This window comes from Quercus suber, unplaced genomic scaffold (genome assembly GCF_002906115.3).
Source record: "Quercus suber isolate HL8 unplaced genomic scaffold, Cork oak 2.0 scaffold_1046, whole genome shotgun sequence".
NCBI lineage: Eukaryota > Viridiplantae > Streptophyta > Magnoliopsida > Fagales > Fagaceae > Quercus > Quercus suber.
In genome coordinates, this window is record NW_027070456.1 from 36574 (window position 1) to 99318 (window position 62745).

Sequence of the window (62745 nt, forward strand, 5' to 3'; positions counted from 1 at the left end):
TCTCAAGGTGAGATAAGTAGAGACTCCAGAAGAAGTTGAAAGAAAGGACATGCTAAGTATTCATTCCTTCTTCCTTTATAACAGTCACTAAAGCCTACAAATGGCAACCTGAGCAGGAAAAAACAATCTCAAAGGTCCCCATAAGTTTGACAAAATAAATATCATCAAGGATGAATCTAAAAAGACTTGAAGGGTTGTTGGTCTGGCCCCTCTCTATATTTTAGCCAATCCAGACATAACACTCGTTATAAAGTAAACAATCATTTCCACAATCAAAAAAAAAAAAAAACCTTTAAAGGATTACCCAAAGAAAAAGGGAAAGAAGAAAATTAACTCCAGAGCTCTTGAAGCTCCCTAACTATCAACATGGACATTAACTAAAACAAATCGAAGAAGGATTTAGTTACATAAATGCAGCAGTGCACCCCTATAAACTAGTCTTTCAACTCAAATCTGAGCCAGAAATACTTCACATCAAGTATTAGAGTCAGAAACGCATCAAGTCCACTCAAAGAAGAACTAGACAACCATCAAAGAGACTCAATTAATTTCAAACTGAAGAATGGAGTAAACTGAAGTTTATAAAAGCGTCAAGCGCATAGGAATCTTGGAGCCTAGGCACAAAGCGCAAGCGCACACCTGATTGAAGTAAAGTGCAAAATTTTCAAATATTATATCTCATAACTTCTAATAGAAATATTCGTAACATATAATTAAAAAATAATAACACTCAAAATTTGTATATTTTACCTATTTAGGTAAGTGCAATTGTATAATGTTTGTAAGTTCAAATTTTAACTAAGTTATTTCAATTCTTTTTCCTTATTATTGATAAATACCTAAGTTATTTCAATTCTTAAAATTTTATATAGTAAATTGAAAACAATTATCAATGGTCAACATCAAAATAATCTGATCATAGAAATTTTAAACATAATATTTTATATGTCACTTGTGCTTTAGAAAAGCACATAACCATGATAGTTGTCATCAAATGATGTATATGGTTCAATCAACAACTAACCTTGTTCGAATCTTATGACATGCATATAAAAAAATTGTTTGTGTAATACAAGAACAACACCCTAAGGATAGTAGTTGTGTAGTAAATCACTGGTCCATGTCATTTCTTCCAAGATCAAGCAATTAATTTTTATGATCCATATCTTTTTTAGCAATAAAATAAATATTTTTAAAAAAAGTGTGCCTAGGCATGTTTTGTGCTTCTTCAAAAAGCTCAAAAAAAGCAAGCCTAAAGAGTGCTTCATTAAATGAGCTTTCTTTTTTTTGCCTAGCAAAGTGTTGAGAGCTTGCAGCTTCGAGCTTTGAGCTTAAGCGTGCCACAACACTGAGTAAACAATATATGGTGACAACTCTATACGGCTTACAGAAAATATAAGTGCATTTTCCATGTCCCTTACCAATGTTTCAAAAATAACTCCTATGCCGATGGCAAAATATAGAGAACGCTTCCTAATACTAAGCATAATAAGTGTTGCCTCCTGTCACTCCATAGTAATTGGTGGCTTCAAAAGAGTGTGTGTGTGTGTGTGTGAGAGAGAGAGAGAGAGAGAGAGAGAGAGAAACCTGACCACATCAAATTGCAGAAACATATATATATATATATATATTTATATATATTGAAAGAATATTTCCAAAAAAACTCTTATATATATGGATGTACTGACTTACAAAATTGGGTGTCAAAAAAATTATTGAATTCTTCTCACAGTATAAATTTGAACAAAAATTTTGGCTGAAAAATGTCTCTTTGATTGTGCAGTTGCAAAAGGCACAAAAGTTCATTCCAGCTATCATGCCTTCCACACAGGAACCTCTGGCAAAATTCCACCATTAAACACATGCAAGTCCAGCAAGGTATTGTAATGCCCTTTCTCAATTTCCTCCTCTTTCACTTCATGGAGGAGAAGAGCTTCAATGATAAAATCTTCCCAATCAATATCTTTAACTCGTTTTCCCTTTCTCTTCTTCCCAGCATTTACACATTCTGAAAGGCCAATATCACCACTCTCAACCAAATCAGTTCCTAATGGATGCTTAATTCTATTAATTCGCAACTTAGCAGCATTTATCTTTTCTTTCCTTCTCTTATAAACCTTGCAACCATTAACAAATGATGGCGGCAGAGCATCTAATCCTACATCTTTCTCCAATATTTGCTTGAGTAAAAGCTTTTTGCTCAGCTCCGATTTTCCCTCCCACCAATCCCTACATGCAAGGAACTCAAACCCTCTCATCCCTTTTCTTTGAGGAACCTCACCACTCCCTTCCATAAACTTTTCATGACCCATCTCATTCAAAAATTCAGTGTACATCAATGATAAACATTCATGGGAAATCTTCATCTGATCAAAAGACTCACCCCCGGATCTTACAAACCCCCTATTCTCTTCAGCCTTAAAATACAGAGAATCATTTTCCACAGAATTCCCACTAGTACCAAGCTCAACATTTTTCCTCAAACACTCAGTCACCGCATCTCCCAAATCAATCCCACCACCCTTCTCCTCCTCCTCCTCTATCCCCTTCCTCTTCTCACCACGCTTCCCCATTGACTTCCTCTCCATATACTGAATCACAAATGGCGCATTCCTAACAACATTCTTAACCGTAACATCCTTCCCCCAAGGCAACACTTGCGCAACCTTCACAAGTGATTCCAACAACTCCTTATACCTTGACCTGCACGTTGACACTGCAGCATGAACCTCCGGCGCCACATCCTCAATCCTCAAATCCACCTCATTCAACTCCGCCACCAGAACCAACACGGCCGCCACCACTGGCAACGGCTTCCTCCCCGTCGTCAAGAACCACTGCACCGCACATTGTATCAAAAAAACACCCTGTTTCCGCATTCTCTCAACAACATCCCTTCCCAACCCCGAAAACTTCCCACAATTCCTCACTGCCCTCTCAAACGCCACAACAATATCAAACTCCGGAAACTCTTTTGACCCTTTTAAGCCCAAAAAATCCACCACACGCACAAACATCCTACCTAATTCATAAATATCACACCCTACAACCGAAGCCACCTCGGCAATCGGCAAAGACTTGTTATCTTTTCGCATAACAATATAAGCACAAGCCCCTATTAGAATTGGGAACCAATCCCCTTGACCGAACTCGTTTTCGGTTATTTGGGCTATCATAGTCTTGATGTCACTACATTTGGAAGGAGATAAAGCAAACTTGTAGACAATGTCATCAATGAGGTTTTGGGCATTGTAGATTTTCGATTCTTTGTAAGAGTATTGAGTGCCCGTACCTGAAGTGCCGACACGGACAAAGGTTCCTTCTGGGCCGTTGAGACCTCCGATCTGGGCATCGTAACCGTCGAATTCTGAGACGAGGCCGCAAGAGGAGCAGAACAGGTTCGCCGAGATGTCGTCGTGGACAATGGAATTGCTGCCGCAGTGTTTGCAGCAGCCTGACATTGTTTGTTTGTGCGAAAGATTAAGATGGGAGGATTTAGGTTTTGGGTTTTGCGAATTGTGGTTTTGTGAACTTTTTTGCGTCTTTCTTTCCGACTCTCTGTCTGCCTCTTTCTAGCTATCTCTCCAACATTATCACCGGCACCTGAAAATCAAGGGCATCAAGATTCAAGTTTGCTTTATTTTCAATCTCAATATACAACTGAACTTGAGAAAAGCAAAGCGTGGAGGAATAAAAATCAATTGAAGTATTTAACGTTGAATAGGTTTAGCCATTCAGTGATAACGTGTTGGGTCTTCAATAGCCCAAATCAACAAGAAATATACAGTAAATTATGCGGTCAAACAATTGCTGAAAACAGAATAGGGAAAAAAAAATGATAAAACAAAATTAAAGAAATTTAAAACAAGAATGGAGATAGAACAGATGATGGCTTTACAAGCAGAATGAAAATGGCTTTACAAACAGAGGACAATAATCTGCGCACCCACCTTGCACAATAGAGCTTCGTTGGCTTTTGGCAGGAAGATATTTTATTCTTCTTTGATTCTCAGGCGAGTGTGACGATGTTAGAGAGATAGGGGCAAAAACTTAAGAGAAAGGGGCCAAGAGAGAGATAGAAGTAACGAGAGAAACTAAGAAGGAGAGACCCAAAAAATTGAGAGAAAATCATAGTTGACGTGGGTGGTTTTTAGTCTTTGGATGTGTCATTTGCCACGTGTCACTCATCTATATAAAAAGGGGGAAAACATGACTGGGAGGGGAGCCGGACCCGGTATTGCGTTAAATTTTTGAAAGTGTGTGAATTGTGAGGCGGTTGTGGTACTGTGGACGTCCTTTGCGTGGGAAGGGAAAGAGACACAAGTCACTTGGGAAGTGACATAGTGATGTTTTTTTTTTTTTTTCTTTTTTTTTTAAAGAGAGTTTTAACCTACTCGCCTGCCCCTGATGATGAGTGATTGCTCCTTAAAGAAGCATAGCATCACCATATTTTGGAGAAAGTGTTGAGTCAGTCTCCTGTGTGGGATCCATATATTAGCGAGATATTGGTTTTATGAGATCATCTCATTCAATATTTTTTCTTATTATTTCAAAAATAGCTAATAGAGAGAGAGTTCGTCGACAAATCAAACTCAAATGGCTAATATAGTCCCCAACAACTTTCTTATTAGGCCAGGGCATCATGAACATGGGCCCGAGTTTTTATATCCTCCATTTTTTTAAGACTTATGCTATAGGCATTAAAAGAAATTTCACAATAGTTGGTGTGTTGATTCTTTTTCAATGAAAATAAAATAATAAAATATTAGATTGGGACTCTCCATAATTAAAAATAAGGGTATTGTGAAATTTTGTTATGTTCATAGAATTTCCTTTCATTTGAAATATCAATTGTTGATTTTATTTTATATTACTTTTTAGAGTAATGCTATGGGTACTACAACATGCAACTTTTACTACATGAAACTTATAAATTGATACATCACTGATCACTAAAGCACAGTTCAAACATTCATTTATCAAGTAGTTGAAGTTCACCAATCGCATACATTAGTACATCAATTTGTAAGTATTAAAACTTGCAATGCCTTAGCATTTCTCTACTCAAATAGTATTATTTTATTTATATCTAAAAAGTTGATTTCAAATTTTAAAAGATTATTAAAAAAGTGTTAACTTAGTATTTGTTTAGGTCTTTTTTTTTATTCAAATGGGGGAAAATGCTCTCACACTCCCTAAACTTTAAAGAAATGGTCATAACTTTTAGTTTAGCCAATTTACTCCTTAAACTTCACATATACACCAAATAGATACTTTTGTCACTTTGCCATGAGAGGGACATACAGAGAGAGCTACGTTCAGTTTTCACAGAGAGAGAGAGAAAGAGGATCAAGGTTTTGGAGTCGACATCCATTGGTTGAACCCACCACCATGGTTTATGGATTTAGTTTTTTGTTTTTCTGCATGAAAGTACCTTGTGTGGGTTGGTCATCCCTTTGTAGATCTAAGAGAAATAAAGAAGACAAAAGGAGAAGGAAATGTGGCTGAGAGAAAACATAAGAAAAAATTGGAGGGGGGGGGGGGGTGTTGTGTTGGTTAGAAGCTAAAAGATAAGCTTACCTCACATGTATACCCGATCAAAAAATTAAAAAAGGTGTTGTGTTGGTGGTTTTAACCATTGCTTATAAATAAATTAATAAGAAAGCTATCAAAACATGTCCAAAATCCATCTGATGAATTCATTGCAAAATATTTGGTCTTCCTCGATTATACAAGGTTGCTTTTTCTGTTATGAGGTGTGCATACATGGATTATGAAGCAATGTTATCAGGTGATGTAAACGATTATAACACATTGAATGAATTCTACTATAACTACCATCTACAACAACTTTTATTAATAATTGTTAATTTCTCTTAATTTGTTAATACTTGTTAAATTTGAATTTCTTACTTCAATATAGATTTTAATATTTCGAGTAGGCAATGACCTCCAAAATTATCAAAAAATTAGTTGTATCATCTCTTTGATACCTTATGTCGTAAAAGTGCATGACATTATTTTTTTTAATCTTACATTTAATAGTTTTCAGTGCATTACATGGGTTAGCGACTAGTTGACCATAATCTTAACTTCTAGACTTAAAATAGACATCTAATGTTGGTACAAGATGGGACTCTGTGTCCACTCTTCTCAAATAAGGCCCGCCATTGCTATTATGAAAGCTAACCATCCAAAAGTGTCTACATGATATTACAAGCTTGATCTCGTGGTAGTTTCTAGTCATATTCAATTTAATGATTGTAATTGTATACCCTTGATGTGTGTTAGCAAAAATGTCCACTCTCTATTCACATAAAATCAATAGGATTTAATTTCTTCTTTTTATTTTTTATTTTTGAAAGGTGGATTTAATTTCTTTTGTTCCAATTTTTTTTTTTAAATGCTAAATTGCAAAAATAAAATATCATCAAACAATTTTTTTTTCTTTTGAGAATCAAGTAAAAAAATTTATTGCTTCATGTGATTTACTTATTCTCCTCATCTTTTATATGTGAAAGGAAAAGTAATTCTAGTGAGATCTATTTTTAGAGAAAATTCTAGAGAGATTAGAAAGAGAGTTTAGCTATTTATACAACTAAAATAAGCTAAAAACCTACAACTTTAACGTCATTTACTTATCTCTAACAGATTTTCTAATGGACCAAATAAATCATTAGCAGTGTTGTCATCATCCGCCGCTGGCACTACCGTCTTTTTTTCCCTTTCGACCCATTCCTCTCACATGCACTACAATTGGTGCCTCTCACAGGCACAACCATTGGTGCGATGGACAACTCAAGTGCATTTCAGTCACTGGGATAATAACTAACTATTTGGTCATGATTTCAAAAAGTTCTTCCAAATGGTGCAACTGTATGGCTATATAGATTATTTATAAGCATTGTAAATGAGACATCATGTGCTATGATTTGTTTGGCTGTTCGCTTTGGATCTTATGCTCCGTTTATTTTGATATAAAATATTTGCAAGAAAATATTTTCTTATTTTACGGTCTATGTTTTGCAGTAAAATATTTAGTTAAAAGTAAAATATTTTTAGTTAACCAAATCAACTTATAAGCAAATTTGTGTAAAATATTTTACATTTGAAATTTTGGTAAAACATTTTTCATTTGCTCACTAACTCTCACGCTATCTCTCCCTCTTAGTTTTCTTTTACAAGTCACAACCCAAACCTGTTCCTTCTCTTAACCACCAACCCATCTCTCCCAAAACCCAACGACGCCACCCATTGAACGGCACCATCCATAGATCAGTGCCACCCACAGACCGACTCCACACCTCCTCCTTCCTCTCACCTATCTCACAAAATCCATTTGGATCTAACTGCTAAGTGGCAAATTGGGTTTTTGGTGGCTACTCTAATCTTGCTGGTGGATGTTTCGATCTTGCCACCATTAGATTTGTTGGGTTGTTGGATCCTAAGTGGCAAGAGGCTATGAATGCTGAGATTGCAGCTTTGGTTTCCAATCATACTTGGACTTTTACTCCTTTGCCTTCCAACAAAAAGGCCATTGGATGCAAATGGGTCTATAGGGAAAAGTACAAGGCAGTTGGTTCTGTGGAGAGATATAAAGCAAGACTAGTTGCTAAGGGGTTTACTCAACAAGAGGGATTAGATTTCACTGACACATTCTCACTAGTTGCAAAGTTGACCACTGTTAAGCTCTTCTTGCCATTTCTACTGTGAAATGATGGCATCTAGTCCAATGGATGTCAACAGTGCATTCTTAAATGGGGATTTACATGAGAAGGTGTATATGGAACTCCCTCAAGGCTTTCATAGCAAAGGGGGGAATGTTGTTTGCAAACTAAATAAATCTTTGTATGGGCTTAAACAAGCGTCAAGGCAGTGGAATGCAAAGTTTTGTTCTGTTCTTAAAAAGCTTGGTTTTAAGCAATCTAAAGCTGACTGCTCATTATTTTCAAAGAAGTTTAATGATTCTTTCATAGCTTTGGTGGTTTATGTTGATGATATTCTCATAGCTAGCAACAATGTTCAAGTAGTTGATGAACTTAAAGTTTCTTTAGATCAGCACTTCAAACTTAAAGACCTTGGAGGTTTAAAGTATTTTCTTGGTCTTGAGATAGCTAGATCAGACAAAGGGATTACTTTGTGTCAACGAAAATATGCTTTAGAGATCTTGAAAAATGCAGGAATGTCAGCTTGCAAGCCTAGCAAGGTACCAATGGAGCAGAATTTGAAGTCAAGCAAGTTTCGAGGTAAACTATTATCTGATCTTGGAGTTTATAGAAGGTTGGTGGGCAGGTTGTTGTATCTAACAATCACTAGACCAAATATAGCATATCCTATTCACAAGCTAAGTCAATTTGTGTCCAAACCTAGGAAGCCTCATCTAGATGCTGCTTATAAGGTGTTGCAGTACCTAAAGGGTTGTCTTGGTCAAGGAATTTTCCTATTAGCTTCATCAGATTTTCATTTGAAGGCTTACACAAATGCTGATTGGGCATCTTGCATTGATATCAGAAGGTCAACCACAAGATATTGCATCTTTTTGGGTGATTCTCTAGTCTCTTGGAAGTCCAAAAAACAATCCATAGTGTCTAGATCTTCTGCTGAAGTAGAATATAGAGTTATGGCTATCACAGTTTTTGAGATGACTTGGTCATTGGCATTATTAAAAGATTTGGTGATCTATCATCCTCAACCTGCATTATTGTTTTGTGACAATCAAGCAGCCATTTATATTGGAGAAAATCTCGTGTTTCACGAAAGAAACAAGCATATAGAAGTGGACTGTCATGTTGTCAGAGATAAGGTGCAAGACAATGTGGTTAGACTTGCTTACAAAAGCTCTTAATAGTCAACAATTGAAGTACTTATTAGGCAATATGAATATTGTGAATATCCACAGTTCAGCTTCTCATCTTGAGGGGGAATGTCAAAGTTTAGTTGACTGTACAGATAAGAAACATAAGGAGAAGTCAGATACAAGCAAGTCAAGATGAGTTTGTTGAAGAATGTTTGAGGACATTAGCTTAGGCAGAGAGGCAGAGCACTAGAAGACTTGTGGATGAGCTTACTAAACGACTAATATAGCAAATACGACATGTAGTTTAGGCTTAGATCAGTTGTAAGCTATGTATTAACACATGTAGTGTAGTGATTGGTTGTAAATATTGGATTTGTATGGTTTGGAGTTGGTTAAGGGCTAGTTAGTTTCATTCCTGTACCAGCTCTATTATATAAACCTCATGTACATTCAATTTGTTAATTAATGGAAGTATTACAAAGTTTCTTCAATCTTGATTCTCTCTCTAGCTTCTCTATTTCCTAGCTCTCTATTTTCTTATAGATTCTTTGTTCGTGGGTTTTCTTTTCAGGTTTTTGATTTGGTTTTCTGGGTGTTTTTGCCTTTTTTATATGGACTTTTGGGTGGTTGGTGGTTGTTTTTTGATTGTTGGTAGTGGTTTTTTGAATCTTTGGTGGTGGCTAGTGGTGGTTTTGATGGTTATTTTTTGAATGGTTGGTGGTGATTCTAGTGGCTTGTGGATGTTAGGTAGGTGGATGATGGTGGCCAATGGGATGGGATTATAGTGGGGGTGTTTTTGCAATGGTTGGTGGTGGCTAATTTATATTTGCAATGTTTAGTTCACAACATTTGCCAAACACTTGCAAATGTTTTATAGTAAAATATTTTACATTTGAAAATATTTTAGGTCGAAACAAACGGAGTGTTAAACACATTTGCAAAACATTTGAGGTGATTCTAAACACTGAAGTGCTTATAAAGCGAGTATGTGACTTTGGAGCATGATGTTTGCCACTAACAAGATTTGGAAAGTCTAAGATATGTGTCTCACCAATTGCATATGTGAGAGAAAGCAATTGCAATGGTAGAGGATGGTGGTGCCAGTAATTGAAGACAGCACTACTAGGATTTCAAATTTCTCTCTTCAAATCATGAGGCTTCAAATTGGGATTATTTGTTTCTTAATGGGTGGGTCACCTGAAATGGGTTAGTAATGGGTGAATGGATTTTTTTAAAGAGATGGATTTTGTGTTTTGATTTTTAATATTAACTTTGACGCCACGTCATTTAAAATTTGCCATGTCATAGTTCTGTTAGACACACAAGCATCAGGACTAATGATTATTAAGAAAAGAACTAATTGTGCTCATTTTTTAAACTTGAAGGACTAATAGCAATCACTTTAAACTTGAGAGACTAATAGTGCTTGGTAAGTAGATTTGAGGGACCAATAGTGTAGTTTCACCATTAATTTTCCCACCTACCCTAATTGATAGCCACACTTCTTTCTTTTTTGCATAACCCAATTAATTTCCCTCACAGTGCCACTCTTCTTTCTTTGTCTCTTTCTTTCTTTAGAGAACAAATCAATTTTTTCTTCAAAATAACACTGAATCTCAAATAATTTTGTTAGTTAGCACGTTTTCAAAACTATTTAGCAAACTAACATCTTGAGTGGAAGGGGCTCGATTTTGTTATGCTAAATTGAGTGTGAAGAACTCGACTTTCATGGAACTCGAGTTAAGACTCGATTTCCCTGAGAGCAACAGTGAAACACCATCAAACAAAAGACCCAGACAAGAAAAACAAAAACCTAGACAAGAAAAACAATGAAACATCATCAAACCCTGAGAAGAAAATGAAGGAATTAGAGGAAAACCTTTGCTTGGAGCTTCGTCATCGTCGTCGTTGCCTCTGCCTCCTGGAACCTTCGTCGTTGCTACTTGGGTTCAGTCTGAGTCGAACAGTTTAGGTTAGGGAGATTTGGGTTCGTGGGGTTTGCCTTCTTCGTGGTTTCTATTTGGGTTTGATCTCTCTGGTTTGTTCCTTCTTTGTAGTTTGTTGTTTCTTCATGTTTCTTGTCTGGGTTCCTTCTTCGTTTAGTCTGGGTTTATGGGTTTCTTCCTTTTGGTTTTGTTTTTCTTCTTCGTGTAATTTGGGTTTCTCCATTGTGGCTTCGTTTGATCTCTATATGGAATTCAAGGCTGTAATGCTTGATTTCCATGCATTGAACTCGAGTTCGTTATACTTGATTTAGCATAACAAAATCAAGTCCCTTGCACTCGAGATGTTAGTTTGCTAAATAGTTTTGAAAACGTGCTAACTAACAAAATTGTTTGAGTTTTAGTGTTATTTTGAAAAAAAATCCCACAAATCAGTCTCTCTATCTCAAGGAAAAAAAAGAAAAAATCTCAAGGAAAAAAAAAGAAAAAAAAAGAAGAGGCTCTCTCTCTCTCTCTCTCTCTCTCTCTCAAATTTATGGAGATCTGTCGCCAATAGCTAGCATGGTCACCGAAACCACAAGCCACCGTGACAGAGGGTCCTCTGTCATCATCATCATCATCTTCTTCATCTTTTTCTTTTTTTTTTTTTGGGCACAGGCTGTGTATCATTTTTCAAAAAAATAAAAAACAAACAAACAAACAAATAGCCAGGACATGTGTGCAGCCATGTCAAACGCATCTCGTGTCAGACACGAGCACAGTAGCCCAACTGCAGTGTTCGTGTTTTCCAATTTCCCACATGCTTCTGTTGATAACTCCTAATAATATAGGTGCACTGCGTTTGTAGGGTTTTAGGTCGAGGGAATTTTCAGAATAGCAAGAGTTTGCCACTCAATATAGTTAGTTAGCAAGAACTAGAAATAAATGAGGAAAATAATATCTCAAGCCTTAGAGACTCGAGTTCGGTGAAAAATCAACTCTTAAAGACTCGAGTTCTGATTGTTGAGATGGACAAGGTTTTGCCACATGGAACTCGAGTTCCAAAAAAGAACACAAATGAAGATGGCAATGAAGATGAAGAACCAGAACTGGGAAGAAGAAGCAGAATAGGGGGGAACCAGAAATGGGAAGAAGATGCAGAACAGGAGAAGAAGCAGAAGTACTGATCAGCCTGTGATTCAAATTTACAATAACTTTCCCCAATCCTAGACCTAAGTGGCATTGAATACTCTGGCCGTCCATTGACTTCAGTTGAATAAACTTCAATTTCAGGTGGATATTGATAACGCTCGCGGGGTACAAAAGCAAGGCACAAAAGAATTCCCATCCACTCATTGCACCCATTAAAAGGCACCTGTATGTTCACTTTTTTTATTTTGAAAATTTGATTCATATTTGGGTTGTGGGATGAAAATCTTCGGAAACTCTGAGAAGAAACAAAGGAGCTACAAGGCAGAAAGTAAATGGTGGAAATTGAGTCTTAAAAACTCGAGTTCCACGTGGATTTCCACGTGGATTTTTTTCCACATCAGCTTCCACCACTTACAACTCGAGTTTTAAAAACTCAATTTTTATCTTGGAACTCAAGTTTTAGACACTCGAGATACTAGTTTGCTGAATAATTTGCAAACTAGACAACTAACTAAAATATTATAAAAATAAAGCTAAATGGAAAAAAAATTCGTTTTATGTGATTTGGATCAAATATTATATCAACAACGTTTTGCAGATCAAACACTAATGAAGCTTTATTTCCAATGCTGACATAAGTTTCATTTCCAGAAACAGAGGGCTAGCAGTTAATTGCAACATACACCAATTCATGTAAACAATTGCAGCATACAACACAAATAATACACTGAGAAGATGAGAATTGCAAGATTTGAAGCTACTCGTCAATGCCACGATCGACTCATCAGTGGTTTGCATTCTCCACTTTAAAAGGCCTAAATATTTTCGTTGGAAAATAATTCTATATTCATGTTAGGATGCGTTTTGAAAAGGATGCCTAGATTCCCACCAGTTTCAATCTGTACAATGGGGCAATAAAAAACATAAATGCAATGAAGAAAAAGCGTAATGTCGACCACTACTTGTTCACATAATGCTTCAGAAACAGATTGTTAAAACAAACAGCAGCAAAACAACATTCCAAATTAAAATCCGAAAAGAATATGCAACTATATAAGTTTCTCATGATGAGGACCAAATAGTGTCTAAGATACAAACCAAAAGTATACCTAATTTCTTATTACTGGTGATTGTTTTTACTTTTAGTCATCTGAGGAAGTTTCATGCTTAAGTAATGTCACTATAAACAATAAGGAATAATTTGGCTCAAAACATATTTGGAGCTATTTCATTCCAACCCATCATGTGGCGATTGAAGAGACTATCCATGTTTTAATGAATCATATAACTTGTTTAAAACATAAATGTAAATAGTCTTCTAAATCGTCATGTAATGGTTTGGAAAAGATAGCTCCAAACATGTTTGGGGGCAAACTTTGTTCAAACAATAATATTATAGTAACAGAATTACTTATCAAAAAAAAAAAAAAAAGAAGAAACAGAATACTAAGATAATGAACACAAGCATGCATAAACACACAAACACCGACACACACACACACCTGAACTTGAATACACCCATCTTCTTGGTTAAGAATTTGAAGTGCCAATGTTCCCTGTACATCAAAGTTACTGACTCCACCATCTCGTTTCAACATCACATTGAGTTTTTCCTCAACAGTAAAGTGATGGGATCAGTTAGTGGCGGAGCAGCTGATCTGGACTGACCAGCTTTCAGCTGCACATCCTCGAGAATGAATTTGCCTTCTGCCTTCAAAGATTCCAAGAACTGGTTTGTTTTTTGAGATTTACCAAGCTCATGCCAAGTCCTTTTGGAGACACAGTTGTTGGTGAAGGTGGATGGTCTAAGGATTGGGGAAGACATTGTCAGAAGTGTTCTAATTAAACTCATAAATATGCACTCAAACTAAAAAACTAAGAATAAAAAAGATTCCAGAAAAGTTAGACCTAAGATCACAAAGAGCAGCAAATGGAAACCTTAAAATAACAGTAAAAAAAAAAAAAGTATTTGGATTATAATCCTTGCTTCTAGAGGTTAATGCATAACTAACATTTTATGAACAAAGTATGAACTACTTGTTTACAACATATACTGATAGATGATTCACACAAGCTTAAGCCTATACCACAGATCAACATCCCCAATTGATAAAAAATGGGGCATTTTTGTAAAATTCATGCAGACAAATAAGCACAAACCTTTAGACTTGGTGGAAAAGGATTCAATGTCAATGCTCAATCCAAACCCGGAACCACTTCCAAAACAACCACCACCAGATATGCTCATATCACTAAAGCTACTCTCAATCCTTCCAGAGCCCATTGACCGTAAAGACATAAACCCTCCCTTTCACCTCTTCCCTTTTCAATCTGCAGAATATGTACAAGAATCTTATAAGGGACAGATCAAATCAATACAGGAAAATAATAGAAATAAGATAATTAGGACAATAACCTACCTTGCGTTCGTCAATCTCACAGGCTTTGTGCTTCATAACATCCTTGGTTTCATTAATCTTCCTCTGCAATACCAGCTTGTGCAACTTCTCTTCATAGACTTTCTATCTCACAGTACTGCTTAAACTGTGCAACTATTACACTTTCCTTGTGCCCAAGAGAGATGACTTCATCAAAATAAAAAATCAGCTCAAAAGCTGTCTTGCATATACCCCCTTCATCTAGAGAATAGGAATATTCAGGTACCTAAATATTTTTAAGGAATAAACTCAATTCCTCTGTTTGACATTTTTTACATAATCTATTTTATTAGCATCTCTAATGTAAATTTCTTAAAAAGCAATCAGCATGCTACAGAAACTTCACTCCTAAAATTGTAAAAATTGGAAGTGATGAAAGTACATCGGGCTCAAGGAAAAGATAATGCAGATAGAAAATAAGTCTAGAAAAATGGTCTAAATTCAATAAAGGCCCACTTAGGATCTTCAATGGTCTAGTGTAATTGATAGTCTCAGAATTAATATCGTTATTTTCTCTCAAATAGTTTTCCCCTGATACAGATTTGTTTATGATTTCTAATATTGTAAATTCATGACGGGTAATCTCGAAAGTTCAGGCTTCTATGGGTGGCCTATCAATGCAACCATGGGATAAGTATCAAATTATATTGATGAAACTAACTAGTAATTCCTAAAATGAGGGAAAGAAAGGTATACTTCACATACTTGTGAAGGAATGAGAAAAGGTATGAACATGCCAGGCATAAGAAAGGATCAAGAGGAGCAAATCCCTACATCCATACAAGTAATCTTACCATTATAAAAGCAAGTGAAACTTTTTTTGGATAAGTAATAAATCAAGACACTTATTTTAGGAAGTTGAAAGATAATAATAAACTGTCAAGAAAAAGATACAAGCTTAGAGAGCATCCTCAACAAAGTCTCCAAATCTTCAAGGATGTTGCTCTGTTTGTTTGTTACAAGCAGCAAGTACAAAGCCTCAAAGGGCTGGTACACATAGCACACATTTTCCGTCTATTATGTATGTTGTTTTCCTGTGCCTACCAACTTGGAAAAAGCCACAAGAAGGCCCTCAATTCTAATACGAGACATATCCACAAACTGCTTAGAAACCAGCACTGCCAAAAAACAAAATTATATAAGAATAAATATTAATAAAATAAAAGTAGAAAGATAAAAGCTCAACAGGCTAATCAGGATCAGTCACTTTCTACCATTCTATTTTGTCCAAAGTTCAACTCTCGGTTACCCCCTTAACTGACCATGTCATTTTTTACTGCTACTAATGTTTCTTGAGATGCATCAAAGAAACATTGTAAATCAATGTGAATTATTGGGGAGATGTAATTCAAATTGTCAAAAAAAAAAATTTTAAAATGAAAAAAAAAAAAAAAAAAAAAGGTGCAAGACAATGTGGTTAGACTTGCTTACAAAAGCTCTTAATAGTCAACAATTGAAGTACTTATTAGGCAATATGAATATTGTGAATATCCACAGTTCAGCTTCTCATCTTGAGGGGGAATGTCAAAGTTTAGTTGACTGTACAGATAAGAAACATAAGGAGAAGTCAGATACAAGCAAGTCAAGATGAGTTTGTTGAAGAATGTTTGAGGACATTAGCTTAGGCAGAGAGGCAGAGCACTAGAAGACTTGTGGATGAGCTTACTAAACGACTAATATAGCAAATACGACATGTAGTTTAGGCTTAGATCAGTTGTAAGCTATGTATTAACACATGTAGTGTAGTGATTGGTTGTAAATATTGGATTTGTATGGTTTGGAGTTGGTTAAGGGCTAGTTAGTTTCATTCCTGTACCAGCTCTATTATATAAACCTCATGTACATTCAATTTGTTAATTAATGGAAGTATTACAAAGTTTCTTCAATCTTGATTCTCTCTCTAGCTTCTCTATTTCCTAGCTCTCTATTTTCTTATAGATTCTTTGTTCGTGGGTTTTCTTTTCAGGTTTTTGATTTGGTTTTCTGGGTGTTTTTGCCTTTTTTATATGGACTTTTGGGTGGTTGGTGGTTGTTTTTTGATTGTTGGTAGTGGTTTTTTGAATCTTTGGTGGTGGCTAGTGGTGGTTTTGATGGTTATTTTTTGAATGGTTGGTGGTGATTCTAGTGGCTTGTGGATGTTAGGTAGGTGGATGATGGTGGCCAATGGGATGGGATTATAGTGGGGGTGTTTTTGCAATGGTTGGTGGTGGCTAATTTATATTTGCAATGTTTAGTTCACAACATTTGCCAAACACTTGCAAATGTTTTATAGTAAAATATTTTACATTTGAAAATATTTTAGGTCGAAACAAACGGAGTGTTAAACACATTTGCAAAACATTTGAGGTGATTCTAAACACTGAAGTGCTTATAAAGCGAGTATGTGACTTTGGAGCATGATGTTTGCCACTAACAAGATTTGGAAAGTCTAAGATATGTGTCTCACCAATTGCATATGTGAGAGAAAGCAATTGCAATGGTAGAGGATGGTGGTGCCAGTAATTGAAGACAGCACTACTAGGATTTCAAATTTCTCTCTTCAAATCATGAGGCTTCAAATTGGGATTATTTGTTTCTTAATGGGTGGGTCACCTGAAATGGGTTAGTAATGGGTGAATGGATTTTTTTAAAGAGATGGATTTTGTGTTTTGATTTTTAATATTAACTTTGACGCCACGTCATTTAAAATTTGCCATGTCATAGTTCTGTTAGACACACAAGCATCAGGACTAATGATTATTAAGAAAAGAACTAATTGTGCTCATTTTTTAAACTTGAAGGACTAATAGCAATCACTTTAAACTTGAGAGACTAATAGTGCTTGGTAAGTAGATTTGAGGGACCAATAGTGTAGTTTCACCATTAATTTTCCCACCTACCCTAATTGATAGCCACACTTCTTTCTTTTTTGCATAACCCAATTAATTTCCCTCACAGTGCCACTCTTCTTTCTTTGTCTCTTTCTTTCTTTAGAGAACAAATCAATTTTTTCTTCAAAATAACACTGAATCTCAAATAATTTTGTTAGTTAGCACGTTTTCAAAACTATTTAGCAAACTAACATCTTGAGTGGAAGGGGCTCGATTTTGTTATGCTAAATTGAGTGTGAAGAACTCGACTTTCATGGAACTCGAGTTAAGACTCGATTTCCCTGAGAGCAACAGTGAAACACCATCAAACAAAAGACCTAGACAAGAAAAACAAAAACCTAGACAAGAAAAACAATGAAACATCATCAAACCCTGAGAAGAAAATGAAGGAATTAGAGGAAAACCTTTGCTTGGAGCTTCGTCATCGTCGTCGTTGCCTCTGCCTCCTGGAACCTTCGTCGTTGCTACTTGGGTTCAGTCTGAGTCGAACAGTTTAGGTTAGGGAGATTTGGGTTCGTGGGGTTTGCCTTCTTCGTGGTTTCTATTTGGGTTTGATCTCTCTGGTTTGTTCCTTCTTTGTAGTTTGTTGTTTCTTCATGTTTCTTGTCTGGGTTCCTTCTTCGTTTAGTCTGGGTTTATGGGTTTCTTCCTTTTGGTTTTGTTTTTCTTCTTCGTGTAATTTGGGTTTCTCCATTGTGGCTTCGTTTGATCTCTATATGGAATTCAAGGCTGTAATGCTTGATTTCCATGCATTGAACTCGAGTTCGTTATACTTGATTTAGCATAACAAAATCAAGTCCCTTGCACTCGAGATGTTAGTTTGCTAAATAGTTTTGAAAACGTGCTAACTAACAAAATTGTTTGAGTTTTAGTGTTATTTTGAAAAAAAATCCCACAAATCAGTCTCTCTATCTCAAGGAAAAAAAAGAAAAAATCTCAAGGAAAAAAAAAGAAAAAAAAAGAAGAGGCTCTCTCTCTCTCTCTCTCTCTCTCTCTCAAATTTATGGAGATCTGTCGCCAATAGCTAGCATGGTCACTGAAACCACAAGCCACCGTGACAGAGGGTCCTCTGTCATCATCATCATCATCTTCTTCATCTTTTTCTTTTTTTTTTTTTGGGCACAGGCTGTGTATCATTTTTCAAAAAAATAAAAAACAAACAAACAAACAAATAGCCAGGACATGTGTGCAGCCATGTCAAACGCATCTCGTGTCAGACACGAGCACAGTAGCCCAACTGCAGTGTTCGTGTTTTCCAATTTCCCACATGCTTCTGTTGATAACTCCTAATAATATAGGTGCACTGCGTTTGTAGGGTTTTAGGTCGAGGGAATTTTCAGAATAGCAAGAGTTTGCCACTCAATATAGTTAGTTAGCAAGAACTAGAAATAAATGAGGAAAATAATATCTCAAGCCTTAGAGACTCGAGTTCGGTGAAAAATCAACTCTTAAAGACTCGAGTTCTGATTGTTGAGATGGACAAGGTTTTGCCACATGGAACTCGAGTTCCAAAAAAGAACACAAATGAAGATGGCAATGAAGATGAAGAACCAGAACTGGGAAGAAGAAGCAGAATAGGGGGGAACCAGAAATGGGAAGAAGATGCAGAACAGGAGAAGAAGCAGAAGTACTGATCAGCCTGTGATTCAAATTTACAATAACTTTCCCCAATCCTAGACCTAAGTGGCATTGAATACTCTGGCCGTCCATTGACTTCAGTTGAATAAACTTCAATTTCAGGTGGATATTGATAACGCTCGCGGGGTACAAAAGCAAGGCACAAAAGAATTCCCATCCACTCATTGCACCCATTAAAAGGCACCTGTATGTTCACTTTTTTTATTTTGAAAATTTGATTCATATTTGGGTTGTGGGATGAAAATCTTCGGAAACTCTGAGAAGAAACAAAGGAGCTACAAGGCAGAAAGTAAATGGTGGAAATTGAGTCTTAAAAACTCGAGTTCCACGTGGATTTCCACGTGGATTTTTTTCCACATCAGCTTCCACCACTTACAACTCGAGTTTTAAAAACTCAATTTTTATCTTGGAACTCAAGTTTTAGACACTCGAGATACTAGTTTGCTGAATAATTTGCAAACTAGACAACTAACTAAAATATTATAAAAATAAAGCTAAATGGAAAAAAAATTCGTTTTATGTGATTTGGATCAAATATTATATCAACAACGTTTTGCAGATCAAACACTAATGAAGCTTTATTTCCAATGCTGACATAAGTTTCATTTCCAGAAACAGAGGGCTAGCAGTTAATTGCAACATACACCAATTCATGTAAACAATTGCAGCATACAACACAAATAATACACTGAGAAGATGAGAATTGCAAGATTTGAAGCTACTCGTCAATGCCACGATCGACTCATCAGTGGTTTGCATTCTCCACTTTAAAAGGCCTAAATATTTTCGTTGGAAAATAATTCTATATTCATGTTAGGATGCGTTTTGAAAAGGATGCCTAGATTCCCACCAGTTTCAATCTGTACAATGGGGCAATAAAAAACATAAATGCAATGAAGAAAAAGCGTAATGTCGACCACTACTTGTTCACATAATGCTTCAGAAACAGATTGTTAAAACAAACAGCAGCAAAACAACATTCCAAATTAAAATCCGAAAAGAATATGCAACTATATAAGTTTCTCATGATGAGGACCAAATAGTGTCTAAGATACAAACCAAAAGTATACCTAATTTCTTATTACTGGTGATTGTTTTTACTTTTAGTCATCTGAGGAAGTTTCATGCTTAAGTAATGTCACTATAAACAATAAGGAATAATTTGGCTCAAAACATATTTGGAGCTATTTCATTCCAACCCATCATGTGGCGATTGAAGAGACTATCCATGTTTTAATGAATCATATAACTTGTTTAAAACATAAATGTAAATAGTCTTCTAAATCGTCATGTAATGGTTTGGAAAAGATAGCTCCAAACATGTTTGGGGGCAAACTTTGTTCAAACAATAATATTATAGTAACAGAATTACTTATCAAAAAAAAAAAAAAAAGTAGAAACAGAATACTAAGATAATGAACACAAGCATGCATAAACACACAAACACCGACACACACACACACCTGAACTTGAATACACCCATCTTCTTGGTTAAGAATTTGAAGTGCCAATGTTCCCTGTACATCAAAGTTACTGACTCCACCATCTCGTTTCAACATCACATTGAGTTTTTCCTCAACAGTAAAGTGATGGGATCAGTTAGTGGCGGAGCAGCTGATCTGGACTGACCAGCTTTCAGCTGCACATCCTCGAGAATGAATTTGCCTTCTGCCTTCAAAGATTCCAAGAACTGGTTTGTTTTTTGAGATTTACCAAGCTCATGCCAAGTCCTTTTGGAGACACAGTTGTTGGTGAAGGTGGATGGTCTAAGGATTGGGGAAGACATTGTCAGAAGTGTTCTAATTAAACTCATAAATATGCACTCAAACTAAAAAACTAAGAATAAAAAAGATTCCAGAAAAGTTAGACCTAAGATCACAAAGAGCAGCAAATGGAAACCTTAAAATAACAGTAAAAAAAAAAAAAGTATTTGGATTATAATCCTTGCTTCTAGAGGTTAATGCATAACTAACATTTTATGAACAAAGTATGAACTACTTGTTTACAACATATACTGATAGATGATTCACACAAGCTTAAGCCTATACCACAGATCAACATCCCCAATTGATAAAAAATGGGGCATTTTTGTAAAATTCATGCAGACAAATAAGCACAAACCTTTAGACTTGGTGGAAAAGGATTCAATGTCAATGCTCAATCCAAACCCGGAACCACTTCCAAAACAACCACCACCAGATATGCTCATATCACTAAAGCTACTCTCAATCCTTCCAGAGCCCATTGACCGTAAAGACATAAACCCTCCCTTTCACCTCTTCCCTTTTCAATCTGCAGAATATGTACAAGAATCTTATAAGGGACAGATCAAATCAATACAGGAAAATAATAGAAATAAGATAATTAGGACAATAACCTACCTTGCGTTCGTCAATCTCACAGGCTTTGTGCTTCATAACATCCTTGGTTTCATTAATCTTCCTCTGCAATACCAGCTTGTGCAACTTCTCTTCATAGACTTTCTATCTCACAGTACTGCTTAAACTGTGCAACTATTACACTTTCCTTGTGCCCAAGAGAGATGACTTCATCAAAATAAAAAATCAGCTCAAAAGCTGTCTTGCATATACCCCCTTCATCTAGAGAATAGGAATATTCAGGTACCTAAATATTTTTAAGGAATAAACTCAATTCCTCTGTTTGACATTTTTTACATAATCTATTTTATTAGCATCTCTAATGTAAATTTCTTAAAAAGCAATCAGCATGCTACAGAAACTTCACTCCTAAAATTGTAAAAATTGGAAGTGATGAAAGTACATCGGGCTCAAGGAAAAGATAATGCAGATAGAAAATAAGTCTAGAAAAATGGTCTAAATTCAATAAAGGCCCACTTAGGATCTTCAATGGTCTAGTGTAATTGATAGTCTCAGAATTAATATCGTTATTTTCTCTCAAATAGTTTTCCCCTGATACAGATTTGTTTATGATTTCTAATATTGTAAATTCATGACGGGTAATCTCGAAAGTTCAGGCTTCTATGGGTGGCCTATCAATGCAACCATGGGATAAGTATCAAATTATATTGATGAAACTAACTAGTAATTCCTAAAATGAGGGAAAGAAAGGTATACTTCACATACTTGTGAAGGAATGAGAAAAGGTATGAACATGCCAGGCATAAGAAAGGATCAAGAGGAGCAAATCCCTACATCCATACAAGTAATCTTACCATTATAAAAGCAAGTGAAACTTTTTTTGGATAAGTAATAAATCAAGACACTTATTTTAGGAAGTTGAAAGATAATAATAAACTGTCAAGAAAAAGATACAAGCTTAGAGAGCATCCTCAACAAAGTCTCCAAATCTTCAAGGATGTTGCTCTGTTTGTTTGTTACAAGCAGCAAGTACAAAGCCTCAAAGGGCTGGTACACATAGCACACATTTTCCGTCTATTATGTATGTTGTTTTCCTGTGCCTACCAACTTGGAAAAAGCCACAAGAAGGCCCTCAATTCTAATACGAGACATATCCACAAACTGCTTAGAAACCAGCACTGCCAAAAAACAAAATTATATAAGAATAAATATTAATAAAATAAAAGTAGAAAGATAAAAGCTCAACAGGCTAATCAGGATCAGTCACTTTCTACCATTCTATTTTGTCCAAAGTTCAACTCTCGGTTACCCCCTTAACTGACCATGTCATTTTTTACTGCTACTAATGTTTCTTGAGATGCATCAAAGAAACATTGTAAATCAATGTGAATTATTGGGGAGATGTAATTCAAATTGTCAAAAAAAAAAATTTTAAAATGAAAAAAAAAAAAAAAAAAACCAAAATATAATTTATGAGATAAGCAATAGCGAAAATATAGAGCAATATGGACGATTGTGTAGCTCCAGAACATAAAGATGTATCCATATGCCATCCATTCCATATCTTTTGTGACAAGGGAATAACTCTTCAATAACAAAGTTTAAACTGAACTCAAAGAAAAGTGTTAGTATCAAGCAAGACTTACCTATATCACAGATAAGGGGAAATTTAGAAGCATTATAACAAAAAATTGAACAAGTAAAGAAATAAAGAAAAAATCCTGCAAGATATACATTAAGATTATAAGAACCAAAAATAAAATAAAATAAAATAACATGTGGCAAAAATGAATTAAACAGCAGCCAACCTAGGTCCAGTCTTGAACAAACAGTCTTGCAGAATGCTTTAAGGAGACAAAATAACTCATATTAGAGAAAGTTCAAGACTTTTCACTCCATATTGGAACATAGTTGATATAAACAACAAAAGCTAATATCTTGGGATAGAGAAAGTTCAAAATGTAAAAACTGCAGTAACATGGACTCGCCTTTTATTTTCAAGAAAGGAACTAGAGCCTTTTATTTGTACATATCCAGTGCAGCAAAGAAATTAAACATTCTGCCTTTGCACACAGTATGTCTAACTTGGATATTATATATATATATATATTTAGTGAGAACATCTCAAGTGTGTATAAGGACCAGACATAGTACCTAATCAACCACTTGCAATTCTGGTAGTAATATCAATCAAATGTCACTAATTTGAATCTCCCCTTCCCCCTCTCCTAGGGGAAAAAAAGTTACATATAAAATTTAACAAAAAAGTATATATATTATGGTAACAACAAAGGCCATTTTAGTCAAATTAAACATTCAAGAATCCTTTATCAGTCTATCATGAATTTTCATTACTTTTTTATAAAACTAGATCAAATATTACCATATGAACTCACATAAATATCAATCCATCATGATATTAAAGATAGGGCATAATTTTGTGGCAGCACATAAAATTATTAACATCAAGATTCAGCAAAACCACTCAAGAAAGCACCAACGAAAAGTTCTGTAAATAGGCATTTGACTCATAACATGTACTAAATTATTTTATATGACTAATTTCAAACCCCAATTTCATTTGGAATACACTCGTAAGAAAAGGAAAAAATAGTGAAAGAGAGCCAAAAAAGGATATTTCATGTATAATCTTGCATAATCTCAAATGTATCAATTCCGGTACGAAGACCAAATAACACAATGCAAACAAAAGTTCCGAGATTCATGAAGACATAGAAAAACATTTAATAAAAGTAAAACAAAAGAAGGCAAAGAATTTACCATCTTGATTTATTGAGAAATAAGAACCAACAAGCACCAGTTGATAAAGGCAGCAGCAAAGGTTATATCAAAAACCTATAAAATAAAATTTCTGGTAACACAATAACCCAAGTACTATTTTGGCTTTATTGATACTTTCTAACAGTTTTACCTGTTTAGCGTCTTATTGATAGAACTATCATACTGTAAATAATTTTTATCTCCAAATATCCAATTAGGGTGTGTTTGGTTGCTGTTTATTTGCTGAAAATTGAAAACTTATTGCTCAAAATACTATAACAAAATAATTTTTAATTGTGTGAATAGTGCCGTGAGACTAAAAAATGCATTGGTATGCGCGTTTTTGTGTTTTTGGCTGGGTCGTGAACAGTGCTGTGAGACTCAGCCAAAAACGCAAACGCCGGAAACTCTGGTATCCAAACTCACGCTTAGTACCTAAATCAAAAATATAAATTTTGGCATTAATATTTAAGAACCCCACATAACAAGTAACAATACAATATTACTTCATCAACATGACTCAGCAATTGAAACAAATAAAGTGACAAAGTGGAATTCCCCTAATACACGTTTTTTCAACAATCTCACTAAAATAACAAAGTACTATACACACTGTTCATGTAGATCTTATTGTACTTAAAGCTGCCATGCAATTAAGAAGACAATATTTCTATGTTTTAACAATTTCCACAAATCAAAACCAAAGAATGATAAGCATTTCAGTGGTCTCCCAACCAAATTGGGGATCCTGCACCTAGATGAAATAAAAAGTATTAAGTACGAACATTGAAACAAGCCAAACAAAACATTAGTGAAATAAAACTGAGATATGAATGATTTCTGTGACAGTAACCTAGATAATAATAAGTATTCAGACTGTCCAAACTCACAAATAAGAATAATGTGAAGCTACAGCATCATGATAATCACAGAATGTTATAGATTAGCAGCATGGTAAATAAGTTCAAAAAAACACCAACCTTCTTATAAAAAAAATGTTGCACAGCCAGTTGGAATGTCAGGGAGAAGGCCTTGGGAGAGAGAGAGAGAGAGAGAGAGAGAGAGAGAGCTGTTGGGCCTTGGGAGTAATAAAGGAAAAGATTCTAAAATTTATAGGAAATTCATATATGACCTAAAATCAAATTTTCAATATATATTAAACTAGTCGGTAACCCGTACGATGCATGTGAAAGTTTTGCAAAGGATATATATATATATATATATATTATGATACATAGGTAAATAATAAGCAATTACAATAATTTTATTTCTCATGTTCAAAACCACGCAATAATAAAAACACCTACATAAGAAAGGTTGTATTAAAAAATGACAAAAACCACAAAACCAAATACAAACCCTCAGTGCTCATTCTTCATTGTTCTTTCTTTCTATCAGTACACATCAACAACTTTGGCAAAACAACAAACAAACCAATAAAAACAGCTGACCTACAAAAAATCCCAAAAGCAGCAAAACCACTGCAAACCAACTAAACCAAGAACCGATTACAACTAAACCCTTACACACAAAAGTTCAACGCTTGTGGTTAATAGGATTTTGTGAATCCAACAAAAGGTCAAAATTTATATTAAGATGGGAAAAAGAAAAAAAAAATTATATCAAAGGATTACATATCACCTGTCTAATTGAAATTTCATTAAACATATGGCATGCAACCCTCTTGATCTTCCAAGTAGGATAAGTAAACGAAGGGGTGAAAATTGCACACACACATATGTGTGTGTTTTTTCTATTAAAAAGGAAAAAAATTAGTTGACTTTCAATTGAAAGGACGTCAATACTGGCATTTGAAGATTGCTCCTACTATATCTGTGACTGTCTCTCTTAGTAATCATCTATCAATTGCATATGATGACCAGATTTCTCAGCTAACTCACGGTTGTGTTGCAACTTGGCTTCATAAACCAATCAAAACCTCAAATTTGAATCAGACTAAATATACACTACACTTGGTTGAGTTTTAGATATTTTTTATTCAGGAATACAAAATTATGATGCTAAATAATTTGTACCACAAATTTCACAGGAGCTAAACAAAAACTACAACTAACAAAAAGCATAAAAGAAGAAAGATAAAATGATTGACCTTAGAGAAATACTGTGCTGGGACCAAAGGCTTGGTGCAGTCCAAGAACCTATCATGGTTAGTAACAGGCTCCAAAGAAGGGTTTGGCAATGAATTACAAGAAAGGTCTAACCTTGCTTTTGCTGACAACTCTGATTCTTTATCGCTTTCACTGGTATGTAAAACAGGTCCTCACCATGTACACCCCAAAACAGCACTCCACTCCCCAACGTGTCCATTGATATATTTAAAAGCAAAACAAAAACTAACCTGAAAAACCAATAAAAGGCTCAACTTGATGTAAGCCTATTAAAGATAATCATAGATTGGATAGTAATTTTCATTGCTCTAATTTCTAGGCTTTTCTCTGCAGCCAAATATAACAATAAATAAAAAATAGAATAAAATAAAAACAAAAAATCGCAGAACACAAACTCAGTACCCCAAAAGAGAAGGATTATAAAAAAGGCAGATGATGAAAAAAAAAATACCAAGCTTTAGAGGTGAGACTTGAGGCAGCAGAGTTTCTTTTAAAACAGAGGGAAGGGTTTAAGGATAGCAGTAGCGATTCCAGGCCCCCCAAGCCTTCAACATAGCTCCACCCTGATGTCAAATACAACCCACTATAAGATTCCACTTAAAAAACCATACATCTAGTTGATTAACAAAACTATATTCAAAAATCACTTAGTAAAAAATAAAGAGGGTGAATCAAAATCATAAGCAATTGAAGATTTGTGGGTGTGGGTATAGAGTTCACAGTTTGGAGAGTTTTCAGAGACAACAGAGGAGTTGGGTTTTTAAAGCTTTTGGAGAGTATTTAGTTAAAAATAAAATAAAATAAATTTAATAGATGCAGATTTAGAACCCAAAAACAAATGGGAATTTCCAAAACCTTAAACGATCATTATAAAAAAATGCTCCCAGCTAATCTACAAAAAGAGACGCATATCCAAACCGGAGCAACCAAGCCTAAATACCAGAACCTAATCATATTTTATCGGCTAATTTAAAAATAAAAAAAATTAAAAAATTGACCAGTAATCTTCAATATTTTATATAGAGGAAACAAAGGGCCTAATTTTGAGACCCGTTCATGGCTTAGACCCCATCCATATGCTTCAATAGAATATTATATCCATCCACAGTGGCAGCATAGCACTAATTACAGTTTTTGCACTTCTCCATTGCCCATTGAGGTCTGCTCCAAGGTCCCTAGTATTATGCAAGAATACATTTTTTGCATTAATATTGAACTTCACTTCCAATTGAAATTTACCCCCACACCCCGATATTAAGATTTTCAGAATTTAATAAAGCAAAAAGACAGTACCAATTAACCACACAAAGAGAACATCAAAAAAATGAAATTATTTTTAAAACAAAAGAAAAAGAAACAGACCAACGGTCAAGAAAAACCCAAGTCCCAACAAAGCACATTCGTCAGTGATTCTGTCAAAAACGCTAGAACCACAACAAAACCCACAACTTTGTCACAACTTGCCCATGTGACGAGTTGTGAATGGTGGAGTTGTAGACCCATATGGACCCACAAAGAAGTTTCATCAAGACTTATTATCTTTTACACCAAGAAAACCCATCCATATTAGGTGCTAGAAGCAATATGGGAAATATAATATTTAACCAGTTAAACAAACACCTAGCATGCTTTTCACTAATAAATTGAAAATTTTATCTTCAGGTTATTCTAGCCATTTCTTCTCAAGAAAATAAAAGTACTTACAGAGAGCCACATAAGAGAATTCCATAGTGTGTGTAGGGGCTTACCATGAATGACCACACACTCTGCCTCCACATGTAGATTTTTGTATCTCACCCTAATTGTGGCAATTTTAAACCAATTCTGCAAAAACAATTCATTTTCTACTCTGCCAACCCACAAATTATTAAGTCAAAAAATATATTTTTTAAACTTAACATTTGACAGCAAAACATATAGTCATCAAAAAAAAAAAAAAATCAAAGATGAAAATGTGGTTGTGAAGGAAATTTCCCAATTGCAATTCCTATAAGCATTTTTCAAAAAGCAAGAGCACATGCAAATCTAACAAATAGCCGAATTATCAAAACAAATCACCAACGAATCACCTCAAAATAGAGTTATACAAAATTCAAAACATAACAGCTGAGGTCTAAAAGAGATTTCACGAGAATTTCTTAATCTTATTACTACTTCCATGTAACTTTACTTGAGAAAGTGCTTCCCCAATTTGGTTTTGGACCTATGTGGGTTCTTATTTTCTTGCAGGATGCTAGAACTGATGCAAGTAATCTAAGGGGGCTGCTGTTTATGCTTAGAATTGATTAAGGGAAATGAGAGTTGCTTAGAACAGTAAACAAGGTGTGACAAAACCTTCTAAAGAGAAATCCATATCTTGAAAATAGCATTAGTCTAATCTTTGTAATTGCATTCAAAACTAATTACAAAGTAACTACAATGTGGTACTTGTTTGGCATTGGAGCCCTCTAGGTGCTTGACAAGTGCCTAAATCCTATTGGCTAATGCTTAAGCAGTCATCTAATCAACTAACTATTTACAAGAGGATTTGGACACAACAACTTGAAATGCCCTGCATCAAGAACCATCTATGAGCAGTTACCGGATCTTGAATCACTGAACTTATCTTACAATTTAATGTCATTAGAAATTTGGGGGTTGCAACACAAGTGCCCTATTGTTTTCTACCTTTTTCAGTACTCCTGTCTTCCTTTAAGGTGCCTATATATTGTGCTGTTGACTATGGCAAGTTGAAGTTAACAAAAAGAAAGGGGGACACAGCAAGGGGACACTTACCTAGAGGTCACACATCATCCAATTAGGTAGTGCATTCTTCATTTTCCTGCAATTTCATACTAAAGTCAAAACAAATTTAGAGACTTCTTTTTTCTATTAATTTTGTGTTTAACTATAATTAGACAAAGAGTGAGGCTATGATATTTTAATGAGACGACTTGATAACCATACCCAGAATCAATCCTTTTACTACCTTCATTGTTGCAATAAATTCAATAAAGCTTTAGGAATGTAGTAGTATGGATTCTTGAATCAACATTTTCCACTATTTGTTCTATGTATAAACATGACCACCCTTTTTTCTTTTCAATCTTTCCTATAGGCATTCAACAAACACATGTAAACACAGACTTGACTGAGATCGAGAACATGTTCCCACAAACTGCTTTGCTTGGCAGCAATCTATAGTACAAGAGACCTCAGCAAAAACCACTTAATACTACAATATATTAAGCAGATTTTTAAACCAATAGAAAACGGGTGCATGGCGTGCTTGACATAAGCATTTTGTCAAACATTTTGAGGGTCTCATTGCAAAGGTTCTCGACTTTGACTCGTTCTCCCAAGCATAGATTGAAAAGAGAAAATTACAAAGACAGAGATCTTAAAATATTAAAACACTGACCTCTGTAAAGTCTGGAAGTTAAGCTAACTTATGAGTTAGCAAAGAAGGAAACACCTTCATAACCAAACCAGATACAAAATTTCCAAATAAAAAAAGAATTGGAAAAAATAATTTTAAACTAAATAAGCCCTCTTATGAATGAAAGTGTATGCAGCCAACTACAGAAACAATAGTAGAGAACAATTTGCAGACTAAAAATAAGTCAATTAGAAGAACAAAATAATTAACCCAACAAAACAATTTATTGACAACTCTTTTTGTTGAAAGTAATTTAACCTAACGTGAGACATAAGTTTTTGTTGACATTATTTCCTAAGAATAATTTCTACTTGAAACAAATAGGTTCTCATTTAAAATATATATATATATATATAAAAAATAATTGTTCTTAGGAAAAATAGCAAGATGTAGATGTAATGGTAGAAGTAGCCCACTTTATCAATGAAGAAAAGCCAAATGAAACCAGTGCATGCATACATGATTTTATCAAGTTCTAACTGCCATTGCCGCAATAGCATGCTAAATTTCTGTTTGTTTCTAAAAGAAATTTCACAGAAAACTTGATATGAACAATAATAAAAATAGAAAACATTGAAGAGTTCAGGACTCACAGCAAATTTGTAGACAATTGTAATCTAACACATTTTAGGCAATCTATTAAACAATAAACAACATCAAGATGTAATATATACGTATATATTACAAACTAATCACTAACCCATGCAATGCACTGGATAGTTAAATTTAAAATCACATATATTTATAGTAATAGAGATAAAAAAAAATGTGTGACTGAGAATTAAAGATAAATGAATCTAAATTCTTAGAAAGGTTTTAGAAAAATGGCCCAAAAGTGGAAGAGGCCAATTTGAACCTTTTTTTTTTTTTTTTTTTTTTGAGAATGAGGCCAATTTGAACCTGATAAGGTCTAATGCAATGATTGTATGAACAAGATGGCTTTAGTCAGTTTGCCAGACAATGTCTTCCAATTCCAACTGTTTTTCACATTGCTTCATTGAATTAACATCTCATGCTGGATGGTGTATGATAATTTGCAATGCTATAAGATGTTGAAACATAAGAAATTCTAGGATCTTTTGTTTTTTGTTTTGCATAGTAAGAGCAAGCAACTACAAAAGGCAGAACCCACACATACACTCCAAAAGGACTACCTTAACCATCAAATGTAGGGTAAGTTTGGTAGCTTAGTTTGTTCTTCTCCAAAAAGGAAAAAGGGTGCTTAGATTTTGGGCAAATGTGATTTTTATTTACTGAAAATTATTTGTAGAAACTCTTTCACTTAAAATTTTTCATATGCAAGTTTAAAGAAAAGAGATGGGACAGTAGAAGAAGGATGCTTGGGTGAAGAATATATTCGTGCAATGAGGTTAATTTATATATAATAATTTATAATAAAAAAAATGAGGTTAATTTATATGTAATAAGAAGTTGTATAGATTTGTTGATGCAAAACTGAATGTAGATTTTGCATAATGTTTTCCCATTGCCTTGAATTTCTTTTTTTAAAAAAATTAGTCTTTATTTTTACATTCTACTCTCTTTTTTCTTTTTGTTTATTCTTGCTAGGCTAATTTTGCTCTTATTGAAATTTTATTTCCTTTAAGCTCATATTCCATGTTAATTAGAATTTAGAGGTGCATGTTTAAAAAGAATAGATAGGATTCTAGAATGATGTTTAGGTTAAATTTTGAAAATCATTTATTTTTTATGATGGCATAATAGTGTTTTGGGTCTGACTATAGTAGATAGCATGCTTGATCCTAAGGAGCCACCATTATTATTTATTAGACCTTATCAGGTTCAAATTGGCCTCATTCTCAAAAAAAAAAAAAAAAAAAAAAGGTTCAAATTGGCCTCTTCCACTTTTGGGCCATTTTTCTAAAACCTTTCTAAGAATTTAGATTCATTTATCTTTAATTCTCAGTCACACATTTTTTTTTATCTCTATTACTATAAATATATGTGATTTTAAATTTAACTATCCAGTGCATTGCATGGGTTAGTGATTAGTTTGTAATATATACGTATATATTACATCTTGATGTTGTTTATTGTTTAATAGATTGCCTAAAATGTGTTAGATTACAATTGTCTACAAATTTGCTGTGAGTCCTGAACTCTTCAATGTTTTCTATTTTTATTATTGTTCATATCAAGTTTTCTGTGAAATTTCTTTTAGAAACAAACAGAAATTTAGCATGCTATTGCGGCAATGGCAGTTAGAACTTGATAAAATCATGTATGCATGCACTGGTTTCATTTGGCTTTTCTTCATTGATAAAGTGGGCTACTTCTACCATTACATCTACATCTTGCTATTTTTCCTAAGAACAATTATTTTTTATATATATATATATATATTTTAAATGAGAACCTATTTGTTTCAAGTAGAAATTATTCTTAGGAAATAATGTCAACAAAAACTTATGTCTCACGTTAGGTTAAATTACTTTCAACAAAAAGAGTTGTCAATAAATTGTTTTGTTGGGTTAATTATTTTGTTCTTCTAATTGACTTATTTTTAGTCTGCAAATTGTTCTCTACTATTGTTTCTGTAGTTGGCTGCATACACTTTCATTCATAAGAGGGCTTATTTAGTTTAAAATTATTTTTTCCAATTCTTTTTTTATTTGGAAATTTTGTATCTGGTTTGGTTATGAAGGTGTTTCCTTCTTTGCTAACTCATAAGTTAGCTTAACTTCCAGACTTTACAGAGGTCAGTGTTTTAATATTTTAAGATCTCTGTCTTTGTAATTTTCTCTTTTCAATCTATGCTTGGGAGAACGAGTCAAAGTCGAGAACCTTTGCAATGAGACCCTCAAAATGTTTGACAAAATGCTTATGTCAAGCACGCCATGCACCCGTTTTCTATTGGTTTAAAAATCTGCTTAATATATTGTAGTATTAAGNTTTTTTTTTTTTTTTTTTTTTTTTTTTGAGAAACCTAAATCCACTCATTAAATAGTAAAAGTTCCAACTTACTTATTTTCTAATTTGTTATGCTTCTACAGGATACATTTTTTTTTTGCTTTTCAAATTTATTTCTACTAAGGTGACCACTATTTTGGTCACTTAAGGTAAAGAGCACTAAGCACATACTCGTGTAGACTATATATTCCACTTCAAAAGTTCTTATATGATCATTTTACATAAAAAAAAAAAGTCTACCAAATAACTTAATCAAAACCAAATCTAACCCAACTACCAAAATCGAAACCAATCCAACCAAAATCCCCAAACTTAAATCATATATGATAATCCAAAAAAAAAAAAAACTTTTACTGGTAGTGGCAATTTTTTTGGTTATGGGTTCTCATTTAAAACTCTTATTTTCTCTCCTAAGAAACTCTTCCTTATCCGTATATATCTAACTATGTTTTCCGGATAAGCAATAAGTAGTTGGAAACTTCATAGTTGGCATGCTTTTCATAAGAAAAACCCACCAAATTGTTCCCAAAAAAAAAAAAAAAATCAAAGGAAGAAAGCGTAATTAACAATAGTAAAGGCGCAAGTTAGAATGGCACAAACCATAACATTTAGCAGCTCTATAAAATTCTTTATGATTTCTTAGGTTTCTTTCTTGACTGTTCAAACTACCAATCCATAGTAAAATATTTACCGTTTAAGCAGCCAATAAAAAAATGTAGCAAATGCAAACAATAACTCAATTGAGCCCCCAATATTTAAGAAAATAAAGATCCAAAGCTTCAAATCAGCAAACTATGATGTGTGAAAAGATGGAAGTCGTACCCATAAAATATAATGTGATCACTCAATTTAGTGCCACTAAGCTCCTATTCTCTTGCAGTACATTCATCGAAAAACTGATATGCATTTTGGCAAACATTTTTCTTTTCAAAGAAAGGAAAAATAACCTCCAAAAGACTTTATATGATTTTTTCCCAAAGCATCTCTAATAATGCCAACACAAAGTGTGCAGAAAATTATGAAAGCATTAAATGATTATAAACCAACTGAAGAAGAATGATCCATATAAGCTAAGAACTAAAATAATACAGAGGGAAAAAAAATGTCCATATTTAGTGGGGATATTGCAAGCAGAAGAACAAAGACAAAGGCAAACACAGAACTCAAATGATATGATCCACACAGGCTAAGAACTACAATAATTCTTTACATCGAAGTGGTAAAGTTTGAACATGAGAAAATCGATTCCTAGCTATAAATAATTATATATATACATGTTCAGAACTTTATTTTAAAAAAGAACTCAGCCACAAGAAATTACAAAAGGCTACACATAATTCCTATGCCAGTTTTTGTTGTTGAAAAAGTAACTTGATCTAAAATATAACTGGTCAAATATGATTATGCAGGATGAGCATGGTATTAGATATTATCTTAAAATAAGTAAGATTGCTGGATTAAGTAATTTCTACTCAACTCAAGACGTACCAGCAATATTTCAAGATCATAGAAGGTGTTCTCGTTCATCTCTTTGAAGGGTTATAAGATGCAAAGATAAAGTGCGTATATAGTGAGGCTAAACATTCTACGATACAAAAGTAAATATGAACATAGTGAGGCTACACCATCTATGCTGCTTTACATCAACCACATGGCAAGGGAAACCATCTAAACAAAAGCTAAATGGAAAATTACATTTCAATCAAAACACACATACAAATGCACTTATGTTACCAATTTCAGCATGTAATACAAAGTTTGAAGAGTGTCAATCCAAACCCATAAACAAAAACAAAATGATTTTTGTTTTTTTTTTTTTTTTGGGTGGAGGGGGGGAGGGAACAATTAGGAAAACAACCATTTTCACTATATTCTATCCTCAATTAATAGATTGAGTTAAAATAATAAACAAATAGATAACATATCTTTCCTATTTCAATGCCTTAAAAACAAAGATTTACCAAGCAACTAACAAAAATTGAATGCTTAAACAACTGAAACTTAAACTCTTTTTGATTCTCAATGCATCTGTTTGGCAGCATTGAACTAAAACAGAATAACACTGACTCAAAATTCAACAGAATTCACCCCCTCACATCATAATCAATAATTGTTTAGCAGCTACAGTTTTACATGTAACTAAAATAAATTTTATATATTTTTTTCAACTCTATTTCATTAATTATTTATTTAGATTTCTGACAACTATTTCTTTTGTAAAATAACTTCAAAATTAATCATAAATTAATCTAAAAAACCAAATCTTGTTGGACTTTGAACATATAGCACAAATTAATCAACAACTAATTACTAAAAGAATAAATTAAGAACCAGAAAAATTAAGGGGAAAATTAGTAAAAAACTTACCTTTCAAAATTTTTGGTACTCGTTCCAATTCAATGCCTCAATAACTATGATCTATGAACACTGTAGGCTACATATCGCAACTGCAGGAAAAACTTACTTTTTATTTTTAGGTAAAAAGCACTCAAATAACTTGACAAAAATGAACAAAGAGAACATAGGAAACAAAAATATAGGGAAGAGGGAATGAAATAAATACGAATTATAAAAATAAAAACAACCTAAACAAAATGGAATGCATTGATTGTAAACAGATACCCAAAACGAATGCAACCCAAATAGGCAAAAACGAAAAAAATTCTAATTCAAGTGTTTTATCCAATACTTTCAAGAATCTATTTCCTCCCTTTCTTAGTGTCTTCTCTATCCTCACAAATTTGTATCATCAAGTATAACAAAAATTATACCAATTCATCCAAGATTTACAATATAAAACCGAACACTCTTAATATCAATATGTTCGTAAAACTCTTCTGTAAATACATACATGCTTGAAATCTTACATTTTGCCAATGAACTATAGAATAGGTTAATTCAAAGCAACCCAAAAAGATGATTCAAGAAAAAACACTTACCATTTCATCTCACCAAGCAATTAAGTTCCCAACAGATAGGCCCATGAGTGCAGAATATTTGCCAACAGCTTTGATGACCCTGAAACTGAAATTCTGCATTTAGATTGAACAATGAGAAAAACAGTATGAGACCCAAGATTTATAAAAATAAAAAATAAAAAAAATAAACCAAATTTTATCAAATAGTAGAGAGAGAAACCATCCCTTTAGAACCAAACACAATCTTGAACAAAAAAAATAAAAATAAAAATAATGAGACCTAACAAAAAACCTGCATTAGATAATTGCAAAAAACAATTAATTTTAGGGCTTACAGTGGACCTTTGGACTTGCTTGGCCCTTTGCTGTATGGCGAAGTATTGCTTCTGAGTATTTCTGCAAATAGGACAAAATTGTAACTACCCAGGGAAGTAGAACATTGTTTTTTTGTACTTTAGTATAATCAATTGATTGTTAAGAAGCGGGCTAGCTTTTAAAGAAATCCACCCTCAGAAGATACTCCCACACAGATTAGAAGAAGAAGAAGATTTTATTAATAATAACAAAAACAAAGCTCTAAAATAATATTTTATTAACTTCTTCCAAAACAGTTACTGAGATAGAGCTGCAGCATTTTTACAGTGACCAAACATTTCCTTTATATTCCAACATTTTTGCAGTAACCAAATAGAACAACAGTAAAAATAATTAAACCCATCCCAAAGTCTATGAATATAATTCCCAAAGTTGCAAGTGAGTCCAAACATTCTTTTATTTCCATCAACTGCTTAACCCAACAAGCACATTGGTACGAATAAAAGAAATGAATGAGGTTAGTGTCTACATTTTATTTTGTTGGAAAGTGTATTTTATCAACCAAACATCAGTTATAGCAATTAAGGTGACTTATGACAAATTTTACTGTAACTACTCAAAAATCATAACAACCCAAGAAGATTCAATAGAAAGTAGGAACACATTGAGATCAATTTTGTAAAAAATAATAAGTTCAAATGATGGCAATTATGAAAAATCACTCTTCTCACTGCTTCAATAACCTTACATACAAATTCCCCTACTTATTTAGTTTAAAACCAGAAATATCTACCCATATCTATCATAGAAGCAAACATATAAGATGTCCTGGAAATCAAATTGATGAGTTGGCAATAAATTAAATTTTCAAGAGGGATATTACAGAGAGAAATTATTGCTCTTTTGCAATTTAGAATAACTTGAAGGATAAACGAATCTGCAAAAAAACATCAGGACAAAGTGTTACCATACAACCACATTTGAAAGATAATTGAATTAGTATGTTGTGTTTCAAGATGTAGAAGGGTAAACAAGATATCATCACAAAATCATTTGGTATCTAACCCAATATGAGATCAAATTCTAACAATGCATGCAAATCAAGAGGCACGGTTCTAACAAATCATATTCAACACAATTGGTTACTAAATGCTTTGTATTGTAAAATCATAAGAGAGGGGATTAAATGCTTAATTCTCCCAAAAAGAACTTAATCATGTTCAGATCATGACCAAAGCCAAAGCCAAAATCGTTGATAAGATACTAACAGTTGTTTGTGATGGGCTCTCATTTGTAGTCTGGCCTCACCATCATATGCATATGCCAATTATCTTCTTATTATTAAGCACCAATTAAAAAAAATATATAGTTACAAAGAAAAAAAAGGGTGGAGACCAAAGAACACGTCTCCTCGAAGATTTATTTCAATGTTAAATGGAGAGAAACTTGAAGTTCATCTCATGAGTCATGACCTTTAGTCACTGGTCAATATTATCATAACAATTGGTAAGATTTTCATTCTCGAGTGTTTAAGATTCCTGTAAGTGTAACCTATAGGATGTTTGAATTTATTGAGAAATTTGATATAACTAACATTTTCTCCCATTTGAGGGTCTATAAATTGTACATGATTTGTTCATATAATAAGAAAATATTGGAATTCTAAGTGAGGCTACTAAAGCAAGCAGCTAACAATATTGTAACATTAAAAAACTCTTTAAAAAAACTGTGTGTTGATATTGCTTCTTAACACAAATAAATTTTGTTCATGGGATTAAAAACAGCCAAAAAATATTATAATTAATCATTGAAACTGTGCATCTTTTGAAGTATTGAAGAAACTACTTGGTCCTACCTATATGCCATGCCTTGAAATTAACAACATACCTGAAGAGAAAATTACTGAGTCCATGCCTTGAGAATAAAGCAATTAAGCATAGCTCTTTTTCATGCCAAAACTTGTATGGCACCACGAACCATTAAGAGAAGTTCCAAAATGTACATAATGACCTACTAATAGACATAAAATAATTAATAAGCTAAGGAATCATTTAAACAGCAACAAGGGAATCTAATTCGTGAAACTCGCTGCATTGTTGCAGAATGTTTACTTTGTTCCGTAAATGCAAATATAACAAAATCTTATCTTTTAGAAATCCAAGAAAATAGAAGTTATGTCACTTCTAGAATATAAAAATGTTATGAATGAACCAGATGACAAATGATCAGGGACTTCATTACAAATTCATTCCCAACTGCCATACATGCAAGAAGAGCATTCGTGCAATAAGGCAATGCAACTCAACCACCAAATACCATACATGTATAGATTAAAAATATATACAACTTATTTCAAATCCATTACAACTTTATTCTTCTCAATTAAATCATGTTCCAACTTCCAATGCAGCAATGGAAACATAAACTAAAGCGATAATATAGCACAGTACCAAATTCAACTGGTTGTGGATAGAGAGAATTTACCATGTTGCATAAGTAAAGAAGATTAAATTTGAATAACAAAAAGTTGTTTAGAAAATATATTAAAGAAATATGCAAATTTCTAGCATAGGAAATAAAATTCAAAAAGTGAATGGAACAAAATTGTAAACGTAAGGAGAAGGAAAGCAAATTAATTGAAACAATGAAAAGGGCTAACCGTAGGGCCTTTTGGCATGGGCTGAGGGAGACCAATAGATAGCAAGCTATATATAACTTTCAAAACTATATGCTTTATGTTTGCAACTTTGCATATGGTCCACCCTAAACAACAAGGCTGAATGCCAAAATATGAAAACTATCAGCTGGGGGGAAAAACAATTTTATCCTACTAAAAGAATCTCGTGCTACTATATCAAGTAATTATGAGTACAACATTAATAAACTATAACCAGAGGACAATTGAAGCTCAAAATTTACCCCGTAATCATCTAATATATTAAGCTTCCAAGATCTGAACCCCCTATTTTTAAGTTTGCTACTAACAAACAAACAACCACAACCTACAAGTCACACATGAAAAATTGCACCACATAAATTAAAATTCCTAGTCTGATGGGCCATGGCAGCATCATAAACCAAACATTGTAAAAAGAGACTGCAAAGAGTAACAAACATGAAGTTTGAGACTCCTCAGAAAGGAAATTTTCCTCATAAGTTGACTATGAGCTTGTGGAAGCACTGGTTTTCGAGGAAAGCCAACTATAGTGATTTTTAAAACAAATACAACAATAAAAAATGCTTAAAAGACCAGAATCCAATGATAAAGAAAAGAGTAGAACATACCAGAACTAGCACATGACAATGACTTAAAACAAAATGTCTGAAAAAAGCCTATGAAAACGTCTTCAAAAAAATCTTTTGATTGAAGCAATCTAATAAGTTAAGAAGCACCCGCTAAAAGCTCTTGAAAATAAAATTTTTTGTAGGGAAAATAATATATTACTCAAATGAAAGACTCTGCATTTAGAAAGGAACAAAATGGTCTTCACATCTATGGGTGTCCATGGGTCGGGTCAAGTCAGTTTGGACTCAAGCCACATTATGTCAATCGTCGGGTGGTGAAGGATGAGACCCATCACTATACAATATGAAAAGACATCAGAAAATATGACTTTGCACTATAAAGTAGTGGAAGAAACTGAAAAATCTTATGAAAACGTCTTCAGAAAATCTTTTTGATTGAAGCAATCTAATAAGTTGGGAAGTACCTGCTGAAAGCTCCTGAAATGAAACTTTTTTGGAGGGACAGTAATATTACTGAAATGAAAGGCTCTGCACTTAGAAAGGAACAAAATGGTCTTCATATCTAGGGGTGTCCACTAGTCGGGTCAAGTCAGTTTGGACTACACATTATGTTAGTCGTCGGGTGGTGAGATGAGACCCATCACTGACTAAACAGAAACAACAGCTCGAACGTGCAAGTGTCCATGGGTGGTAGTCAGATTCAGTTGAAACCAGCTAAAAAAGGCGATGGAGAGCGGAAATGTCCGAGATTGCAAGATCTCCGTCGTATCTGATTGGAGATCTGTGAGATCTGCAACCAGATATCAGAGATCATCTCCGCCAATCTGGGAAAATATTTTACTGGTATCGCATCTTCATTGCATCTTCATCAGATTCCCAAGTGGGAAAGCTGACACTTGACCCGATTGAGGCAGATTTTGGACTGTTGAACCTGTCGCCACCATCAAAAAAATATACATATTCAATTTCTTAGAAAATTCTTTTCAACTAACAACATAAAACAACTGGCTTGAAAAGTTGAAGGCCATCTTCCCTCTCCAGTAAAACTGAATATAGTTAAGATTTAAAACTCACAAGAAAAAACAGGAAAAGAGGAAGAAACACTGATGTGGAAGTGAAAGTGGAGTGAAAGGCACCAAGCTCTACAGAACACCAATTCTTGAGGGACACTACAGGTCAGCAAGCCCCACAAATTAAAATGTACATCACCGAACATTGACTTATTCTATAAACTTTGGATTGCTATGGTGATTGGTATAAAAAGTAGGTGCCAGAATTTATGAATACGAAAGATTGTTGTGAGGTGTCTTGTGCTTTGGACCTGGCTCTATCAAGTAATGCTAAAAGGTTTGATGCTTGTATCAGATAGAGAGAGAAGGGCGAGGTCTTCTCCCTCTCATGTGGGCATAGGAAATCATGGTGAACCATGTTAGATTTCTGTCCCTTTCTATTTTGGGCTTGTTATTTATTTCCTAGTTGAGATCAAATAACAAATATCAACTAAGATAAGCATACATCTTTAAAGAAGCTCCAAACATCCCAGGGCAAGCAACACCAACATGTTCCAGTCCTCAAACCCAGACATTGGTATCCCCAATCTCCCAAAAGGAAATGATTTCTTTTCTTAAGTTTCAAATCACAAGTTACATTCCTAAAAGACCCAATATCTAGCAAATTCAAATTCTTCAGCATCTTTGCCACAAAGTTTTACAGTTTATGAAAATTTTCTAAAATTTTTCAATTGCATTCTATCAATATCTAATTAAAACAGCTATAAAACATAAAGTTGGATGCAAACACAGAGTCTCAATAAACATTTACAAACATCAGTCAAAAATAGTAATTTGTAGCATTTTATACCAACGGGGTTTAAATATCATACACACAAAATTACCTGACATGCAGAACCAGACAATAGTGGAGGAGCCAAACAGAGTCTGAAACACGTAATTCAAGCTTGTCATTAAGGTGAAGATTCACAGACTTGAAATTTCGGTGAACAGAGAGTGGTTGACAGATCTCATGCAAATACATATACCAAGAAAAGAGAAAAAATCAGTTTCTAATTCACTAAACATGGATGACAAAAGACTTCCTCACAAAAGTGTGAAATCTACAAGTTGTGATTTCCTAGGCTAGCAATAAAAGAGATAACAAAGAAATCTGTTTCTGAGCTCCTAGCCTAACATCAGCATTCTATATAAGCAACTAAGAAAATCCATGTCTCAAGTAAGGTAAAACAATACACCATTGCAGACTAGTTTAATATCCAAAAAGAAATGGAAAAATTCAAAAATAAAGAAAGAAAGAAGTATCAAGTTCTGTATTAATTAAAAAGAGACCGAGAGACAAGCGCTAACATAACTAGTTCCAGGATTTGGCATACACGATAGAACCAAATCCATGTTAAAAGACAATCCATCTATATATATATATATATATGAAAGGCAGAACAAAAAAATCCACAGCACCTAAAATTTGGAACACAGCAATTTTGCAGGTATAGGTCCAAAGAATAGATTGTTCTCCACATTCCTACATAGCAAGCAAGAATTTGTGAGTTGCTGTAGGCAGCACATAGTTCCTCCTTGCAACTTTTGAATCAAGATCAAATTTTGGAACACAAATATTGCTAAGAAACAATATTAGCAAATATTTAAAAACAAAAATGAAAAATCAAGGAGGATGAAAGAAGGGTACAGATCCTACGGGCTGCAAGAGAAGATCCTGTAAAACATCAATGTCCGGGGATATATCCAGACAGATCCTACAAAACCATGGTTTCATATCTTCAATAAAAACTATGAAGCAAACAAATTAATGAGCATCAAAACAACCCCCCCCCCCCCCTTTCCTTGGTTTCTATTTTTTGAAGATATAGATTTTGTTGTTTCACATTTAGTAAGCAAAAAATGGCATGAATAAGGGAAATTTTACTGAAATTTACAAATTTTGAAATTGCAATTAATTTGATCTAATCTTTCTCAAACATAAATATATTATTCATATAAGGTCTGTTTGTGTATTTGGTTGTTATTTTGGACTCTGGTTACTTTAGCTTCACTACGTGATTGAAAAATTTTGATGGCCAGCTTCATTCATACCTTTATTTTATTATTTTTTTTTTTAAGGTATTTAGTCCTACAGAAGGAGGGTGCATTTATTTGCTTTGCTCTGTATCAATAAATTTATTGACTTCCTTTGTAGTGGTTAGCTAGCTTCCACTAACAGTGCAATCAAACAAAACCCCCTTTCTTCATTGTGTGCTTCTCTCGAAAATAAGTGTTTTGTTATTTTTTGTAGATGGGCAATAATGTTCAATTATCATGGTTTCGTAAAAATCTCTCTGTTCACCCTTAATTGCAAAATGAGAGCTATATCATAAAAAGCTATAGTATTACTTATGTTAATTGTTTGTGCATGTTTAATTTTGTTGTGCAATTTTGTGATATATAGTTCCTATGCTTTTTCCCAACTATTGTTCATTCTTTAATACTTTTCAATGATTTTGCAATTTTGGATTGGATGCATTTGAGTGAGAGAAACAAAGAGGGAGGGGACAAGAATTGTTGGAGAAAAGTCGATTTATACCAGCTCTGTATGGCATTTCTATGTTGAGTAGAGACTTAGAGAGGGAGGGAGAAACACATCGTAAAAGGTGATTTTGACTTACACATGATGGGTATGCTCTCTCTTTCCATTTCAAAATCAAAACTAATTTTGCTCTCATCTTTCTTCTTTCTACAAAGAAGCTTTTGTCATTCTCTCAGATTAATTCTAAATTTATGATTCTCTGACTTTGTGAGGATGATTAATGTTTTCTCTTATGATTTATTTTAAGCTTATGTGTGTGTGTGTACATATATTTGTAATTTTTACACCATAATACTTCCAATTTTTAAATGGGAAATCTTGCAGGTGAAGCATATTTGTGGATTGTGGCTTTCTGTCCGTTCGTTCATAAGGTGATTATTTTGTTAAGTTTGATTTCTTTCCTTAACTCACATGTTTCATTGGATAGATGTGTGACCAAATTTTCTGATACCTCATTTATGGATATTAATTTTCTAATACATTTGTAGTGAGGTGACCTTACCCTTTGTTCTTCTTGCAGGTAAAGCCATCTCTAGTGGGAAGGCTGTCATAGAGGTTTCTTAATTTGGAGTGCTTGCCCATACAGAAAAGCATGATNTGAAATTTACAAATTTTGAAATTGCAATTAATTTGATCTAATCTTTCTCAAACATAAATATATTATTCATATAAGGTCTGTTTGTGTATTTGGTTGTTATTTTGGACTCTGGTTACTTTAGCTTCACTACGTGATTGAAAAATTTTGATGGCCAGCTTCATTCATACCTTTATTTTATTATTTTTTTTTTTAAGGTATTTAGTCCTACAGAAGGAGGGTGCATTTATTTGCTTTGCTCTGTATCAATAAATTTATTGACTTCCTTTGTAGTGGTTAGCTAGCTTCCACTAACAGTGCAATCAAACAAAACCCCCTTTCTTCATTGTGTGCTTCTCTCGAAAATAAGTGTTTTGTTATTTTTTGTAGATGGGCAATAATGTTCAATTATCATGGTTTCGTAAAAATCTCTCTGTTCACCCTTAATTGCAAAATGAGAGCTATATCATAAAAAGCTATAGTATTACTTATGTTAATTGTTTGTGCATGTTTAATTTTGTTGTGCAATTTTGTGATATATAGTTCCTATGCTTTTTCCCAACTATTGTTCATTCTTTAATACTTTTCAATGATTTTGCAATTTTGGATTGGATGCATTTGAGTGAGAGAAACAAAGAGGGAGGGGACAAGAATTGTTGGAGAAAAGTCGATTTATACCAGCTCTGTATGGCATTTCTATGTTGAGTAGAGACTTAGAGAGGGAGGGAGAAACACATCGTAAAAGGTGATTTTGACTTACACATGATGGGTATGCTCTCTCTTTCCATTTCAAAATCAAAACTAATTTTGCTCTCATCTTTCTTCTTTCTACAAAGAAGCTTTTGTCATTCTCTCAGATTAATTCTAAATTTATGATTCTCTGACTTTGTGAGGATGATTAATGTTTTCTCTTATGATTTATTTTAAGCTTATGTGTGTGTGTGTACATATATTTGTAATTTTTACACCATAATACTTCCAATTTTTAAATGGGAAATCTTGCAGGTGAAGCATATTTGTGGATTGTGGCTTTCTGTCCGTTCGTTCATAAGGTGATTATTTTGTTAAGTTTGATTTCTTTCCTTAACTCACATGTTTCATTGGATAGATGTGTGACCAAATTTTCTGATACCTCATTTATGGATATTAATTTTCTAATACATTTGTAGTGAGGTGACCTTACCCTTTGTTCTTCTTGCAGGTAAAGCCATCTCTAGTGGGAAGGCTGTCATAGAGGTTTCTTAATTTGGGGTGCTTGCCCATACAGAAAAGCATGATCTTTATGAGGAGATAACTTGTCCTATTTTAGTGGGAAAGTTTGTGCTCTCTCACACCCAAACTTCACCTGGATATACAATGTATTGATATTTAAGGGGTGAACCTTTTAAAGATTCTCACTGTTGTATGCTGTCTTATACAGTAAACAAAGGGTTAATCAATTTCCTATTATATTAGGAAAGATGATTTGTGAATGTAGAGATATACAATCTTGTCCAGTAGGCATATAGCTATCATACTGATGGTGGCCTCCCTGTTTTACCATGTCTCCAGTGAAAAATCAACTGCATTATAGGATTCTGAAATTCTAGATGTAGCTCAGAGTCGTCCTACTATCCGTGTGATGCATCCTGCCACTTACCTCTTTTTGTTGGTGGTGATCTTTTATTATTATTATTATATTTAGGGGAGAAGTCAAAGAACAAAGTATTAGAAAGAACTAAAGCAACAAAAAAAATATATATATATATATATATCTTCAAAAAATTCTGATGATTCTAGGAGAGAAAAACAAACATGGTGAAACCCTAAATTTTAAACATCAGAAACAGGAAGAGAAATCAGTAACGAAATCAAAAAAAAAAAAAAAAAAACTAAATTATGAGATTCCAATCTACAAGCACCAACTTTGGAACCAAATCCTAATTCCTAAAAGACTGGCTCTGCAGAGTACAAGGGATAGAAAAAGTGTTTTAACAGTTGTCAGCAATCTCTCCAAAATAGCAGGTACTTTCGCCATACTGTTATGGCATTTTCTAACTGATATAAAAAACTACAAGGCCTATTATAATTTTACTGATACCACGAAAAATGTTAAATCATGATTTTTAAGCTCAAGCTATAATGTAAAAGAAATTTCACTTGTAAAAAGAGTTCAAATAGCATAATGACATAAGCCACCAACCAAAATACACTTATTCTTATAATCATTCTCGTATACAATCACACCTTTTTCTATTAAGCAATAGAGTCATAATTTTGCCATTATTAAAAGAGGCAGAAGGGAAAAGAGAAAAAAATAATGACAGTTCAATGGGGAGTCAAAAAGAAAGAATGAAGGAGCAGATGAGAAGCCACATGTGGCTCAGTTTGCACTTCATAATGTTATCTGAAGAAGAATCAACATCATGAGTACATCAAAAGATATTTAGAAATTAAAATGTGATTTACCACTTCAAGAGGACTGACACTCTTATCACAAATGGCATCACCTCTCCTCAAGTATGGTTCTGAATTCAAAACCTACTATGTGCTTTTGTTGAGGGGACGAGGGGCAACAGAGACTAATGCCTGTGTTGTGATGAAATATCAGACAATATTTAAAAACACTGGTAGTCTTCCATGATATACAAAAATAATTTTCAATGACACGTTATTAGTACATCTTTGCTAATACATGATATGACAGGACGCTACATAAAACATAATCCAAGCACTGGATTAAATTAAACTTGACTTCATAGTTGATAGCTTGAAAAAATATAAATCGCACTTAAACTGCCCAAAACCACACATGGCTTTTAGTGTTGTCCAATATGTAGATGTTATCATGCAATAGTGTCTATCATTACATGGAGTCAATTCAGGCCTAAAAACACAAAAGATTACTGACTCATTCTTGCCCAAATGACAAGCATGAAAGAGTTTTCTTAGATATAAGCAATGACCACATGTAATGGCTGCTAAAATTTAGCAATATCAAATTATATTGGTCCATACCATATTGTGATATCTAGCATGGACACCTACCAATACAATCAAAAAACTTGATTGTTGGAACTAAGCTCAAGGTAAATCCCTTTAATTTTTAAATGCTAGATTGATGAAAATGAGATGTTCTTACAAAAATTTCAACTGCAAACCAATTTTGTATGCCAGTCTATGCAATAATCATGTCTTTCCATAGACCATATTTTCTTTTAAGCATGCCTATTAGGATCACAGTTAACAAAAAGAATTTACCTCCAAATCAACCCTACTAGAGCTAGGAAAAAAAAAAAAAGAAGGGAAGTTCCAGCACAACAAAGGCCCTTTTCGGTTATAGGTGTAAAGAGACAACTTAAGGTAAATCAAAACAAAGTTATATCATCATAACCCAACAAAGTTTACAACGAACAATGCTAGTACTCCATTTCTATAAGTCCTACAATGTTCTTAGAGATTTTTTTTTTTTTTTAATTGGTAAGTTCCACTCACACGACCTTTCCCTCCACACCCCATCATACTAATTATTATGAAAACAATCCACCAGAAGTATTTAGTTTATTAAAATATACTCGACCAATGATGTCTGCCCATATTATATGTAACGCGAGAGAGACAGAGAAAGAGGGATTACTTGATAAGTTGTGTAATTAACACCTTGTGAGAAAAGAACCTTGACATTCTATACCATCACCAAAAATAGCCACCATAAGATGCTATGAAAATTTCACACATAAAAATTAAGCACACACAAAGCCACAAATCATTGCCTGAGCATTTGGACTTGGCATGAACACAAGAGGCAGCACCAAAATGGGTCCAAAGTAAAGAATACAAAATTCAAAGACTACGCAGAGGGATGATGTACACACAAAAAGAGATTCTACAGAGCCAATTGAAACTAGCGCAGCAAACAGAATTTTGAAGATATTATATGCCATTACCAAGTAGTAGTCAAATTAAGCATTACTACAGTCATGTGCTCTATTTTTGTATAATTTTTAGAATTATCACACAAAAAAAAAAAAAAGAGAGAAAGTATGCAAAGGATATTGCAAACAAGATTTAAAAAAAAATAAAATAAAATAATATTTGTATATTATTGCCCATCTACAAAGAATAACAGAACATTTATTTATTTTCGAGGTAAGTCCACATATGCCGCAAAAAGATTTAAGGGATTTTCAAATTTCATCATTTATCATAGTCATATATTCAATAAAAGTCACATTTTATAATGGAAGGCAATATAGTGATATTGTGTATCACAAGACAACATTATAATATATTTCAAAGTATTCTTATGTTTTTTTGAAAAAGGCATAAATAGCACAATGCACCCACAAATCATGTCAAGAATAATTGATACTAATTATGAGGTCAAATAAATTAGATGGCCACAAAATAACTGAAAGCCTATGTTTATTTATCGATATAGAAGAAAGCACAGAACTGCACCCTCCCTTTGTAGGAGTAAATACCCAGGAAAAAAAAAAAAGGTATTAACGAAGCTGGCCTTCAAAATTTTTCAATCATGTACTGAAGCTAAAATAACATGTGCAAAAATCCAATAACAGTCGTATCAATCTACGAATTACTAAATCACCTTAACATGCAAGACCATATTCAATGCCATTCAAATTGATGAAATTAAGCCACAGTACCTCATCTAGCCAAGTCCACGTGCATAAGCTCCAATTGGAAACAAATCCATGATGGGAAAAATTCTGATCATTCACATTAATTCCCTTACCTATTCAAATCCTTACCCATCTGATTCTAAAAGACACACTTAAGGAGGAAATAGTCAAAGCACCAAAATATGCAATATCTCACATGCAACAAATTCTATTCTATTGTACATCAACGACTTCAAATTCAAGTAACATGCTGGAGACAAGTTAATCAAAATCTGTGACTGATCCTAATCAAATTAAAAAGAAATTCTAAGCCACTTATTTGAAATGAAATTAACTTTTTCATATTTTTTTTGTACTTATTAAGTAAAAAGAAAAGAAACCAAATAAGGAGATATATACATACAAAAAGCAAAATAAGCAACACGAAAAAAGAAATAAAACTATACAACATCAGTAAAATAAAACAAGTAAATGACAAAAAAATAAAATAAAAATGGAATCTAGGTTCTGCCCAGAAATGCGTACACAGCATACTGAATGCTTACGCACCATTATGCCGATGTACGTATCTAGGGCTTTGACCCAATTCCTAGATTTGTGTCATGCACAGAAACAACAAAGAAGCACAGATAAACATGTTAATCACACATGAAAAAAAATATCACAGGTTATATAATATAAAAAGAACACAAGACAATAATAAAATAAATAAAGAGAAGTACATTTTCCTTGGGTTGATTTTGCCCTTGTATCGTATTGTGTATATGTTTCTTCTCTACAGGATATATTTTTTTCCTACTTTGGACAGGTCCAGCAAATTACTTTATTTCATGAATTGGGCTTCATAGCTCATTTTCAATCTTTACACAGATTAATCTTTAATCTCCACAGTCAACCATTATTTACACAAAATGGGCCAATACATAGACAAGTACTCAAAGGCCATGACATTTACAAGTTAAACAAGATATTCGGCTTTTTAGTTTTCATTTTAAACAAAAAAGTTCAAATGTTGGTCTCAAAAGTACTAAAATTATATTTACTAAATGCATATTTTTTATGACTTAAAGCTACATTAGTCATATAATTATCAAGTAATTATATGAGCAATTATATAATTATGAAGTCAGCTTCACACCTTCACTTCTTTAGCCAAGCAGAGATTAAAGGTAGAGTTTCTTAAAGACTACTTTGTTTCCATGCTTAACTTCATATGTTGGCCTTATGCCTAGATTTTTATCAGAGAAGCCCAATGAACCAAGTTCAGAGACTGGAAAAACTTACCTGTAATGTTTTTTGGCAGAACTATAATTGTTTTGCTGCAAGTAAGCCCAAGCCAAGTTCCCAAGTATTCTGCATTGATAAGAGTATCAAATTAATGTAATCGCCTTGGAATATATAACAAGTATGAAAGTAGAAAAAGAAAAGATGCAACATCCACTTTGGAATTTCCTGTTCGACAGTTATTTGAACCTTCTACCCTTGAGATCTAGCTGTCTTTGCTCTCCTTCCACTGAAAGCTATACCTTCTTCAATATGCTTCAGCTTGAGCTGAGCTGAAGCATTTCAATCTCTTCTTCCACCCTTTCAGATCTCTGTAAAATATAAGAAATGCTTACACGCACATACATGCATGTAATATCCATAAATATTCGGTAGAAAACAATACACGATTTAACAACTTCATAGCAACTAGTTGATACCAAGACTAATTTGATGCATACTAAATTAAATTCTTACCATTATCCCAAATATCAAAGGCAATGAAAAGCTTACAAATCCAATAAAATTCTTCCAGATGCTACATGGAACATAATAATATTCATACACCAACATAGGTTGGCCTTGCCCTCTGTCACCTCTAACATTTTACTAGACATAAAAGCTTGCACATATTATTAGGAGTAAAACATTTTTCGGGACTATATATTTCAGCGAGGTCTTATTAGGGATAAACTAAATGAAATAAGACCTTTATATCAAAGAGTGCTAGATTTAGACCAAATACCCACCACATTTTAGGGAGTTGCAAAGCAAAATAACTCTTTTTTTGAGGCATAAACCACCCGCCCAACCAGCTTTTATGACATAAAAACCTTATAGAGGTATTAAGACCATCAACCCAATTTGCATTCAAAAAGAGAATATTATTTCACCATAGTGACAATCTAGACACTTACAAAGTTTAAGGGCTTCTCAATGAGCAAAATTAGGGTCTAAAAAATTGATACTAGTTCATGTTATCAAATAATTGTAGTAATAAGTTCATAAATGAAAACAACAAAATCAGTTCCAAAAACTTTTCTCTTTTGTGGAGGAACAAAAGTAAATCATGAAAGACTTAAACTTAGAATTTATACAAACCATGGTTTCCAGGAATAACAAAACACTCAGTTCAAACACCCCACATGGTACCTCAGGCTTGTTTACAGCTACGTGCTCTGGCTTATACCACAAAGGGGGCTGGAGAGTGTACTCAAGAGGATAGAAGAAGTGCCTTTCATATGTGAATAGAGATTTGGACTAATGAGATTGAAATTCCCATCAATTTAAATCCCTTCAATTTGGAAATTATAAGAATTTCTCAAATTCTTCATCCAATCACAACCTTAAAGATCAATTCAGCTCCCAACAATAGACATTAAGGTATCCAACTCTGAAATAAGAAATAAAAAATAAAATAAAGTTCAACGATCACAATCATTTGGAATTTTCAATTTCGGTATTCTTTTTTTATTAATAATGACTACAAGATTCAAATTTTCAGCTATTCATTACTTATTTTAATAAATCATCAAGATCAAAAAGGTTACATCAACAGTATGCATTATATAAATTGGCATCAACTTTTTTTTAATGAGCATAACTAGGTTAATTTCCAGTAAGCTTAAATACATGCAATCACGTCATGTTATGAATCTTAGGTAAGAATTTTCAACATATGAATCATATGTTTCCCATCTCAATAGCAACAAGATCTCGTTTCTTATCCCTAAACCTTTATAGTTGATACAAGCATTTCACCCAACTAACCTTTCTAAGGTGATTAAATATATGTACTAGCTAAATGGCATATGACAAAGAATGGCAAGTAAAATATAAGAAACTATTTATGGATAAAACTGGTTTTAGTTTTACCTTGTAGAGTTCAACTAAAAGATTGTCAAGAGATTCCTGAGAATCATAAGGGCAAAGATGATGAAAAGATTTGATAGCCTCAATTGCCTTATCAGATTGATCCAATTGTTTCATCGCAATAGCCATGTCTTTCAAGGCACTATCAGCCCAGTCCCCAGCATTTATGGCAGACCAGAACAGGGAATTGCCTTGCTTGGATCCTTGTCTATCAAGTGTAGTTGGAGAAACAAACATTTAATAATATATATAATCAATACAGAATGGACAATAACAAAAATTCCAGATGGGAAATCTTAAAACATGAAAACTATCAAATTTTGATGGGAGAAAGGTTCTGATCTCTAAAATCTATATGATCAGCACAGTTCAGACACATTTTCTTTGGCTAATCTTAAAACTTTTTTATAAGTGTTTCCTTGATTACTACTTCTCTTTTCTCACAATATTTTTAAGATAAGCTTTCGTAACAAGATCCAAATAAAGTTTCTTTGTAAACACAAGGAGAACAATTTTCTTTTTAAGTATTTATACATGAAAGATAATATTAATCAATAAACTTCATGCCACAAATTTCAGAGGAGAAACATAGAAAATAGATGAAAAATCTTTAAAACATTAGGAACATGAAAATTAATTCAAGTCCATATACATTTGAAAGGATATTCCACACGAATTAGAATAAAACAGCTAAGACTACCAAGAAAGGCATTCAAAAATATACAAAATTTAAAAGTCTAGTTAATAAAAATCAATAACATTCAAGAACCAAGAAATTCCAAAAAGCAAGAGACCAAAGAAAATCCAAAAAGAAGTTTTTCACTACAAACAAGAACCAAATCAACAGGAACAACTTGCAATTCAATTCAAACAAATCAGAATCCAAAAAAAGAAAAAACAAACCAAGAAAGATATTGCATTTATCTATTATCACTTCCAGTATATCCTAACTAATTTCATAATTAGATTTTCAGTTCTCATTCACGATCCAAATGTAGGACTAAAATTTTCAACTTATTTAAATGCACAGCCTTCCTACAATAATACTTGTCCATTTTCTTTTTCCAATTATCGCATGCAGTAGCTATTGTTGTTGACGCTATCAAGGTATACAATGGTGAGCTAATGAACTTTTTGTTAAATGCAGAAGAGTGAAACTATTGAAAGAGACTAAATCTCTTTAACTATTGAAAGAGACTAAATCTCTTTAACAATTCCTTGATGAAGCATGCAATTTGGGATTTCTAAGCGTGTTATAAATCTCATGCAAGTATAGTCTCACCTGTTGAAATGTTTAATTTTCTCTCTCTTTTACTTTAGGAGTCGACTTCATGTACTGTGTTTGATTCTACTACTGTAATTTGTGTTTATGTGCTTGTACTAATAATAATGCAATTTCTAAAAGCCACTATGTGAAGGGAATCTACGGTTTCAAATAAAAGTAGACATCCCAACATTCTGTATTGCCCCACCCACGTGCTTGTACTAATAATAATGCAATTTCTAAAAGCCACTATGTGAAGGGAATCTACGGTTTCAAATAAAAGTAGACATCCCAACATTCTGTATTGCCCCACCCACATAAGGAAGCCTTCACCTTGGAGCTATCCTCACAGATTGCAAGGGGTCAAAGTGATATGCATCCAAGAATCCCAACACATACTTGGTAGCACAATTGAAGATGATTTCAAGAGTTTTCTTGAGCTCTTTCCGCCTATAAATAGATATTACAGCTCCTCAACCTTAAATTTATACAAAATTCATGTAAGGAAAACTGATATGAGCAATGTATTATTCTAATTTATACCATCTTACAACAAAATAATAACTTACAAATTTGCTCATGTTTGTCACGCCACACAAGGATGGAAATTTTGAACCTTCTCCAAATAAATCACTAATTCTTTTGAATAGAGTTGCATCATCAATTACTATTAGGCTCTTCAGATATAAATACTATAAATTTAAAATCACATGAATGTATCTTAGAGGTTAAGAAACTCATGAACTGTTAACTTAGAAAGGCATAAGTCACAGCTCAGTTAAATAACTCAAGGCAGAACTGCTAGGAGGAATGGGCCCCTAAAGACCACTAGCTTGGATCTCTTTGTTAACACCACAGCTCAAAAGGATTGAGATCAGACCTGAATCCTTTACTTAAAAAAGAGATTTGGAAAACAATTCTACTGCACATGGCCCAAAATGTATCCTAGAGATTTGGATCTCTCTGTTTCCAAGTTTGAAAAAAGTCAAGCATCCTGCCAGTGAAGTTGTTACTACTAATTCTATTGCAAATGGCCCAAAATGGAAAGAAAATTGAACAATATACAAACCCCAAATATTACCTTTCAATGAAAATACTAAAATTACTGTTAGAACACCTATGGCATCAATACCACCAACTTACAATACCTTTAATTTGGTTAGATTAGTGAGAGTGCCAGGCAACTCTCCTGTGAGATTGTTACATGATCACATTCCAGAAGCCTAGATCTACATATCAAAAGTAGACAAAAAAGGTTCTCAAACTTGATCAAACTTTAACTGCAAAACATTACTGCCAGACTTACAAAATGTTGTTTTGTAATAATGAAGCATCTGATTGTCAAAGAAGATGCAAGAAAATCGTTATTGGTTCATTTCATTAGATGAGAATGTTACCTGAGGTTTCTGCAAGTTGAAAACTATCAAATTGAGATCTGCAATGCCAACAACCATCAGGGGATGCCACACTGTAAAAGAATAACAGCGGTTAGGGAGTTGTTGAGTATGCACAGATTTGACTGCCTTGTATCCCAGTACCTAATAATTGGAAGGAAACCGATAGAACAATTGGCATTCAAGGGCCAAAAAGCATCAAGTTGCAAACATAATAGATCAAGAGCATGCAAAATGATATATAGTGCAAAAGAAACCATATGTTGGATAATTATGTCACAACTAGTGAGTACCAAAATATGCTCAAGTATATAGAATGATAAAAAATTCACAATTAGCAACAAAATCAGTAAAAACCACACCTATGAAAGCACCAAAAAAAAAAAAAAAAAAAAAAAACCATTAGTCTAAATCATCAGCCTCGGCTTCCGTGCCAGTGGTGGCATGGAAAACCCCCTCGCCGGGAAAAATCTTCTTCTTGATCAAATCTAGCAGTCACTTTCCCAAGAAAATCTTCAAACCCAATTAGAATAAAAAACCAAGAAAGGCATTCAAAATTATACAAAATTTGAAAGTCTAGTTAATAAAAATCAATAACATTCAACCTCACCAAAGGTATGCTCATAAATTATCACCTGCAACATTCGATAGAACCAAGAAGGAGGATATCTGAAACAAGAGTGAAAAAACCCACTGAAATTTTAGATAATTAGGTTTTGGACAAATTCCGAGCCTTGAGTCAAAGCTTACATCAAACTTGTAAAAGGCTCAGTATCAGTATTTTAAAGAGAGAGAGAGAGAAAGAGAGCCATACAGAAAATTAGAGTGAGAAAATACTTGCCATCTGAGTAGAGAGAGAACACCGAAGCCACAAACCAGCCCACTGCCTTTCAATTTCCTTCTCTCAACCTTCACGAAAACCATCATTGTTAACTCCCTTTCTAACTAGAGAAAGAAAAATTGCCTCACCTGGTGAAGCTAAAATAACATGTGCAAAAATCAGATAAACTTAAATTGAACAAACCTATAAAATTAAATCCAAACAAGAAAAAGAAAAAAAATCTGTACCTTGGACAGCAGGGTGCATACAGATTTGGAGGAAAAAATGTGAAGTTGTGCATATTTGTGTTTGCAAAAATCATAACCGAGAGATAACCTAAGTCCAAAATAACTTCCAAATACACAAACAAACCTTATATGAATAATTTATTTATGTTTGAGAAAGATTGGATCAAATTAATTGCAATTTCAAAATTTGTAAATTTTAGTAAAATTTCCCTTTTTCATGACATTTTCTAATTACAAAAATGTGAAACAAAATCTAAACCCATGCACAAGATATTCATAATTGATGTAAAAAAAATATTTTCAATTAAAAAAATGGAAACTAACCAAATATATAATGCTCTACATTGAATACTGATCATGAGGCATGGTATGAAAGTTCTTCAAAACAATGGCCAATCAAGACCAAAACAAATCGTTGTGTAATCAGAGATGAATTGGAGCTCGCTCTTTCTTCAGCCACTATCCAATAAAAAAAAAGGAACATGCGATCGAGCTATTAGAATTAAGAAGCTTTACATGCTTTAAAAATTTATCCCTAAATTGAGCCCAAACCCCAAAGCCTATACTGTAATTGATGTTACAGTCTTAATTGAGCTCATTACTGTCTTTCATATCATGTTCATTGACTAATTCTCTGTGCTTTAAATAAAATCCAACAAGAGAATTCATATGCATACGTATGTATAAGGGGAAAAAATAAAAACAAAAGGAAACGAACTCACAGTGAAGAAAGACGTAGAACTTCCTTCTCTCTTGCTAAATCCCTAAAAATTAGTCTTTACCTATTTTATAAGTAGCATACACAAGGAACTTATTTAAGTCATGTCATGATCTCCATATGAACAATTTCCACCAAAAAGGGGAGAAAATCAAAACAATGCAGTGGTCTGCTTTCCAATAAAAGTAAGATTATGCATGAAAAGTTCATATTTTTCCAATAAAAAAAAGTTCCTTTCAATTACCCCTACCAATTCACACCTATGCCACTATATATCATTATTGAACTCCCTCACTTTGCACTGTACTTGATCACATGGAGTACACATTGAAAAGCCACACACTTATAGCATATTTGTGATTACAGCTTTTTGTTTCATATTAACAAGTACTTAGATTTGAAAGTTGCAGCACAAAATAAATAGTATTCCATACCTATAAAAAAAGACCAATGAATACTCAGTAAAGATACAGTTGCAAATATACTAATTAAACAAAAAATTTTATTCCTTTACAAAAAGTTGTCAACACTTCTTTTCCAATTATACAAAAATCTACTTCTTGAAGTGGAAAACTAAAAACATCCAGTCCCATTTTTTTATGGGACACTGTACTGTTGGTGCCTGAAAACTAAAAACCCACCAAAATTATATTAAAAAAAGTGCTCCGAAAAATTCAACCTATAATATGAATATGGAGGAAAATACATCAGTTACAAAGAATCTTGAACTCCATATCCTCCAATGATACAAGCATGTGCAGAAACAAGTAATCGCATTTGAAAATTAAAGCACAAAGGTTGCTGTTAAGGAAGTTGAAAACCATAATATTTGACAGAAATCAAAACCATGATGGCTCAGAGCAAATAAACATATCAAATGGGTTGTGAATCTTGTGTTTAAGGTTAAAAATTGAGCATTCTAACTTTTTATTTCATATTATAGATCTTGGTTAGATAAAGGAGGGAGAGAGAGAGAGAGAGAGAGAGAGCTTATCACCAAATTAAACTCTGCCACTTGCCCTGCCAAGCATCCAAAAGAATATTCATCTGCTGCCAACATGTCATGATTGAGATTTTTAAAATGCATCCAGAATTGCAAAAGTTTCAAAACATTGACCAAACAAAACAATTCTCTAAAAGTAAATCCAATAATTCACTAGCATTTAGAACAATGATGTTTAAAGCATACAACTTGTTTCTTACATGGCTACCAAATGACAAAATTGACGATCTCATATTCTGAACATTTGTGAAAAGTACAAGTAGATGGCAGTGGAAAAAAAAAAAAATCAGGACAAACAAGCTAGGTAGTGCAGGATTTAGTTAAAACTGAACAATTAGAGCCACAAAATACACACATTCCAAGCACCAATTTGTATTTACATAGTAAATTTAAAATTTTTAGACCCATTATTTTTTTTTGATAAGTGACAATCAAAAAATTTAAGAGCCATAATTACCAACCTTATTGAAGAGAACCGAATCAATCTAGAAAAGCCAACTTCACTGCAACACATGCTTTAAGAAGGCAGCCGAGGACCAAATCTATAACCATATTCAGGTCACACACCATTAAATAAAATCCCAACGCCAATAGGAGGAATTGCCAACAAAAACAAAAGTTCGAGAATTACAATAAAGGTCTCAAAACCTCACTCAGTGAGACAGAAACTCTTGGAAAATGAAACCTGGAAAAAGCAGTCAAAAGCCCTAAAATTAGAAGGAATTAAAACAGGAAAAATATTATCCACAAGATTGTAGGAGAGAAAGAAATCAAGAGGCAAAGAAAGGTTACTGCCCAATCAGACTCCACCGGTTAACCTGCCAAGCACCCAGAACAAAAAAAAATAAAAAAAATAAAATTGCCTGACTGAAACAATAAGTGGCTTTCCAAGATTAAAATTCAAACTGGATATGGAGCTGAAAAAATAGGATGACCAAGCTTGACTGAAACATATAAACATCAGTAGAAAAAAGACAAGAAGGCAAATGTACAGGAGGAAAGTGCAAACCCACAGCAGCGCAAGCTTTGAATCTACTATATGTAGCAAACTGAAAATACACAGGCACCCAGCTACACAGTTCAAGAAAAGTTCAACTGACAAGTATATTTTTAAATAAATAATAGAAAAAGAAACCAACACAACTTAGAAGAATATACAAATGAGAATGACAAATCAAACAAACCTTACACAAAAGGATGCAAACACATCATCCTTGGAATTAAATAGATCATACTTAAAAAGAATCATTTAACAATAAATACATTAATAAAATAAGAGAAAATAAACAATCCCAAACAACAATTGTCAGCGTAAATCAGAAACAGGTAGTTAAGGTAGAAGCAAAATCAAAACTGAGTTTACATAGAAAGCCAAATTCTTCTCAGCTGCCTGGTATTTGGAAACAAGAAAATTAATTAGCAGCAATCCAAGTTAACAAATAATGACACAAATCCAAAACAAAAGTTAAATCTATGCAATTCTCAAAAAGCCCAACTCATGCCAGGAGAAGAGAAATCAAAACCTTTTTTGATTTCCCTCTACAACCATATTCTGTTATATTACTACCCCACACTTATAAATTGTCATTGTCAGATTAGCCTATGAAATCGATATTAAGGTCGCCAAAACAGAATGGCCAAAAATTATACAAGACAATAAAACAAAAGCATAAGAATTGCAAAAGAAACTACAAAGTATTAGCAAGAATTAAAGCAACAAAAAAAATATATATCTTCAAAAAATTCTGATGATTCTAGGAGAGAAAAACAAACATGGTGAAACCCTAAATTTAAAACATTAATCAGAAACAGGCAGAGAAATCAGTAACGAATTGAAAAAAGAAACCCTATATTATGAGATTCCAATTTACAAGCACCTACTTTGGCAGGAAATCCTAATTCCAAAAAGACAGGCTCTGCAGAGAACAAGGGATAGAAAAAGTGTTTTTAACACTTGTCAGCAATCTCTCCAAAATAGCAGGTACCTTCGCCATACTGTTATGGCATTTTCTAACTGATATAAAAAACTACCGGGCCTATTATACTTTTACCACTTCAAGAGATAAGGACTGACACTCTACCTCAAATGGTATCACCTCTCCTCAAATGGTTATGGATTCAAACCCTACTATGTGCTTTTGTTGAGGGGACAAGGGGCAACAGAGACTAATGCTTGTGTTGTGACAACAAATCAAACAATATTTAGAAGACTAGTAGTCTTCCATGATATACAAAAATAATTTTCAATGACACGTTATTAGTACATCTTTGCTAATACATGATATGACAGGACACTACATAAAACATAATCCAAGCACTGGATTAAAATAAACTTGACTTCATAGTTGATAGCTTGAAAAAATAAAAATCGCAATTAAACTACCCAAACCCAAGCATGGCCTTTAGCATTGTCCAATATGTAGATTTTAGCCTGCAATAGAGTCATTCATTACATGGAGTCATTCAGACCTAAAATCATAAATGATTACTGACTCATTCTTGCCCAAATGATAAGCATGAAAGAGTTTTCTTAGATATAAGCAATGACCACATGTAATGCTTGCTATACTTTAGCAAGATCAAATTATATTGGCCCATACCATATTGTGATATCTAGCATGGACACCTACCAATACAGTCAAAAAACTTGATTGTTGGAACTAAGCTCAAGATGATTCCTTTAATTTTTAAATGCTAGATTGATGAAAATGAGATGTTCTTACAAAAATTTCAACTGCAAACCAATTTTGTTTGCAAGTCTACGCAATAATCATGTCTTTCCATAGACCATATTTTTCTTTTAAGCATGCCTATTGGGATCAAAGTTAACTAACAGAACTAACCACCAAATCAACCTGACTAGAGCGCGCACACGGGGGGGGTGGTGTGGGGGGGAGGAGGGAGAAGGGAAGTTCCAACACAACGAAGGCCCTTTTCGGTTCTAGGTGTAAAGAGACAACTTAAACGAAAGGGAAAGAACAAAGATAACTAGGAAACAGCAAGAAATACAAATACACGTAATAAATTATGAACAAGAGCTGGAAATATGAGTGATGTACAAAACATGCTTCACCAACCCAAAATAAAGAACAAAAAACCCAAAAGGAAAAACCATTAGCCAACATACTAGAGATCAAATGTCAATATGTTACTTCTCAGGAAAGGGTAGAGGCAGTTATGCCAAGCACAACAGGTAGAATACAAGTGAGATCACCCCAAAATAGAAAAATAGAGAGTACAGCGAACAAAATTGGAAACATCTAAAAAGTCTGAGAAAGATATCAAAGAATCAAAATGAAAAGGGAATCAAAACCCATCTGAACGAAACTTCAAGAAAATTCAACTTGATTTCATTTGTTCTATGGACTTCTCTAAACCTTTAAAAGCCCCCTTGTTTCTCTCCAACCAAATGCATAACATGAGACATTAAGAGGAGGCTCTCCATGCCAGCCCATCACCAAATGCATAGTGCTGCTTGCATGTAAACTACTTGTCCCAAAATTATGATAGAGTATTACTTAATCCTCTCCTTGAAGTAGGGTATGTATCAGCTCCCAGTTTTTGTGGAGAAAAAGATTTAGACCCAATTATTAAACACTTACTCCCCCCCACTCCCCCAATAGTATTCTCATGAACTTAACATTTCAAGGAGATTAACTTCACATTCAAAAGGCAATCACTTTCCCAACCTAACCCCAAACATTTGAAGGATACATCATTAAATAAGGGTACTTAAGGAAAATCATATAGTATATCCCAAAAGAGAAAGGACAAGTAACAAGGGATGGAGTACAAAAAGTCTGCAAAGATTATAGATAGATTCTAAGAAAATCTCTTTAATAAGAAATAGCCCTCTTGCAGAATATACCAGGATCCATAGAAATGTAGGTGCACCATATTGGCCCAGGCAAAAATATAGCAGGACAAACATTTATACTTCACATTTAAAGAATATCTACAGTCCTCTGGACTGAATGAAACACAGTCAAATCTGATAATTCTGCTAAACCAGAAACATCACTTCAAAATCAAATATAAATTACTCAATGAACTCCTGAATGTGCTAAAGCATCTGAAAAGCAAAATACAGTTAGAGCTTTACACTATCTAGTAACAGAACAGAAACCAACACAAGATGTATTAATACGGATGCAACCATCATGAAAGAAACACACAATTCACAAAATGTTCTTTGTCTGTACATAAGCTGGATATAGTTAAAGCAGAAAATAAAAAATGCAAGCAACTTAAGATTAATCAGCAGTGGGAGAGGGGTGGGGGGGATGAAACAACATCCGCAAATAATATTTAAGGAGTCATGGTCATACGAGACCGCCTTGTAATGTGATTGTCAAGAATATGTCAAGAATGGCCCTCCCTACCCTTCTCCCCCCCTCCATCCCTACCACTCAGCCTACACCTATCCCTCCTCTACTTCCCCCTATACCTCAGCCTTTCAACCTGTCACCCCCTCAATTCCCTGGTTTCTTTCCATTACCATTCCCACCACCTTTTGGCTTTTTGCCATACCACCCTTTTTGTCCACCTTTAAATTCTGCACTGTCCACCCCACCTTCCTCTGTCCTGCCTGTGCATCCACCTCCTCTGCCTAGACCAACCAATACCAATACCATTTCACTCACACCTCTTCCAAACAATGTGCCTCTCCCTATCTCTGTTCCTAAACTTTCTCCTCAGGTCAGGGGGGGTAGTATAGGTTCCTTTCGTATTGATTCTAAATCTTTTTCATTCTCTTTTGATGGTGGGAGGGCTGATTCTTATGCTATACACGAAAGTCGTCGGAATTTTAAAAGTTCCGTTTGGCTGAGTCGCAAGGGAATGAAATGGGTCCTCTCTTGCTTTGCTGATATTCGTGATTGGGTACCAGGAAAGGATTTGTTCTACAAACATTTTAGAGAAAACAATAAGTTTTTCGAGTTCCAGGGAAGGTCGAATAAGGCTGGTATTTTTGTGGATATAGCCCCCGGTCCTGACGACGAACCTCTATTCCGAGAGAAAGTCCCATCATAATTTACTGAAGAAAATAGACCCCTCAATTCCCTTAAACCTCTCTGACCAGCTTTAACAGGTGGCCTAATGCAGCCACCATTGGCAACCTCAATACACTCCTGTTCTAATAAACGAAATAAAGCCACACAATGAGCTTCATGTTTAACAATAGGAAAACCCACCATCTTGCAGAAGCTCTTCATCATTGTAGACACCCACTTCGAGTGTTCCACCTTAGATGCATCAAGCTCACTTACCTCATCCACCGTGCTCAACACCAAATCTTCAGCTACCCTAGGGACCCAACAAGACAACGGTGCACACTCTAGTGGACTACAGTTATGCTCCCCAATACCGTCGGCATACACAGCTACTGACGTGTCATACTCGTTTGGGAATCACACTCCTCTTTATCACTTATGCTTAAAAGCTCAGTGAAAACGTCCTCCACCTCCTCCGACCAAGGATCTCCCTCCCTACCAACAAAGTTCAAAGGAGAAAACTGCCCAAAACTGTTCACCGTATGCTTCGGGTCAACCCCAATCTGCCTCCCACGCTCTCGAACTGACTGGGAAATCACCGAGATAGGGGCGCGAGCCTCCAGAACAGAGCTAGAAGGGAGACTCGTCCTCATCGGAGCGTCAGAACCTGCCGCCGGCGCCTCCGCCGTAGCCCCTGGCTCCTGAACTGACTGGGGAGCCGCCGAGATAGGGGCGCTAACCACCGGAACAGGGCTAAACGAGGGTTTCTCCCTCGTCGGAGCTTCCAATCCCTCCATCGGCGCCACCGCCGCTACCCCCGGCTCCGTTGAAGACTCGCCTGACCCACTCAAATCCTGAACACAGACCACCAGATTATGCAACCCATTTGGATCGCAGGTCAGTTCTGCCTCTAAAGGGGTTTTATTTTTAATAGGGAAAGCTAAGGGGGCTTGGGCTTGGGCTTGGGATTTAGTAATCACAGGCCCAACAGCTACAGGCCTCTGTAACTTCACTTTATCTACCCAAGAGACACCACGAATGCCTACATCCGGAGTGGACTTGTGAGAGTCCAATGGTTTAATCCAAGACACCACCCTTTTACCCCCTTCAGATAAAGACACCCTCAGCGCCAATGTGTCAGAAGTCACTTTGAACATGAAATCACGCGTGGGTCTAACAAATTTTTTTATAGAAACTGACACAGCATCAGCTTCGCCCTTGAACACGTTATGTCCCGAATAAGCTCTAGAATTTTCAAAATTCCTCAACTTCCACTGGTTGCCAGTATTGAAAAGTTTCTTCCCATCAAGTCCACCGCCATCCTTCTGGCCACCACCAGCAGCTCCACTGGAAATCCTCCCTTCCACCCCAACAGTATTAGAACCTGCTAGGAAACTATCTAATGCTCTTGAAAACAATTTCCACCCAGCCCGGTTAGAACTCGCAGGTACCATAACACAACCACGTCGAGCTCCACCAAAAACACTG

General features: G+C 34.2%; 2 protein-coding genes, 2 long non-coding RNA genes and 2 pseudogenes across 4 annotated transcripts; 1 reads left to right on the plus strand and 5 right to left on the minus strand.

The window, feature by feature from the left end:
- Positions 1-1651: 1651 nt before the first annotated feature.
- LOC112035990 (plant-specific TFIIB-related protein PTF2) lies at positions 1652-4129 on the minus strand. Its single transcript, XM_024068806.2, has 2 exons — positions 3951-4129; positions 1652-3603 (listed from the first exon to the last, which is right to left on the minus strand). The coding sequence occupies exon 2, from the start codon at positions 3459-3461 to the stop codon at positions 1815-1817; it is 1647 nt and encodes a 548-aa protein (XP_023924574.1). The 5' UTR covers positions 3462-3603; positions 3951-4129; the 3' UTR covers positions 1652-1814.
- Positions 4130-7717: 3588 nt separating this feature from the next.
- Positions 7718-8845, plus strand: LOC112036067 (uncharacterized mitochondrial protein AtMg00810-like). The gene has a single exon (XM_024068894.1). It carries the CDS (start codon positions 7718-7720, stop codon positions 8843-8845), a length of 1128 nt encoding a protein of 375 aa, XP_023924662.1.
- A 3599-nt stretch (positions 8846-12444) lies between these two features.
- LOC136065608 (coatomer subunit delta-like) lies at positions 12445-15526 on the minus strand (annotated as a pseudogene).
- A 3825-nt stretch (positions 15527-19351) lies between these two features.
- On the minus strand, positions 19352-26265 carry LOC112036068 (coatomer subunit delta-like; annotated as a pseudogene).
- A 2189-nt stretch (positions 26266-28454) lies between these two features.
- LOC136065606 (uncharacterized) lies at positions 28455-38792 on the minus strand. The gene is made up of 7 exons (XR_010627236.1): positions 38308-38792; positions 37536-37661; positions 36532-36585; positions 35669-35729; positions 35355-35447; positions 34783-34862; positions 28455-28887 (listed from the first exon to the last, which is right to left on the minus strand). It is a non-coding gene; the product is annotated as an uncharacterized LOC136065606 (long non-coding RNA).
- A 254-nt stretch (positions 38793-39046) lies between these two features.
- LOC136065609 (uncharacterized) lies at positions 39047-41265 on the minus strand. The gene is made up of 3 exons (XR_010627237.1): positions 40789-41265; positions 39359-39825; positions 39047-39228 (listed from the first exon to the last, which is right to left on the minus strand). It is a non-coding gene; the product is annotated as an uncharacterized LOC136065609 (long non-coding RNA).
- Between the last annotated feature and the right edge of the window lie 21480 nt (positions 41266-62745).

Excerpts from the sequence above, each read along its gene's own strand:
- LOC112036067 (XM_024068894.1), top strand. The coding sequence starts at position 7,718 with ATGGCATCTAGTCCAATGGATGTCAACAGTGCATTCTTAAATGGGGAT.
- LOC112035990 (XM_024068806.2), bottom strand. The coding sequence starts at position 3,461 with ATGTCAGGCTGCTGCAAACACTGCGGCAGCAATTCCATTGTCCACGAC.